At 36.3% G+C, this 72,089-nt stretch overlaps 4 protein-coding genes, 2 long non-coding RNA genes and 1 other non-coding gene across 17 annotated transcripts; 1 reads left to right on the forward strand and 6 right to left on the reverse strand.

Moving 5' to 3' along the window:
- Nucleotides 1–5,502: 5,502 nt before the first annotated feature.
- On the reverse strand, nt 5,503–9,821 carry LOC147505460 (uncharacterized). 6 transcript variants are annotated; one of them, XR_015220605.1, is made up of 5 exons: nt 9,561–9,821; nt 9,052–9,083; nt 8,707–8,759; nt 7,522–7,742; nt 5,503–6,255 (listed from the first exon to the last, which is right to left on the reverse strand). It is a non-coding gene; the product is annotated as an uncharacterized LOC147505460 (long non-coding RNA). The 6 variants fall into 6 exon arrangements; XR_015220607.1 differs by lacking the exon at nt 9,052–9,083; XR_015220603.1 differs by having other exon boundaries at nt 7,522–8,759.
- A 14,696-nt stretch (nt 9,822–24,517) lies between these two features.
- LOC147505461 (uncharacterized) lies at nt 24,518–25,795 on the reverse strand. Its single transcript, XM_086605551.1, has 5 exons — nt 25,665–25,795; nt 25,484–25,568; nt 25,267–25,402; nt 25,037–25,191; nt 24,518–24,635 (listed from the first exon to the last, which is right to left on the reverse strand). Exons 1-5 carry the CDS (start codon nt 25,705–25,707, stop codon nt 24,518–24,520), a joined length of 537 nt encoding a protein of 178 aa, XP_086461677.1. The 5' UTR covers nt 25,708–25,795.
- Nucleotides 25,796–32,112: 6,317 nt separating this feature from the next.
- On the reverse strand, nt 32,113–32,622 carry LOC147505462 (uncharacterized). Its single transcript, XM_086605552.1, has one exon. It carries the CDS (start codon nt 32,620–32,622, stop codon nt 32,113–32,115), a length of 510 nt encoding a protein of 169 aa, XP_086461678.1.
- Nucleotides 32,623–34,598: 1,976 nt separating this feature from the next.
- Nucleotides 34,599–37,139, reverse strand: LOC147505463 (uncharacterized). The gene is made up of 3 exons (XM_086605553.1): nt 37,010–37,139; nt 35,540–36,931; nt 34,599–35,446 (listed from the first exon to the last, which is right to left on the reverse strand). Exons 1-3 carry the CDS (start codon nt 37,137–37,139, stop codon nt 34,599–34,601), a joined length of 2,370 nt encoding a protein of 789 aa, XP_086461679.1.
- Nucleotides 37,140–45,250: 8,111 nt separating this feature from the next.
- TRNAK-UUU (transfer RNA lysine (anticodon UUU)) lies at nt 45,251–45,322 on the reverse strand. The gene has a single exon. It is a non-coding gene; the product is annotated as a tRNA-Lys (tRNA).
- A 1,694-nt stretch (nt 45,323–47,016) lies between these two features.
- Nucleotides 47,017–56,275, reverse strand: LOC147505465 (cysteine-rich receptor-like protein kinase 25). Of its 5 annotated transcripts, none has more exons than XM_086557997.1 (7): nt 55,337–56,275; nt 49,121–49,240; nt 48,759–48,889; nt 48,433–48,643; nt 48,021–48,258; nt 47,768–47,909; nt 47,017–47,687 (listed from the first exon to the last, which is right to left on the reverse strand). In XM_086557997.1, exons 1-7 carry the CDS (start codon nt 56,208–56,210, stop codon nt 47,346–47,348), a joined length of 2,058 nt encoding a protein of 685 aa, XP_086414123.1. In that variant the 5' UTR covers nt 56,211–56,275; the 3' UTR covers nt 47,017–47,345. The 5 variants fall into 5 exon arrangements, 4 of the variants coding, with proteins under 4 accessions (XP_086414123.1, XP_086414124.1, XP_086414122.1 ...); XM_086557998.1 differs by having other exon boundaries at nt 48,021–48,255; nt 55,337–56,243; XM_086557996.1 differs by having other exon boundaries at nt 48,021–48,309; nt 55,337–56,243.
- On the forward strand, nt 56,226–58,735 carry LOC147505466 (uncharacterized). 2 transcript variants are annotated; one of them, XR_015193331.1, is made up of 3 exons: nt 56,226–56,364; nt 57,571–57,969; nt 58,177–58,735. It is a non-coding gene; the product is annotated as an uncharacterized LOC147505466 (long non-coding RNA). The 2 variants fall into 2 exon arrangements; XR_015193330.1 differs by having other exon boundaries at nt 56,248–56,364; nt 56,982–57,969.
- Nucleotides 58,736–72,089: the final 13,354 nt, after the last annotated feature.

The raw sequence follows: 72,089 nt of genomic DNA on the forward strand, positions 1-72,089 counted from the left end.
ACGTTTAAAATGCATATTAATTAAACACCGCATAATTGTTGTATTGTGAATTTTTGACAGAATATTTGACCATACCGTTTTTATGAATCACCAAATAATTCTCGAATTATTTCCGTACCGAATTTTTGCCATATCCCGAATTGCTAACAAGGATGATCAGTCTAAGAAACAACACAGTCAAATTAGCCTTGAACAAAAAATCCAAAAACCAAACGTTAAGGTAGCAACGGTGAGCAAGGGATATTGAACCAGAGAGACTTGCAAATTAAATACCAAAGAATAAAAATAACAATTAAATAAACTAGTAAACGGGCACGTGCGTTGCACATGTTACAAAGATGGTGAATTTTTATTTGAGAAGGACCAGAGAATGGGATGGAAGGTTAGCCATTGTCAAAACACTAGCACCAAACTATTGTGAAATAACATTGGAAGATGTTCTTTCCTAACTCATCTGGCCATTTACATTAAATTAAATAATGCTTATAAAAGTTTTGAGCGTAATCAATTAGCTTAAAAAAAAGTACTAACAAAGACTCGCAATTACATTGAAATCAAATATGCCCAAGCAATTTCTGACTCGAGTCCTTACAAAGAAACTTAATGATTTTCTTGATTAGCCTTAAAATGAAGAAGCCAATCAGACTTGCTAGCAAAGTTGCTTTATGAACACAAAATGAAATTTTTTGGCTACGAGCATATAGTAAAAGAAATCTATAAAACGAAGAATCAGCATATTCAGTATCCACTAATATGCTATAAAGATGATAGAACCATGTTGTGGGATCAAAGATAAGAAATTTCAAAGATGACAATTTTCTTTTCATGTGGCCCTAAAATATGTGCAGGTTTGGTGCATGTATCGATAGGGTACATGAAGCTATCAATTTTTCTGTGTTAGTTTACCACCTTTAAGGTTAACCATTGCCTTCTTCGTACGATCATGTTAATCCATTTAGGTAGACCTGCAAGAAAGCAGAAAAGTTTGAACAAAACAAAATAACCAAATTGTAGTTATTCAAAAGCAAAAGCATATGACAAATAGCATCACCACACTTCTTATAGACAATCGATCTGTGTTGATATTTTTCATCAAAGAAACGTAATAGGCTGCCACTCATTTGTAGATGTATACAGTAAATGTATGCAGTACTAACAGATGCTACATGATTCATTCTACAACATTTCATATATCTAAAAGATGGGTATTCATTGAAATTAGAGGAAAAGAAATACCAAAATATATATTCACTTGTATAATTTATTAATTATGTTAGTATAGGTAATCTAAACTATGTGCCTGGTTTGAGTAATTAAGTTTAAATTTCTAGCAGACCAATAAGTTACTCTGGTCCTCTCTATTTGGGCCTCTAGTGGCTGTCAAAATGATGTTATACTTCTAATTGTGGTTGAATATTACATGATATCAGTGGTTGATAATCTTAAACCATGGGTCAGAGAAATAGTGAAGGTTATTCTAAACCATTGGCATAATGAAACATAAAATCGTAGTGTGTAATCTTTTATGTGGAAATCATTGCCACTAACTTTCCTGTGCCCAGCAATTCTACTAATAAACTAATATGTGAATTGCATACAAAAGGTCACCTACTAATGACAGACTTTATCCAATCCAAATTTCAAGTATATTCTTGGGTCCTCAAAGAAACCCAAGTGGAGATTCTACTAAAGTGGTGCGTGTGAAACTCAAAAAGGTATTTACTTAGCATTCTCTTGTGTCAAATAGGTGGTAGTGCCAGATAGACATAGTTGTTAAAAATTAAAAAGTTCATGTCACAGTCAACCCGATAAGTACAATCAGTTGGCAAACAAACCATATGATAGGGAGAGAATAGAATACGTGATGAGAATGAATATTCAATAACCTTAATAGTTTGCTTGTTGGTTTTGAAATGGGTATAAAACCGTGGAAGTAGCAATCAATTCACTTCTTCTTATTGTAGGTTTAGAAGCATCTTCTCTTCAACTTAATTCTTCCCGTAATTAATTGAGTACTAAGGATTTGTTCAACCCATCTCAACCCATGAATCAGTTACTAGCAGAGGATGTCTTCAACAAAAGAAAACGGGTGAAGGTTCATTCACAAATAAGCTCATTAGCAATTAATAACACATTACATTCAAGATCTACTCAATTTCCATCACAACAAAGGAAATATAATGAAACCAAGATTAATGACAACGTTATTTACACTTTCCACAGTTCATGAAAATAGATCGGAAGAGATATGAATAAAAAATATATCTAAGACAATCCTCAAAATTCATAGTACCATCCTCAAAATGTATACCTAAGACAATGATTATAGCAGGAAAGACTAAAAATGAAAAAAATAATAAGTAAAACGAATATAACCTGTTATTCAATCAGTTAGTGGAAATGTTTTTTTATTGCTTTAGCATCTAAGCAAATGGAGAAATGGCGCATCGGCGAGACCCTTCGGGGTTGATGACCCTTCGAGCAATGTAAGCCTTCGGGCTAAGGTCTTTTAATGTAACCGGTGTGGGTCTGCCTTAACCCTCAAAGAGTTACTGATCTCATTTAAAACAGGCTTGACAATCAAAAAAAAAATGGAGAAAAAAATCCATATCAATGGCAAATTAAGTAGTAATGACTTTAAGCGACAAATAAAATAGGCACTTCGTAGTAATATTATAAACTCCATATTTAATTACACATTGTTAAGTTTGTTGAATACTCATGGAAAAATATATGTTTACGGAAGGCACGAAAGCAGAGTACAAAAAGATCACTCTCTTTTGGTGCCTAGGAGAAACTGGTTCACACACAATCAATTAGAAATCCAGAGACAAATATAAGTAAAAATACATAAACAATTTTTTTTTAGGATACGCAAAGCCAATAGTAGAATAAAACAATATATAATTGGAAGTCAGAAAATTCATATGAACATACCAAGTGAAGTCAAGTCAAAGGCAACAACCTAAACAGTGCACTTCCTTACTAAGTAATAGATCAAAGTTGTATATTTGGACAAAACTGTGGTGTTTCCCATGTATGATATTTGAATACCTAAGCGTACCTTAAATTGGTCCACGGTCCATAATCCCCTTTCGAGTGAAACTGTAATGAATCATTCCTTCAACCAACCTGTGTTTGAAATTAACTCTAACAATACTAAAAGGAATTAATAAAATGTTTAGAAAGAAATCCAAGAGTAATATGAAGTAAGAAATACTAATGAAAAGAGGTTTTAAATTTTTTTTATCTGTCAGTCAACTTCTTTCTAGTCGACCTTATTAAACCCCCAAACTCTACTTGATAACAAACTAGACAGTGGAAAACAATAAAAGTGCAGTACACGCTTAATTCCACGCAACGGAAAATTAGGAACGTACAGAGTGCGTGCTATTATTATTATACCATCAAAATGCAGTGGAAAGAATCAAGTGAGAATCTCATGACAGTATATAGTGAAACATGTAATGGAAACAACAGAGCAACATGCAACAAAATTAATGATACCAACTATAAAATGAAGAACATAAGCAACAATAGTATGGCAATTAATCCATTAGTATGCAAAAACAAAGAATGCACACCCAATCTGGTTCACACAAATAATGCATTAAACTCTAGGGATAATCACCAAGGACGGAAATTGGAAGCTAGGAACACACCTGAAAAAAAGGAGTCGCAAAACACACACCCTTGGATTAACTATTGATACTGAAAGTACAATAAAATCACTCTAAATACAAATTTGATCTACACAAAAGACAAATGAAATCTGGAAAAAAAAATGTTGGTAAACATATAACTCAAAAGCGACTGAAAAAAATGGAATTGGGAAATAAACTATGGGCTAAAGAAGAAGAATATATGGGTGAGAGAAAACAAACCTTTTTAGCGGTTGTTCCATTTTGTTTTAGAAAATGAAAGACACGAAATGAAAGAACCTTGATTGTTTGATATTTGTGAATTGTAAATACTGAAGAGATGAACCTTTGCGAACATTCGGGGTAAGGTGGAAATAATTTATTTGGGAAAATAGAGAAACCGCGAAACGGTGCGTCTGTTTAGATGGTAAGTTGGTAACCGATTTAATCTTCCGTTTTAGATGAATATGCCCTTTCATTTTAACCTTCCAAAAATTTAGGTGGTGAAACTTTTGGGTACCCTGAGATCAAAAAGTTTGGTCTAAAACCGGTAATAGGGGGCATAATTGAGGAAATCAGGTTTTCCCATTATATATAAAACTAGCTTTCGAACCCGTCATACGAACAGGTGCCGTTATAAAAGTATTAACAACTATACATAACTATGAGATATGAATATTATATATATTGATCACTCATCCAAATTTCTTGCAATGTGAAAATCTCACTTTCAATAAAAAGAAAGAACCACTCTTGATAAAACTCTTCGACTTTTTTGTTGTTGTTTAATTAGTAATATAAGTTTGATTGAAGTTTTGGGAGAATGCCCAAGGAGGCGAAGATCACATTGACGCTAATTGAATAGCAAAACATTACGATAAACACCATTTTAAATGCAAAACTATATTTGTCAAGACATTCCCATTATATATGATACAACTATGTTTTGAGGTTAGTTCGATGCATTTGGATCTAGTTTCTGAATTCCCGTTAATTATTCCTTGAGGTAAGTTCGATGCATTTATATCCTGTTGCCAATTTCCGGTTAATTATTCTTTGGGGATAGTTCGATCAATTTGCATTTAGTTTATAATTTTCTCCTAAATATTTTTTAAAGTTAGTTCGTTGCATTTGCATCAAGTTTCCGATTCCCCGTTAATTATATTCTTTGAGGTTAGAATAAATCTTCAATCATGAAGAACAATTTCTATAGAATAAATATTTAATAACAACCTTCTAACAATGAAGGCCTAGCTGCCTTTATATAATAACCAATGTTTCTATTTCTATTTAGAAACCAAAATAGAAACCTTACTAATTAACATAGATCTAGAACAAATAAGAAACTCTACAAATTCAATATATAAGACTACTAATAATATAATTAGAAGTTTCTATGCCCATGCATCATACTCCCCGGCTTGAAAGAAACTCATCCTCGAGTTTGGTTGCATGTAGACTTGCAAATATTCCACAAAACTCTTGTACTTTATCATCATAGTTCCATGCAGTTGTGTTTAGTTTCCAATTTTTCATTAATTATGTTTTGAGGTTAGTTCGATGCACTTGCATCAAGTTTCCAATTTTCTGTTAATTATTCTTTGAGGTTAGTCTGATGCATTTGCATCCAGTTTCCGATTTCTTGTTAATTATTTTTTTAGGTTAATATGACGCATTTACACCCAGTTTATGATTTCTTGTTAATTATTCTTTGAGGTTAGGTCTATGCAGTTGAGCCCAATTTTCGATTTCTCGTTAATTATGCTTTGAGGTTAGTTTGATGCATTTACTACAACAAATGGAACCTTTTGCGACGTTTATAAACGTAGCAATAGAGTCCAAAAGTGTTGCAAATGATTATCAACAACGGTTTTAAAAGCGTCGTTGCTGTTGATGCCGACGCAGAAGATAACTAACGACCCTACAAAGCGTAGCAAAAGGTATTCACATCAACTACGGACTCAAGCGTTGTTAATGCTATAAAAGCGTTGCTGCTTATTTTATTTTCTTATTTTGATCATTTCCATTAAAAATGTTTACCTCGAACGCTTATAAGGGTTGCAAAAGCTTAACTAATTGCAACGTTTTTGTATCTGTTGTTGATTGTCTAGTTTTGCTACGGTTTGGAAGCATTGCTGATGTTATACTACTTGCTATGGTGGAGTACTATTATTTGCCACGCTTGCAACTGTTGTAAAAGTGCCATTTGCATGTACAAATGGTATTCTTCAGAACGCTTTCAAAAGCGTAGCAATCACTCTTTTATATTTGCAACCATTTTAATGTGTTGCAGAAGATCTTTTCTTCTTCCCTGTATAATTTCCTAATTGCAGTTTTCATACATTCATTTAACAGTGGCCTAAATAAAACTTTATACACTCAAAAACATTTTACTAACAAAAGATTTAATTTCATAAGTTCCAAATGTAGAAAAATCACAATATCCAAAATAATTTTCATATAGCCTTGCTATGCTAGGGATAAAAGTTTACAATAATCGCATCCTTTCTAAGCTTACAAAATTTAGGGGCTAAGTATTGCATTTATGATCGTCTTCCTAACTTTTCAACCCCAACAGTCCATTTTTGCAAAGTACTCGTGAAGTTGAACCATTCTGCAATTCCAAAAAAGAAAAATGGTGATATATGAGGACCCCAAGAAACGACAAACAGAGTTTAAGTGACTATTAATTCAACATGTCTAAGTTAATACATGTGCACCCGCAAAATATACACTCAAAAATGATTTTCAATTCCACGTAACTTGTGTTATTGTTGAGAAACTTCAATTCTATTAGTTTTCTTAGCATTGCATGCACTTAAGAGTAAAACAAAATAGGTGAATAGTTCAATGCTAGAAGTGCTAATAACTATGACATATATATTACACATTCACATGTACAATACAGGTCAAGACAATGACACTGTTGCCTAATCCATTCAACCATTACTTTGCACTAAAGACTAATGTACAACGATATCTAACTAACTCAAGAGATTCCAAAATTCAAACCTCCTGTAAGATGCAAAAGAAAAGGTGCAGTGGTGACACCTAGGATTTAATTTGCACCTTTAGGGCTCATAGACATGTATAAGTCAGGTGGAGCAATCCAACGGTTAAGGTATGCAGTTAAATGTGGCACTTCACTCTCAAATTGGGAAATGGTTGTATTAGTGAAACAGATGGTAATTCTTAGTTTAGAATAGACTGAATTCATATATATGATCTGCTTTGGTTTGTACTTCTTAGTAATATACTTTGTTCCCAATAATGTATGAACTCTCTGAATCAGTCTCGAGACCTTCCAATAGCATGCATTTTTCAGCTTCGAGAACTTCGGGGTCTCGTTAGCCCGATACCATGTCCCATACTCCCACAATTAACCATCTATACTTTTCAAACATTACCTAGTACCTACGTACAAGTCACAAGCAACCCACTCAGGCGGAGTTTATAATCTCTTATAAAAGTTTGCAAGTGCATCGGACTGTATAAAGCAAACATTCAAACCAATCCTAGCGGGGAGTACAATAATCTATCAATCTACCACATCCTACACATTTTTTTTTTGCCGAAGTGCAAACATTCAAAGCTCCCATTCATGTACCAGATCCTACACAATTATTTTTACCCGTAAAACAATTAAAACTATTATAAAATCAATTTGACAGAGGGTAACCCCCAACCCATCCTCCAAGTAGATTCCATCATAATACATCCATCACTTTATATTAGATTATACTCCAACATTAATCCAAGGGAAGTGCAAAAGAAAATATCAAAAAAATTCAAAACAAAAACCAACATATATAAAACTTTAGATATTTTCATACCATAGATAAAGATAGATATGAACACATTATAATATGTAAATACATACCACAGTAAAGTTGGCCCCAATGTGCGCCATGATAAAGTTCAATTTAGCTTCAGATGTTGCTTTCCAGTTTTATAAATCCTCAACCTTGTCCTCGTAAAGCATTTAGATATTAGTGTGCACGTCTTATACTATGCATGTCTTATGAGTATGCATATGATCAATGCATCTTCATCAGACTTTCTATTTTCTTTCTCAAGCTTCACTTAGCAATCTATATATAACTGGAAAAGACCAACTCAGAGGTGTTGGTAAAAAGCTAAATCCTGTAATACAAAAATGTCCTAGTAATCTAAAACCCACATCAATGAAATAGTAATAGATTTCCAGGAGATGTGCCAAGTACTAGTAGTCACAAATCTGAGCTACACGGAGGTTTCTATTGGTTATAGGTTTGACAATTCTCCGTGGGGCATTGTAAGTTAAGTTCTTTTCTAAGTTTTTTCTAAGGTGTCTACATGTCAGTGTCATGTCTAAAAAAAAGATCATCATCACGTAGATAAGAAGACACGACATGAAGAGGTCAGAAACAAGGCAAAGACCATCTGAGCCAAAACAGGTACCATACCCAGACACAAAGCATTTACATAACCTGGACTAATACCTTGGACTCCTCGAGATGTCGAGGGGTGAACCATAGATCTAGGATATAATTTTGTGGGCTAAGCTATAAAAAGGTTAAAATAGGGCTTAGGCTGATCACTTAGGAATATAAATTAACATGGATTAAAAATGAAAAAAAATTGTGAATATATACAGGATTCCAACCCACAGCCTATAAGGAGTATTAATTACGACTCATTGTTTTCAAACAGAATAGATTGAGTTGTATCAGTTAAGATTATTTTTCCAAAAAGACTAAACTGGCTCGATTTATGATTTAGCATTCATCTTCTCCTACTTACCTATCTGATGGATAACAAAGTGCTCATCCTAAATTGTTTTACACCCAGCAACTATAAAGTGGAACAAATATACATTATGGAAGTGTCGTGCACCCTACCTTCGGTAAACTACACAATAGCTATGAGAGTGTTTTCATATGTGTCTAACATATGGGTGAAAAATGTTGTCCATTAAAAATTTCCTTGAAAATAAAGATTTGTTATTGCTAAAGTGTAAGATCAGTTTGGGAATACAAAACATACAATAGAGTGGAAATTGATTGTGCAGCAAGGTATTGCTTACCTTGATTGATAACTGCGAAAAGCGTCCACAATCAGCAAACATAGCTTCTGAACCTACAAGAATGGAAAGAGAACTGAGAAAAGAAATGGATAATGAGAAGGTGCAAGTAAAGATTCTGCTCGTATATACAATTAGTACCTGCTATGACATCCACCCTCTACTTTGTGTCTTCTTCAAAAATTTATACATATAATAGGGAGATAGTGCTTGATATACTTGAGGATTTCAATGAAAAATATTATATACACCAATCGAGCTAATCCATAAAAGCCATGTTATGACAATTGGAGCAAACAGGAAGCCCATCCGGTGAGTTCCGTAATGTTGGAGGGAAAACAAACATACCAGTATGACACAGGCAACATGAAGCTCTACATCTGCAAAATTGATGAACTTTAGCTAGGAAATAGAGTATTGAGCTAGACAAATGCAATACCATCAAACATCAGCTGATTAGTAGACACACTAGAGTCAAATTTTTTGACAAGGATATTTAAGAAAGGGGAAATGATCATTTTCTGTGAAAGTTGTCTAAGTTGTTACATTTGATAGCTTAATTAGCCTGACAGAGAGCATACTATTTAGAAACAATGAGTCACTAAGGTAGTGACAATACTTTTGAGGGTTAGCAGTTCTGGTTAATTTACCATGCTTCAACAATCTTCATAGTTTCATCCCTATTTCGCAGAATACCACCAAATTAAATAAATTAATATACATGCATGAGCTGTAAATCGATCTAACCTAATTTCTAGAACTTGGGGAAAATGTCCCACTGTTAGTAGTTCTGGTTATTTTAAGATTCATTTTTGAAAAAATGATGCTTATCATTTCTACTAAGAGTTAAAAAGAACCTGCAGTTTTGGCTTTTAAGTTTCTCAGCGAATGCAAACCTCAAGCTCCAAGGTTCATATTGAACGTGGAATTCGATAATTCTTCTGAGACAAATACTTTAGGCTAGACTATACCAAAATAAAGAAAAAAACTTATCAAAACCTCAAAACAATCACAACTTTAAGAAACATAAAAAACTTAATTGAAAGTTCTGAATTAAAAAACAACTTAGAGATAATTGTTTCAAAGTTCACAACCTCAGAAGGTCTTCTATCCCTTTCTCTTCTATAATTTCTAGTCTGACTCTATTTTGATAATTATTGCAAGTGTGGCAAACCATCAATTACTCTAATTAACAGAACACCAGAAACTTAAACTTACGACTTTAATCACAAGAACTAAATGATTCAAAGAATATCGCCATTTTGAAATATTAAGAATACTTAAACATTCAAAGAATATTTTTCTAAGCTTCTGATTTGAAAGCATGTGGAAAGGAATTGGTGATAACTTGCTAACCTTGGTTGCTGGTTCGATGGGGGTTCGTGTTTGATGCTTGGGTTCGTGTTAGTTGTTGTTCCTTCCAGTTCCCTAGTGCGGTGGTGGTTCAGTGGAGCGGAGACAGAGAGGTTGTTGTGGTGGTGGCGTGGTGCGATGGTGGTCAAGATGGAGAGAGAGAGAGAGAGAGAGAGGGAGATTGGTGTGGGAGGAGAGAGAGAGAGTGCTAGGGTTATGTTTTGTTTCCGATTTTTATTTTTCAACTTTTGATGAAAATAAAAGCGCAAAAATGGCCGCGGTCCAGTGAAATATTAGCGCCAGAGCATCTACAATGGAATACATGTAATATATTTAAGATGTCTTCAAGTAACACCAACGACGGATTACAAAGCGTAGCTAATATTGGGAGTAATAAAACAAAAATCAAAGTTTCCCCAACACTTTGAAAGCGTTGCTGAATAAGGTCACCACTTGCAACGCTAAAAGCGTAGCTACTACACTTCAAATAACTTTAAAAGTATTTAAAAAAAATATTAAGTACAGAAAAATTATCAACGATGCTTACAAGTGTCGCAGATATTGTCTTGATTACACCCTACCCAAATAGAGTTGCTACGCTTTCAAGTTGCCAATGATGTGTATTAGCAACCCTTTGAAAGCGTCGGAAATAAAAACATTGCAAAAAAACCCATTTGTTGTATTTGCTATCACTTTCTAATTTTCCGTTAATCATTTTTTGAGGTTAGATCAATACATTCACATCTAGTTTCTGATTTCCTATTAGTTTTTTTTAATGCATTTGCATCCAATTTTCCGATTTCCTGCTATAGTTTTTTAATATTTTTTTAGATTGATGCATTCACATCTTGTTTACGATTTCTCGTTAGTTATTCTTTGATTAGATGTTAGTTCAATGCATTTACATCCAATTTATGATTTCCCGTTAATTATCTTTTAAAGTTAGATAAATACAATTTCATCAAGTTTTTAATTTGTCATTAATCATATTTTTAGGTTAGTTCCATGCATTTGCATTCAGTTTTTGATTTTCCGTTAATTATATATTCTTTGAGGTTAGTTCAATGCAATTGCATCTATTTTCTGATTTCCCGTTAATTACTTTTAGAGGTTAGTTGGATGCATTAGCAAGATAGTGAAACTGGGATGGAAGCATATATGGGTGGAGTCGGATTCCACTGCTTCAATGAAGTCATTTAATAACAACCAAATGCATTAGTGAGTGCGAGCCGCATGAAAAAAAGTCAAGCATCTAGCCGATTAGATTCTAATCACCAGCACATGTCGAGAGGTAAACTTTGGAGCAGACATTTGCTGTAAAATTGTTGTCACCTTGGCAAAGGGGGAAACAAATGGTGGGTCAGTACTCCTAATTTTCTATATAGGATAGAAGACATTAATATGACCTACATACTATAGATTTGTAAATTAGCTATCTGTAGAAATGAAGACATGATACCTATATTAACTTTAACTCTTTTTTGAAACTTGTAACCTTTTCTTAATCAATACAATTCTCTTTAACAAAAAAAAAAAAAGATTTCCCGTTAATTACTCTTTGAGGTTTGTTAAATGCATTTGCATCTAGTTGCCAATTTTCCGTTAATTACTTTTAAAGGTTAGTTGGATGCAATTGCATCCAGTTTTCGATTTTCCAATTAGTAATATAATTCCATTAGTAATCCATTAGTTTTTTATTTTCCATTAGTAATACCAAATTCTATTAATCCTTATGTTGTTTCCTTGCAAACATGACTTTAAAAAAATATCATATAAGTACATGATTCACAATGTTGGATCATAAAAAAATTTCCAGTTAATTATTCTTTAAGGTTAGTTCATTATATTTCCATCATGTTTCGAATTTTCCGTTAATTATTCTTTGAGGTTAGTTCAATGCATTTGCATCATGTTGCCAATTCCCCGTTAGTTATTCTTTAGGATAGTTCGATTCATTTGCATCTAGTTTCTAATTCTCCGTTAAATATTCTTTGAGATTAGTTTGATGCATCTAGTTTCCGATTTCTTATTAATTATTCATTAAGGTTAGTTCTATGCAATTGCGTATAGTTTGTGATTTTCTGTTAATTATATTTTGAAGTTAGTTTGATGCATTTGCATACAATTTTTTATTTTTCTTTAATAATTCTTTGAGGTTAAATTGATGCATTCACATCAAGTTTCTAATTTACCGTTAATTATTCTTTGAAGTTAGTTCAATGCAGTTACACCTAGTTTTTTTATTTCTTGTTAATCATTATTTTAGATTTGTTAAATACATTTGTATCCATTTAATTTTTTGATTTCCGATTAATTATTTTTTGAGGTTAGATTGATGCATTTGCATACAGTTTGTGATTTCCCATTAGTTATTTTTTGAAGTTAGTTCAATGCAGTTGCATCACCTACTTAGCTTGCTTTTGTCACTAATAGAGTGATCTTCCAAGAAACCCTTCCCTTTCTCACTGATCCAAAATTAAACCCCACCTTACACACAAATCTAAACATTCTTGGAGCATTATGTGATTTTTCTCTTTTTAGTCTAATATTTTAATAGGTTATGGACTATCACTACATAGTAACATATGATTAGTTCGATAATCTATACAGTACAAAGAGATTTGGGCTTTCTATAGATTTGAGAATAATGATGTTTCGTATTTTACCTAATATATGTTTTGCAAGGTCTACATGTCTTAGAAGTTATAATTTTCTCATAACAATCATTAGTTATTTTCATTATTATCGTGTCTAGTTGTCATCATATAAAAACACGTGATTGACATTTTCCCTTGACATTGAGATAATAAAACATGATATTGTTGCTGAAAATATAAGTATCAGGACAGTGAAATCACCATGTCACAAACATGATCATCTACCTTATTGAACTTGGCCTTAATATTTAAATAGTGATTACTGTTCGGGTTGAATGTCTCTCCAGCATACTGCTTGACTTCTGTAACCGTATTACCTATTACTGTTAGAACTTAAAAGTTGGGTACTCAAAACTCGTTTATAATTGATCCAACTTTGTTAACAATTTTTAGTGCAAAAAAAATGAAATCTTGTAACTCTCTGATATAGGGGTTTTGTTTCTTTGGAGTTATTTTCTACGTGGGTTTAATTTAAAAGAAAAATGGAGAAAGATTGTTTTTGTGGGACTCCTTGTTGAACCCCATTACATGAATAATGGAAACTCCTAATTTGGAATTCATTTTTTTTTTCATAATTAGAATTAGAGTTTATAAAAAATTGGAGACTATGTGAAGTCTTGAAAAATAGAGCCAAAAGGGTATAGCTATAATATATATACTAGTTTTCGAACCCGTCCTACGAACGGGTGCCGTTATATTAAATTATTTTAAAAAATATTAGCAACTATGCATAGCTATGAGATATGAAAATTATATTAATTACTCATTTCAATGTCTACAATGTAGCACCTGATTTTTTCACATAATAATTATGTGTTTTGTTGCCCTTGGTATATTTTTAAACAATAATTATTTTTCAAAATAGATGTGTAAATAATTTGCAAGCAGTGACATACTGGTTGAACTTAGCTTGATTCTTCCTTATTGTCAAAATTTTAAAAAATTTAAGACTACATAGTACACATATATAATTAATGGCTCTGAATCCCAAACTTTGGCATAGACTTTTCAAGACTTGAGCATTTCTATGTCTTGAATCCGAACCTACCTATGCAATGCATAAAAAGTTGCTAGTACAATTATCATGTCATATTTGCTATCGAAGCAAAAGTAATCTAAAAGTAATTTCGTGAACTATCAAGTTATACCTTTTTTTTATACACACACACACTCAAGAAGGATTTTAAACTCGAAACATATAATTTTGATTTAGTACCCTGTGTTTTCCTCCTCCATCTACATCCAAAAAATTTAATATGGATATGTTATCTTTCCTTGGCATTGTTATCAGGCACATTGCAGCTGAGTGTTCTACCAAGTCATTGTGCTGGAATTGTTGTGAGCGACCACATGGGGCAAATGACTTCCAAAATGAGGTGATATGCCATACTTTCGGTAAGGCTGGTGACATTGCGAGAGATTCCGCTAGTGACCTCAGGGTTTGCAACAACTGCTATAAGCCTGGTCATATAGGTGTTTACTGCACAAATGATAATGCATACAACAATTGCAGGAATATTGGCCACCTGGGTCTTGACTATCCGAATGAGTCATGTTGCTAGGCAGTGCCCAAAATCTGAATATGCCCAAAATCTAGATATTAATTTTATTGTTGTTTTTTTGACGTAGTAATGGTAGATCTTCTTGGTTGTGCTGGACACTTGGAAGAAGCCTTAAACCTTGTAGCGATGATCCCTATTGAGGCGTGTGTGGAGCACTCTTTGGTGCTAATCGGATCCATTGAAATCTTGATTAGAGAAAAAGGAGTCATAAAGAACCCTGGCTGCAGCTTGATTGAAGCAGAGGATGGGATTATATATGAGTAATTTGCTGGTGACATTACGCATTGGATGATCTTTTACAGACATCATTTGGACTATTTACTACGACTGCTGGAATCCCCATTAGGATTGTAAAGAACCTCAGATTGTGTGAGGATTTCCACACTGTGATGTGTGGTGCGTTTCTGATTATGAGGAGAGAGATTGTTGAGGGATAACATTAGGTTTCACCATTTTCATAATCGATTGTGCCACTATCTCATTAATATTTGGAAGACACTTTCCAGTATTTATATTGTTGAATGTTCAAGGCATCCACTTATTTACAATTACTCACTTATTTTAGAAGGTCAGCAAACGAAACAATGCTATGATACAAATCCCTACTCCAAAGGTGACAAATTACTTATATTTTTTTCGATATCGAACACAATATAACTTGAAGTAGTAGAATTGTAAAAGTGAGCGTGCTTATATTATAAATTTAAACTAAAAATTAATGGACTCTATAGTGACAAACTTTCATAAATAAGAAGCGTTAAACCTCGGCCATTAAAAAAATACTATTTGACCAACATAATAAAGTTTTGGTATTAAAGTACTAATCCTCATGGTTTTCTTTTCTTTATTATGGAACTCTCCATGCCCTTCATTTCTTTAATTTTTTTTCTTGAGATAATATATTTTATCTTTGTTGTGTTTATCATCAACCAAACAATCTAGCATAATATTTTCGAGGATGTCGAGTTGATTCTCGTTTCTCTTCAACTTCTATTCTTTTTTCTTCATAAGTTCTTTGAAATTGAAGTCTTCAATTTCCATATCACGTTCATCCTTTATAAAGCGTATTGCGTGAAAAGCTACTTTTGAATCCTCTGCTTTTTACAATGAGAATATGTTGGGCTTCCATCAATTTCTTTAACTATGACGTCTTCACTGTTAAAGAATAAATGTTTTGGTAACTTTAATGTCACAGTGCTTTTGAATTGTCCGCTCTCTAATTCTGTGTTGTAGACTGGATCTTGTTGAATGTTAAGTCCTGCTTCTAGAATTTCCTTTAGCATTTTTTTTTTACATAAGCTGTAATTTTCACACGTGATTATCTGCAATATACATAATAAAATGAAGTCAATAAATAATTATAAATAATAGAGAAGAGGAAGAAAATAGGCTACCTGGTTTTTCGATATGTGTAGTTAAATTGTTTTTTTAAGGTTAATAGATTATGTTTTACTAAGTGATTGGAAGTTCAGTTTTCGTAGGTTTTTAGTTTTGTATATCTCTTAAATTTTGATATTTTGGAACAGTGGGCTTCTCCTTTTTTGCAACCTCCACTTTATCAAGAGCATGGATTATGACACGTGTCGGGTATTTTGAAATTTGGATTTTGAGTTTTATAGTGTGGGCATGTGCAAAACGTGTGAGGGGTCGTTGTTTCATTTTGAAAGGGCATAACACCATACACACTACAATAGACGGTCAAACTTGGTAAATGAATCGTTAACTAACGATAAGGTTACCTAAAGCTAAGAAACGTAAAACTTTGGGTCCAATGCATATACCCATATTATTGGGACGACCTAAAACTAAATCACCTTATTTTAAATTAGTTTTTTTTTTTTTAATTAGGTAGAATCTATCGGGTTTAGAAACCTATAAGTATACTATTACTGTTGGGCCTGGGCCCAACAAATTATAACATATCTTTTAATCGGATACTGTATCAATTCAAATTTGAATTGGTACCTCTTTTTCCCACGCAGTTTCTAACTCTTGAAACTTATGACACAGGTATGAAATCTTGTGTGGTCCAAGAATGTCAATGAGCTTGTCAGCACCCATGGCTACTCCCAAAATCAAATAATAGTTTGGAGATATCCAACTATGTCAAAGGTACTCGATTTTTTGTCCCTTGAGCTTTTGAAACAACTAAAAGTTTATGTTGTCTGTACTACTGCACTAATATATCCTCCATTTCAGTTGGCGACACTTACTGGCCATACGTACAGAGTTCTTTATCTTGCCATATCACCTGATGGTCAGGTAATTTAGTAACTCTTTCCCCCCTTCTCTTATCCTTCTTTTACATTATCTTTATATTTTTTTTTCTTGGATGAGGTTTAGTCAAGCTTCACCTCATTTTTTGTATTTTTTTTCGGGGCTTTAAGATTTTTATGTTCAACTATCTTCCTCTTTCAGACCATTGTCACCAGGAGATGAAACACTTAGGTTTTGGAATGTGTTCCCTTCTCCAAAGTTTCAGGTAAATTCAGTGAACTGTATATGTATATTGCATACACATACCATAGAGAGCCTAATCATTAATACCTGATCCCAATTTTCCAATATCTCACAATGTTATAATCTTACTTTGTTGATTTTGGTCCATAACGCACTAAGTTTTATTGAGATATATGAACTAATATGGTGATGGTATTCTTGGTGATAGAGGAGCAAAACAATAGTGATCTATTTTCAAGGGTTTATGATATTGACAAAGATTTAACCAAGAATATTTCCACGCCAGCAGTTTTTAATCAAGAACCAGATTTGAAACTTTATGAGAAGAATATTAGTAGTTAAGACGACGATGATGATGATGATGCAGCTTCAATGGATTCAGTGTTATGTGTTTCCGGATGTAGTTTACTTAAGAAAGGTTTCACACAGAATGATTGCACAGGTTAGTATCTTTTTTCGCATTATTAATTTGCTTTCTTGATTATAATTTCTTAATTAGTGTTTAATTTGCATTGTATGTTCTAGAAAAGTATATAATTGAGTAATGTTGAGCATTCTTTTTTTGGCCTCAGTTATTTGACTGGTACACTTGTTAGAATATTTTTGTTGAATTGTCGCAGTTGTGTAATATACTTGTATATTATGTTATGGCAACAAAATGCAAATGATTGGAAAAGAGAGTGGCATTATTGAGGTTAGAAACACTAAATTTGAGGGATCATAATTTTGCTTCTGGATACACATCGCCTTAACAATAGGTTTCCTTTCAATTTGGTCTTACTCTCGATCTATACTTGAGAGAGTGATTGTGTTCCTTTACAAATTTACCTAGCAGTGTTTGAAGAGAGTGCTTGCTTTCTGTTGAGAAAGGGTTGCCGTTAGGTAGTGATTTGGGTTCGAGTGTGGTGAATGCTGCCGTTGCAGCTGTAGCAGTCAATTAGATTTTTGGTGGGAGAGTTTTTGGAAGGAGAGTGGTTTGGGGTCGAGTGTGGCGAGTGCTGCTGCTGCAGCTTTAGCCGTTAATGAGATTTTTGGTGGAAGAGTGGTTTGGGGTCTAGTGGGGTGAGTGCTGCTGTGAATGAGATTTTTGGTTGGAGAGAGTTTTGGGGTCGAGTGCTGCGAGAGCTGTAAAACTGTCATGCTGCCAATACATACATAAAATTGGCAATTATGTATCTATGATTGCAAAGACCGACTTAGGGGGTCATACATATGGGGGTAGGCTAACACGGGATGAGCAAAAGGTTTTGCTTCAGAACACCTTAGGTGGATTCAAGCCAAAACAGGTTCTTACATTAAGTTATGATGAACTATAGATAATTTAAATTGAAAAAACAAAAACATAAATTTGATGGATCTAACACTGTGCTAATCTTCATCCAATATAGAATTCAGCTTGAAAAACACTACGTTAATCCTCATCCAAATCTGATGAATTATTTGGGATGCTTAGGTAGTTCATATCCCAATTTAGTCCTCCTATAAGCAATGCTTCATTTATTGACTTCAAATAGGCATTTTCTTTTCGCAAGTTTTCAATATGTTGATGAAGTTGTTTTTCTCTAGTATTTGCTTCATGCAGCTCTTCACGTTTAGTAATGACTTCTTTGTGGTTGACGTCTAAAACCTCAACTTTGTATATTTGCTGTAGAAAGCGGATAGCGTTTCCTGCAGCCGCATTTTCTGAGTCTACTTTCTTAGTTTGATACGTCCCCGGAAATGATTGGCTTATAGGATAATTCGGATTTTTGAAGATTTCTCTCATTATCGGCAAATCTATTATGACATCTGTAGCATATCGGTTGTTTTCAAGCTTTGATATGTAAATTGGTTCTCCCTGAATTTTTTCCTTGATTAGAATTTCTCTCAACGCTGTCTTGAGTGAAATTTTGTGTTTGGTTTCATACTCCATGAGCTGCATTTTAAAAATTACATTAGTTTATATTATCCAGAAATATACAGTCTCACCATTGTCAGGGCATATACGACTAAACTTGGTTCCAGCATTATTTCATATAATTATCGATGAAATTATATTTCATATAATTATTGATGAAATTATTTTAAAAATTACATTAGTTTATATTATCCAGAAATATACAGTCTCACCATTGTCAGGGCATATACGACTAAACTTGGTTCCAGCATTATTTCATATAATTATTGATGAAATTATATTTCATATAATTATTTCATATAATATTGTCGTGTGGGGTAAGAGGGGTTCCAGGAATAGTTAATAGTGAGTGGTTGTTACACTAATACAGGTCTTAAGTTCAATATAGTTCAATATAATTTTGAATTAAAAGACGCTAATATCTCATGTGTTTAAACTTTAATATTATCATCACTTGAATCATAAAAGAGAAATCAACAAAATTATTAAATAAGATACTGGAAAAGAAATTGTTTACCTTATCCATTTTTGTTAACTCTTTCTGAAGCCTTGATTGAATATGTTCTATTGCATGCAATAAAAAAAAGGAAAAAAAAACTCAGTTATATATGTAAAACTAATGTAAATCAAACTAAAAGAAAAAACTGAAAGTTTACCTTTGTTTTTTGTTTTGTGTTAGGAAGATCGTGGGTTTTTTTTAATATATATGTTTGTTTAGGTTTTATTATGTGATTAGAAGTTTAGTATTAATAGGATTCTTATTAGATATGTTTGTTTAGGAAGTTAAGTATAAATAGGATTCTTTTGGTAGAAGAAGTCGTTATGTAGGCCTGGGAATTAGACCGTATGCTTCCTTACTAGTCCAGGAGATCTTCCTCAGGTAGTGAATTTCGGATACAATAATGAATCCAAACCCAAGATGCTTCTTGATCGAACTAATCAGACTTTGTTGTACACTGTCCAACCAGTAATATTAATCAAGTGCCTTCAGTAAATAAGATGTCATTGCAGTTCCAACCTCAGTAGTTGTTCTACGACATTGCCCTTTATGACCCAACTCAATCCCTACACGCTTTGGTCCCACAGTTAAGCGGTCAACAACATCATCTATGTCTGACTGAAGGATAGAACCACACCCTCTCCGAACTGCCACCAATGCTGCCTCTTGGAGTAGCTGCGCCAGTTTTGGTCTTGGAGTAACTATCAAACTTAAATTTAACAATGCACCAAATTGAAGGACATAAATACTGTATGCTGTCACGCTCCATACCCGAACTTTATGATCCTTGTGTGTTGTGAAGAGCATGTTACCGTAAGCTAATATGGCACGAACATTGCCAGAATTCGTTTTAAGGTATCCCCTCTCTGCAAAATCCATCTGCTATTCGTGACTACTCTCTGAACCCGTAAACACACTGCCATGCAATACTGCAATGGAGAAAATATTTCCTTCATGACGGTGTAGTGATTCAATACATTGTTAGAGAAGAGTTGAAGAAGGTGAAGGATTAATAGGGGTGCATGCCCATGGCAACTCTGGACTCGGAGGGAAATATGGGTCCGTCAGTGAAGCCGTATAATATTTTGCAGGACATCGACTATTTTGAGGGTCAGGTTCATATATTTCATGCTGAGGTGATTTTTGGGAGCTCTTTTCGTCATTATTAATGAAACTTAGTAGTGTTCAATTGCCAGAGATTTCCATGAATATAGAGAGGAAACTAAGGTTGGCCTGGTGATCACTTGGTTGAATAGTTGAGGTATATGTTGGCCATACAGAATTGAAATGGTGGGTTGAATATAAAGATGTTAATTCCCATATAAGTAGAATTCGTACGTGTTAGATTGGGAATATTGAAGGCATTGAAGGCTCTGAATAAATTCTGATGGTGATGATATGGGCCATTAATTAGGCAATGGAGGAATTAGAATTAAGATGGAGGTCCAAGAGCAAGAATAATATTTGACATCTTCTGCCATAATTCTGAGTCCTTGTTCTTCCCCGACATACGGTGGGAGCGGAGGCATTTGAGGCGGCTGCCAAGTTTTGTTATGGGATAAACTTGAAATAAGTACGGATAACATTGCCATCTTTAGCAAGGCGTGGCGAGAATATCTCGAGATGATGAAGACTATGCAGTCGGTGAATGAAGTAGCGATGAATAGCCTTTCAGGGGCAGTCTCCGTGTTGCATCTATCAGAAAGTCTCCTTCCCATGGCGGGGTAGGTGAAACTGATGTGGTCGTTAAATAGACGCCATAACGTACATACACTAAATACAGTTTCATTCTGGATTTCAGATAACATAATCTTTTGAAAGCACTTCAATTATGGGTTATGAAATGTGATTTTACTTGGATCATTAATTTTTTTTATATTTTTCTTATATTTGATAACTGATTCAAATCTTAATTTTAGGCTTTCTTTCAAGGATTTTTTGCTATGTTCTACTTAACTGTATGATTTTGGTTGATATACTAAGGCTCTATGACCTATGTTTTAGATTTGTATCACTATCTTGACAATATACACTAAAAGTCGCCTAAATACCAAATCTTCACATGGAAGATAGTCTCATGTTTTCTTTTGTAATGTTTTTCTGCTGTTTGTAAGTGTATATAGTATTAATTTTAGGCTTTCTTCCAAGTTCTAGGATTTCTTCCAAGTTTTGATGAAAACCTTAATTTTAGGCTTTCTTCCTAGTTTTATTTTGCTATATTTTGCAAGTGTATGATTTTGGTCAATATGCTAAGACCCTATGATCTATGTTTTAGATTTGTATCAGTATCAAACACTGATGTCTAGATACCAAATCTTAACATGGAAGATAGTCTCAAGTTTTTTTTTTGTAATGTTTTTTGTGCTATTTGTAAGAGTATATGCGCTTGTTGCTAGTTCTTCTATGGGGGCCTGATACCTATAAACAATTTCTGTACTTAAGATAAAACCCCCTGCTTCTCCCCTACGGCGTTTACTTTGTGGGGCATATTCTGCGCTATAGTTTCCAAGCTCAACCATGGACCGCCTCTGCTTCTAAGCTTGTCACTGCTCGACAGCTCTCTCATCGTCTTAGTCTTCCTATAATTTTCTTGCAGACCAGAACTACTTTCTTCTTGAACCTGGTCCACACTAATGTTCCCCTTTGGCTGCTTAATTATGAGTTTCTTGTGAGGCTGGTCTCTATCTACCTCTGTAGGTGGCTTTATAACTAACTTTGGTTGTTCAACCTGAGTATCTTCAGGTTTTAACTTGTTTGAGAAGACGATTCTACTAATCCTATTAACAGATCTAGTCCCAGTTTCAGAATCAACAGCAACTTGTTTATCGGAATTCTGGGATTCCTCTGGTGCAATTTTCTCACTGAATCTATTATTCCATTCATTGAAGCCACGCTTAAGACCATACCCCTATATCCTCGTATGTTACGTTAGGCACTTCAACAACCGTCTCGTGCAGAGCAGAGGGATTGATGTTTCCAAGGGCAGTTGTAAAGTGCTAATTAAGTATCTATTTTTTCCTCATTAAATATTTGCTAACTAATGACCTTATTAAATATTCTTTGCCGGCGACAAAGATTCCACAAAACATAAATTTATGTAAATTTCAAATTTTATTTGTTATTGTATATATTACCACAAATTTACAACAAAATATAATTGGTTTTTTGTTGTTGTTGTTGATGAAATGTATAATTGCCGAATGTAGAGTCTTCTGAATTATGATACTCTAAACTTTCAAGAACGTGAATGCAAGGTCCAAGAAATAGGGAAATATTCATGCCTCCAACGCTTTTGATAGTTGATACTTGATAGTGTGTAATCGACGACTAATAGCGCATCGATTGTATTCACTATTTCAATACAAAGCTAGAGGTTGATTCTTCAGTATTCCTCTGCTCTGCTAATACTCTGCAGCCTTGTTTGGCTTCCTGCTTAGCTCTATTCGATTTAGCATTTCAATTGCAGTAAGATCATGTCAGATCAGAATAAAAAAATATCTGTTTGTCATTTTTCTCTCGTACTTAAAGTTAACATGATAGAGAAGGTCAGAAGGAGCAACTCTCCATCAATCCATCCTAAAGTAATTGACCAATGAAAGATCTAAGTCATTGGTATTATTTATTTAATTTTCGTTTTAAAGAATTGAGTTTTACCAATCTACATAATTTTAGACCATATGTTAAGTCAAGGAATTTATCTTTAATTCTAGTCAGTCAATCTGGTGACTAAATCCATATTCCATTTTCCTTGCTTCATTCCTTCATTCCCTCTGACTTTTAATTTCTTCTACTTCTCCCAAAGTAGCCTCCTTCACACACTCTAAGGGAGACATTTCCATGTTTTGGGGTCCAAGATATTTTTAAGAACTTAGTCTCTCACAGTACTCAAGTCGGATTCTAAGCCGTGCATCATGCTATTTATCAGATTTCTGAATTCAACTATCTGGATGAGTGCATAAGCGCAAGCTCATGGAACTTGAACTTGAGAAGTCTGAAGAGGAGCTTTTAAAGTATAAAAAACAAGCAGAGGCAACCCTTGATGCCAATCCCAAGGCACTGGATGAGTTAGACAGCATAAGGAGAGTCAAAGAAGAGCTGAAGCTGAACCTCGAGAGAGCACAAAGGGAAGAATAGCAAGCAAAACAGGACTCAGAACTTGCTAATCTAAGGGTAAAGGAAGTGCTGCCACCAAATCACAGTTCGAAGTGGCCCAAGAAAGACATGCTGCTGCAGTGGCAGAACTGAAATCTGTGAAAGATGAGTTGGAAAATTTGCAGGTCGAGTATTCTTCTTTGGATTTGGAGAAAGAGATGGCTTCAAGAGAAGCGATGTTAAAGGCAAAGGAAGACGGAGAGCTATTGAAGGTAGGTGCATTTACCATGAATAAAAGATTACATGCAACTCAGAAGAAGATAGAAGCTTCCCTAGCATCAGAAAGGTTAGCTTTAGCAGCAGTCATGACCTTACAAAAAAGTGAACTGGCTGGAAGTGGGAGTAATGAAAATGCACCAAACGGGGTGACACTCTAGAGGAGTACTACACACTGAGCAAAAAGGCTCACAATGTGGAGGAGCAAACAAACCTAAAAGTGGCAGCTGCCATCTCTCAGATAGAAGATGCCAAGGAATCTGAGTTAAGAACTCTACAGAGATTAAAAGAAGTGGAACTGGAGAAGGCTACAAAGTTGGAAGAGAGGAGAATTGCAATGGAGAAGGATGAGATGACCAAGGAAGGCAAGCTAGCAATTGAGCAGGAGTTGAGGAAGTGGAGGACTGACAACAAACAACGATAGAGAGCAAGTGATGTTGGTCATGAGGCCAAAGCTGAGCCAAATTCACATTCTCTGGGAATTGAAAGTTTCTGTTAGAATTATTTATTGGCAATGTACTTAAGTGTAACATAGCTGTGTAAATTGGACTCGAGAGATATCTTGACTGCGGAGGATCTGTCTTGTTCCTTCGCTCAGAATTGATTGACTGATGAGAGACGATAGTTTTATCATTGTATTCAAACTTTGTATTTTCAAGCTGGAACTGGTATTACGAAGTCATATTTTGCCATGACACAACTTTCATGACATAACTTCCAGAAAATCATGTTAAGAATTTCCCATGGCACAACTTCATGGCATGCAGCAATTGCAAGATGTAGGACTTGCGTACACAAACTTGGACAAATAAATTATCCTAAAGATTTCAAATTAAACTCACAAATTTCAGATTGAATTAATGAATTAAAGTAAATTAATCCAAAGACACTACTAAATAGCTCGAATAGTTTAAAACCTAAACATCATTAATGTATCCCAAAGTACAGATGTTGTTGATGAAATATGAATAAATCCTAATAGAATTCCTATTAATCTTCCATCCTAAGGCGATATTCTTCATCCTTTGATCTCTTTGTTTTCCTCATTTTCCTCTGTTTCTAAATCTTTACGGGGTTTTTTTGATGGACGATTTTCTTCAACAAAGTCTTCATCGTCTTCTAATATATCCGTAACACTGAATGAAGGGAACTTTTCTTTTATACTATACTCATTTAGCTTAACTTTGAAAATATACTCCTTCCCCGCATTCTTTTCAAGCTTTTCCTTAATTTCTTCAGTACTTTTTCCCTGCTTTTTGACAAAATAAATGTAGGTACGGTTCAATTACGAACTTTGTATCATTCTATAAAATAATTTTTAAGTATTTAGTCATGTACTTGCCTCAAGTCAGCTCCATTATTTTTGGATAGGAAACTCGACTATTTTCTGCCTTTTACCAAAGGCGACAAAAGTCGTTTGATCTCCCCTCTCATCTTGTAATGCATAGTTTAAGTAGGTACCTGTTGATGTTTTAAAGTTTGAATTAGTAATGAATTATAAAACCGAAGATGTAGTATTTATTAGTGATTTCTTTACCTGTCTTGTGGAGTCTTGTATGTTGTTTCACAATTACTGCAAAAAGGTTCCGATCCTTTGTTAACATGCTTATAAGTGCAGTTCTCGCATGATTTGTAGCTCCACTGGTTTCCAAATATCTTCACAAACTTTGCCCTGCAAGTGAATTGCTTTCCCTGCAAAAAATATGTTTATTACTTCAGTTTTTATTAATTTCATCACGGTATTATTTAGGCATTTACTTGGTATACCTGATTGTGTGTTTCTTTTCCTAGTGAAATTAGCTCCGAAATTGAGACTCTGTCTTGATTCATTAGTTCCTTCATTGATGTAGGCTCGTCTGTCACTGCTTGTTCAATTTGAACTCTTGTATTTCTAATTTGATATCTACGAAAAACAAATTAGGGATAAGTCATATTTGTTAATGCTTTTGTGAGGAATAGTAATGCTTTTGTTAACGAATATCACCTGTTTCTCATCTGGTCGACGTGGCCAAAATGTTCCAAATTCAAGTACAACTTTGTCGCAGATGTTAAACAAAGTTTGTATTCCTCTGTAAAATATGAAAATTCAAAACATTAGATTTGTACTTACTTCCATTATATATGTTTAAAAGTCTATATAATTGATGATTAATAATTATACTTACTTCCAATCATTTTCAGGTATAATGATGTGATGATGAGCATCATATCTTCTTCTTGATTGCTGATATTTGCCAGTCTATCGGAGTTGTCACCCCATAAAGCTATAGTAAGCTCACTTCCCCTGATTACGTATTTACATATTTAGCTGTGTAAGAAATTAAGTTAAAAAATAATTTATGTAGATTTTGTTTACCTTTTGTTTTGTATTGTGATTTCCCTAAATCCTTGAGGTTTCTTTGGCCCGACTCTGATAAGTTTTCCTATGAAATCTAATTTGTAGACATTGTTAGAAATTAGTTATAATAAACAATATGGTATGTATAAATAACTCACCTTTGGTATGAAAAACTGAGATATCCTTTGTTTTCATAAGATCTTCAAATTCTACGAACGAAAAATTATATCTGTTGAATGTCGTCCCAATTTCTTTCGATGGAGATACTATAGTATCTTTTGTGAAAGAAATAGTGTACTTAGATCTTACTGGACGATATCTTCCGGTTGTTTCTTTGACTTCAAATTTATCAATTACAAATATGTCTCCTTCTATCAGTTTCTTTTCAAACATGTGTTGGATTCTGGTGAAATCTTTGCATGAATTTGATTCGATTTGCACAATGTAATATAAGTGGATTAAAATTCAAAAATTATTTTGATATAAAAGAAGTAATTTTTGAGTCCGTTTCTACCTTTTCGTCAAGTAGCAGCATGTGTAGACCATATGATTGTGTCTTGTCTGTAGATTAACAAAGCTTCCCACATTTCGCTTATCGTGCTCGAACCTTCCAACCGCCGATTTGTCGTTTATCTCATCGAAAAAATTGAATTTTCGGTCATAATGTTAATGTTCACACAAAGATATCCAAATTTATTAGAATTACAATTGTTATCACAATTATGATGAATATACAACCGTTTTGCTATGTATGCATGGACAGATGTATTATTTATGCCGAAGTTCATGGATTAAAATAACAACAGTTTACTAATACTATTAAAAATCTAATAAGATTGAAAAAGAAATTATTGTCATGTGTACCTTTTCTCCAGCAAAGCTCTATAGTTTTCTGTAAATTATATTAATCGGTTGTGTTGTATTTATAAGTTCCGAAGGTGTTGTTCTAGTTTTAGAAGTATACCTGCTTTGAACTTGTACCGTATGTATAAGTTTAATTAAGCAATACTTATCTAAATTTGAAACTGAACGTAGGTAGAAGTTGAATTAAGGAATACTTCTCTGAATTAGAAACGGATAAGTATATAAAATAGAATTAATTTTAGTATGGTAAAGGCCGGACCAATCCAAGTTTGTATCTAAGACGACACAAAGAGAACCGAATGGGAGGCGCGGTTCGATCAATTTATGCTAATGCGTCTGTGGTGAAACTCAGATTCTTCCCTCCTCGCTCATACTCTTGAGTTGAGCTAGAAGCAGAGGTCCTATTGCCCAAACACGTTTCCCAGTTGACTTCCCCAATCATCCAAGCTTGATTTCTCAAGCACTTCAACCGTGTGTTCCAAAGACTTCCATCCGCTCTCATTGCAGTATTCTTGTCTTTTGGCAAAAGAGAGACGATGGGTTAGTTGGATCAGCAACTTTCATGTTGTTGGAAAGCTGGTTTCGTGGATTGTGATATGTGGGAGATCGGGAGTGCGATGACGTTGTCTTCATTGGCCAAATGAGGAAAATGAGTCCGGATGGAGTTGTAAATGGACATTGCGTAAGGACCAGAGGTATAGAAAGGAACATGTTGAGAACCAAAGGTATGTGCAACCTCAACACTAAAACCCTAGAACATATCAGAGATGACACATACAGGAGGTATTCCATCATTGGATTCTTTCATTTGAGACATCAGACGTCGAAAAGAAGGCTCAAGAAGTGATTCAGCAGCGTGATAGAATTGACCAATTGCCAATAGGTTGGAGAGAGCATCAGTGTTTTGAGCATTTTGAGGAAGTGAAGAGTGATGAGATGAGAGTTGGAAGGACAACTCTTGGAAACGAATGGTTGGGTAAGAGCTAAAGTGGGCTTAAACCGAGGGCGTTTTTCGGAGTCTTCGACTATAGTGATGGTGAGTGAAGGAATTCGAGAGGCTAGAAGTCGTGCTAGATCAAGGAATGGATTCAGATGGCCTTGTGCCATGAATGGGAAGACTGGAAGAGCACTACATTTCTGGCACAACCACTCTCACTCATCTTCCTTTCTCTCTTTTTTTTTGCTAAGTGATGATACTAAACTTACACACTTGTACTCTCACTCATCTTCCTACCTTTCTCCATTACACACTTGTATTCTATAATCGATGTGTCCAATACGTTTTTTTATGAGTATTCTCCAGCTGTGGTAGTCAATCTATTTTGGCATTGTGTACTTTAACATTGTCTGTCTTCATTAAGTAAACCCAGTCAGCCTCTTATCTTCTTTTTAATTAATTTAGTGGAATACCAGCAGCTTCATAGTTACATTGCACATTTACACACCACTTACTAAAGGACACATATATTGGTAATTTGTATATTAAAGCTTTTTCAATCTCATATCTCTTTATACCCCCATGCAAGTTTTCACTGTGTGTTTGTCTAAGTTTGTAATAACAATGGTATAGTTTCTGCTGTTCGTGTGTTAAATTTCGACAGACGGCATAAACTGTACCGTCCGTCTAAAAAAATTTCAACTTAAATTACAAAATAATGGACGGACGGCAGAACTATATCGTATCATTTAGCACTTCAAAACAGAAAACACAATTGGATTGGTTTTTTGATTTTGGGGTGCTAAATTTGACTGGGAAAGCTAAAAGGCCTATGTAGCTAATTTAATAGACAAATAGCTGGAGCAAAGTTGGAACTGCTAGAAGTTTAAGATTGTTATATGGATGTTGGCGAGCGAGCTTCCAAAGAGTAGAACCTTGGTTTAAAGTCCCTTTAAACAATCGTAATTAAAGTCAAAACAGAAAATATCGCTGACTGTAATTGCTCGAGTTCATGAGCATGAATACAGAAAATATCCACAACCACGTATCTGAGAATGGGGTTTTTCTCGATGCTCGAATCTAATATGTTTACTCCTCCTACCATTAATGAAGCTTGTACATCAGAAAAAAAAAAAAACTCAGCTAGAGATAGGAGCCTATGCCTTCCAAATTCTTTTTTATCTGTCTCTGACGCAACTGTAGTACGTTAAGGCAGTGAGTCTGATTAGGAATCTTCTCCGCCTATTTGTGAGTGCTCATACTGGTTGCCTGGAGCTCCAAATGAGTGCGAGTTAGATCGTTTTCAAGCTTACTTAGGGAAGAGTGTAGTTTTTCCATCTCGAAGCATGCAGGGGACGGACCTTACAACACGGTTTTAAAGCTTTTTAGTTGCTCCAATAACCCGCGATGAGAAACGAAATAAAATCGGAAGGACAAAGAAAGATAGAACTAAATACATGCATAACAATAGTAAATAGGAAAAGCGAAAAGCCTCACCCCTGATAAGCATCTGGCTATGTGGGTGTAAAGCTGTGATGCATCCCTGTATTGGGTGAAGTACGCAATGTCAGCTGGGAGCTGAGCTCCATGAACTAACCCAAGAGTAGCGTCATCCATGAAAGTAGATTGGTCAGCTTGAAACCTCTCCAACTGCTGCTCCGGTTGCCTCTCCAACTGCTGCTGTGGCTGGAAAGGCATTGGAACAGAATCCTTCTTTTGTGGCCACCTTTGCTCCCTCGATAAGCTTTGCAACCAATGTTATTTCTTCTCTTGTTTGTCGGATATGCTCATAGGATCGGTTTTCAACACTTTAACTTTCCAGAAGTCGATAATACCTCAGTTCTGGTCAGTTGCAGGTGATCCAAAGACTGGTGCGCGACTTGGTAAGGGTGAGGTAATTAAACCTATAATCCATTCTTTACACTCTGTTCTGTACTAAATAGAAGATTGTGTTGAGTGTAGACTGCAGTCGCTCCAATAACCTGCTATGAGAAACGGAAAAAAAATCAGAAGGACAAAGAAAGATAGAACTAAATACATGCATAACAATAGTAAATAGGAAAACAGAAAGCCTCACCCCTGATAAGCATCTGGCTATGTGGGTGTAAAGATGTGATGCATCCCTGTATTGGGTGAAGTACGCAATGTCGCATCCCCCTTTCACTTGGATCCAGAAGTCGGTAATACCTCAGTTCTGGTCAGTTGCAGGTGATCCAAAGACTGGTGCGCGACTTGGTAAGGGTGAGGTAATTAAACCTATAATCCATTCTTTACACTCTGTTCTGCACTAAATAGAAGATTGTGTTTAGTGTAGACTGCAGTCGCTCCAATAACCTGCGATGAGAAACGAAAAAAAATCAGAAGGACAAAGAAAGATAGAACTAAATACATGCATAACAATAACCGAGCTCGATGAACTAACCCAAGAGCAGCGTCATCCATGAAAGTAGATTGGTCAGCTTGTAACCTCTCCAACTGCTGCTCCGGTTCACTCTCCAACTGCTGCTGTGGCTGGAAAGGCATTGGAACAGAATCCTTCTTTTGTGGCCACCCTTGCTGCCTCGATACCCTTTGCAACCAATGTTCTTTCTTCTCTTGTTTGTCGGATATGCTCGTAGCATCGGTTTCCAACACTTTAACTTTCTTGAATGTATCAGTCCTAGCATCCCCCTTTCGCTTGGATCCAGAAGTCGATAATACCTCAGTTCCGGTCTGTTGCAGGTGATCCAAAGACTGGTGAGCGACTTGGTAAGGGTGAGGTAATTAAACCTATAATCCATTCTTTACACTCTGTTCTGTACTAAATAGAAGATATTACCTGAGGAAGGAAGAAAGGAAACTCGGTCCTTAAGTATTAGGGTCGGTCTGATAGGATTGACTTGCTGAACTGAATGGAAGTCGCGATTATGGCGCTTTACCGGCTCAAGTAATCATTCCAAGCCACGGAAGTCACTCCACATCTCCAAGGTCGGGTTATGACTTTCTTCCCGGTTCAAACCTTCCCATATAGCGGGGATGGCAATAAAGCCCTGTTTCGGTAAGAACCTGTACCTACTTCTTTGGCACACATAGGTGATGAACTTATACAGAGATCAGCAAAGAGAGAGTGACCTTCCGGAATAGCAATAAGGGCCCCATCGCCATCACTATCACCATCAACAGCTCAAACTCCCGAGTCATAAATCATTATCTATAGACTGGATAATGGGTCTATAGATCACGTGACAATACATTGAAATCAGTCTACGCGTTCATATGACTATGTTTAACTTAGGGTACACTGTGACACAAACCAACATAATTAGAGCTGTGTCAGGTCCATTTTAATATAAAAAATATAATAGTCATTAGTTTTAGAAAATACCTTTAGTGTTAAAACCTTCAGATGGAATTGAACACTTCTTTATAGACAATGTTTTGTGTGTGTCCTTCAGGCTCGTTCCCATTCCTTTTGATCAAAAACTTCAGTCCCTCTCGTGATGTTATTCTTGAAACTACAACATATAACTGTCCATGCGTGAAAACTGGTGTTGGCAAATATATTCCAACTTTTTCGAAAGTTTGTCCTTGGCTTTTGTTTATGGTCATAGCAAAACAAACTTTTACAGGGAATTGCTTCCTTCTGAATACAAATGGCCATTTTGTATCGCTTGGTGACAATACTGTTCTTGGAATGAAAACTGGATCTCCTACTTTGTTCCCTGTAATAATATTTGCATATATCACTTTCGAAGCCAATTTTGTGACGATCATCCTAGTACCATTGCATAGTCCTTGACTCGATTAATGTTTCTCATTAACATAATAGGAACACCAACTTTTAAATCCGGTTTGTGGTTTGGTATGCGGAAAATTCAAGAGTGTTTAAAATTCGCCGGGTATAGAACATCTTGTTCAAAGATGTTTACCTTCAATTGGACTTAGTGAGTCTGCACTTAAGTATGTCTTCGATTGTTTCGGGAGTTTGAAATTATTGTAGAATTAATTTCATCAACCGCTTTTGTTCCTCGGGGCTAGAATGCTTCTTTCTTTGAGATCTTGAACATCTCAGATATTTGTTGACCAAACCGGATATATGCATGACACAATATCTTCTCTTTGGGTCATCACTCTCAGGAATAAGCAAGTCTTCAGGAATTTTGATCCAAGTTGATTCCACTTCATCACTCAATCTAGAAGCAGGCATATTTCCATCTCCAAGGTCTAAAACCCATTTGCTAAACTCTTCAATAGAGTTTGTTGTAGCTGAGTCTATATTTCCAATCTTCAGTCGCATGTTCTCAGTTAAGTGAAAAACTTTGCAGTTTTTCCATAATTTTGACTTGTTGATAGAAGCATCAACAACATTAGTTCTTGTGCCTCTTGGAATGACTGGTAATATTTGTCTGAAATCTCCTCCCATTAGGAATGTTTTACCACCAAATTCTTTGCCTTGTGATTTAAAAAGGTCCTCCGATTAATACGGTTTACACCCTCAAATCCATGTCTCAGGAGTCATTGGTGCTTCGTCCCACACTATTAGATCAGCTCGCCTGATAAGGTTGTGTAATAATGTCCCTTGAGAGATGTCACAATTGGTGTTTTCATCAGTCGGAATAACAATTTTAAACCTAGAGTGAGATGTCCTTCCACCTGGAAGTAGGAGTGCAGCTATCCCAGACGACGCAACTGCAAGAACAATTTTTCCTTCAAACCGAAGTTTAGAAATTATTGTTTTGTAAAGATATGTTTTGCCAGTTCCTCCGCATCCATACACGAAAAAAACACCTCCTGATTGAGACTGAACTACATCATTAACAGAGTTGAATACCTCACGCTGCTTAACATTCATTCCGTTGTTAAGAATCTCACATTCTTTTCGCAACTCATTGCAGTCGTAGTCTAATTCTTCAGCAATCAATCTGTTTTCTGTGGAGATCCTTGAAGACATATCAAATTTCGGGAAATCAGGAATGTTTGTGACAGATAATCCTTTTTCAGCCATAATTTGTTCAATTTCACAGAGAGTCTCATTTCTAATCTGTTCTTTAGTGAGTTGGAGATTCTCATTATTGTTTTTCTTTCTGTATCGAAACAAAATATCATCTCCGAGGTGCTTTTGATGTTTCTCAAAAAAGTTTATCGGGATAAGTCACCCCCCACAAAGCGATTATCAAAGTGACGAACAATTGTCTTAAAGATTTTGGAAGTTGCCAATGGCTTGCTTCTTCCATAGCATCATCCCATTCGCTGTCATCCTCTAGTAGTCCATGCTCCTTGATAGAAGAATTTAACAAAATGATACATTAGAATTTGAATATACAAAATATAAATTAGTCGGTAATTTCAATTTTTGATTTTGATACAGTAAATATCTTTGATAGTAATTTTTTTTGTCTTGAGTCTTTTTCTTATTAGAGGTGATTTACTCCAATTCTTTTATATTTTATTCTCAATGTAATACTGATATTCTGCCTTCCTCTTTTGTAGTTCCAGAATCTTGGAACTGGGAATGTAGATGATGACGTACCATTGGAGGGGGTGCTTGAGGATCATAATAACCCAATATCAGAAGATCTGGAAAATCACATGCTGGGTGATAATAACGATTGTATTGAAAATTTAAACTGGTAAGTGAATGCCTCTTTATCTTTCCTAGGGCAATCCTATAAAAACTATATATTTGATACTTGATGGTTACTTTTTCCAGTTTTTGAACCTTAAATGTCTCAAACGGCAGGATGTCGTCATCAAGTTAGAAATTGTCATGTTTGTATCTATCCTATAAAGTGAACTTTAGCTATCATAAAAGCATCTATTTCTGGACTCGATAATAGAAATGAAAGCTTATCTTAGTGTGATATGAACGTAGGCTCTATGCATTACTTTCCTTTAAGTGATGCTAATAAGGGGTGTCGCAGTTCTTGGATGCCTATGCTCCAGAGCATCCCTGAGGAGCTATAAGCTGTTGAACTAACTTTTCATATCCATTATTTCGTAGGAATTAACAATCCCATTCTTTTGTATATATGCCCTAGTGCCTATAAAGATAACTATTTATCATTGATCGCATCCCTGAGGAGCTATAAGCTGTTGAACTAACTTTTCATATCCATTATTTCGTAGAAATTAACAATCCCATTCTTTTGTATCTATGCCCTAGTGCCTCGACATCCCAAGAACTGTTCTATATTATTTTCTTCTAGATTACAGTGAACAGTTTGCTTCTCTGAAATGCCAAACATATCATAGCTTTGGAGCTCCAGCTACATGAGCTTCAATGAGCAACCAAGCCTCAGACCAATCATTGTTGGATATGTATGATTCACCGGAGTTGTTTTTCTACTCTTATCATAGATAGTTACACCTAACAACTCATGTCTCTAATAAAGTGAAAAATCCCTATGGAGGAAGGGACTAAATGGATTTTCTCTCAACATCCAAGCTAAGTCCGAAAAATCAGGTATTGACCTTTGCTACTTGATTAAATATTGGCATATAGCTCGATTGGGGTTGTGTTGAGGATCTGAAATTGTGGATTGCTAGTTTGAAATTTTTATTTTTCATTCAAAATATTAAGCTTCCTAAGCTGCAGTGAAAGCATGTGGATGAACATTGCTAAAAGACTAAAATTACTACTGTCAGTCCAGTGTAGGAGTAGAAGTCAATATTAGGTCTATTTTAATGCATTTACAACATATTTATCTAGTCCTTATTGTTTTTAATTTATAGATTATGTACAACAGATTTATGTTAGAAACCAATATAAACTAAAGATAAAATGTCATTAAAAACATACCTGACATGCAGCTTTGAAAGTTAGATAAACTTTTCCATGCTTGATTCGAATATCTTCATAATTCAAAGGGCCTTTGACAATATTCAAAGCAATAGCCTCAAATATAATCTTTCTCCTGATGTGGGATGTGCGTAGTACACACGTCCAACTTTCTTCCCTTTTTTCCTTGGCTTCCACTTCTTTTATTTTTTATTCCATACAAATTTAGTAGGAAAATCAACATACGTAAGATTCCTGGCTAATTCTGGATACTCAACATTTGCCGTAAACCACTCCGTGAACTTTGTTTTTGAAGCATTTTTCCGATTTATTACATCTTTTGGATAATCTCTTTCACTATAATAAACCAAATGCTGACCTTCAAGATGGAATGGTAACCTTTCAACGCCTGGACTTCTGTATTGAATATCAAATTTCAATAGTCTCCAAACCGCTTCCGAAGCAGATAAGAAACGACAGTCTAAGAAATTTGCAACTTCATCAACATCATTTACTATTTGATGATTACTGTCGTTGTCTGTAACCAAGTTTTCAACAATAATTGCAGTAGCTCTGTCCCTTCCCTTGTTAATGTATTTGAAAAGGTACTTGATTGATCTGGCCTTGTTGCAATGTTCGACATTAATATGAGCTTGGTACTTTACTATCAAATCTACATTGTATGGAACAACCCATCTGTTATCAACTTCTATTTTCTTTTTCATTGCCTTCCGATTGTTATTTCGCCTCCTATAAATTGTGAATTCATTGTCATCAATAGTTGTCTCTTCACTAAAAGGTTTTTGATAGAACTTAGTACACTTCTTCTCTTCCATGCAAGGGGAAGCTGAGTTTTCATCACCACACGGTCCATGAATCATGAATTCTACAACTGATTCATATGCAATTTTGTCCTTAATTGGGTCGGGTAACTCAGCAGATATGAGATTATTGATTTGAGAAGGAGTAGTAGGCTTCGAAGCGTTGTCCAAAAAGAGTAAAATGTGAGCATGTGGTAAACCTCTCTTCTGGAATTCAATAGTGTATAATGCTGCAAAACATTAAAAAAATTATATCAAAGTAAAATGAGTATTATTTTGTTAAGTATAAATTACTTATTAAAAAAACAATAAATCTAGGATACCTGCCCAAGCTTTTCCAAATCGTTTGCGCTTTTGTAAGTCTGTCATCAGTTCATGCAATTTAATCTCAAAAACTCTTGCAACAATATCGGGAAAATCATCGGGTTTATAACCAGGAGCAACCATGTCTATACATCTTTGAATTTCTGGCCATTTGGGGTTGCAAGTAAAAGTAATGAAAAGATCTGGTGCACCAGTGTGTCTGCATATTGCAATGGCATCTTGATAGTTTTGTATCATATAACGGGGTCCTCCTGTGAAAGATGAAGGAAGAACTAATCGTTTCCCTACACAACCAGGCTTTGCGTCACCAGCAATAGCAGCATCTACTAATCCTTGATACAATTCTGCACGAATTGTTTCTTGATTATTTCGAACCCATTCCATTCTACTTTGTTCAGTAGCTGTATAAGAATCTACACAAAACTGTTGTCTCAACTTCTTTCCACAAACCACAGTTTGGCCTTCATTGTGTCTCAGTTGCAATCTAAAAGCATAAAATTCTCTCATGCTAATATTTTTTCTTTTTCCAACTACTTTATTGTTTCTATATGGAATGTCAATTCTATATCCATCTTCAGCATGGGGGAACAAAAGTGGATATTGCATTGCCATGAAACTTGGAAGTAATTCATTGATTCTCTTCAATCCAAATCCTTTCTTGTCGACAATAACATCTCTGTGCTCATTAAATTCATCACCATTACCAACAATTAAACTAGCAACCTCTGTTGATGATGGTAAATTATAAAGTCTTCCATCTTTTTGTCTTCTATTAATCAGTTTTATACTAATGTCTGCTATATGACATTCTTTAAATCTATCCCTTGCCATTCTATAAGTCTCAGTGAGTTTGTTGGTAACATTCAACATATCTATCAGTCCTTGAACAATGCTAGGATCTAACTCGTCTCTTGCCCTCTTCTTTACAATTTTCTTACTGAGTGAGTTCAACCTGTGTGAGACTTCATTTTCTGTATCATGTATGTACAACTGTGCAAACCTTGGACGGACTCCTTCTGGTGGAAGCAAAGTTCCTATTTTATGGTGATTTTGTCCTTTTATTTTATAAACAAAGGGCCCCCTTCCATCGTTAATTGAACTCTGTACTGCACCACCAGTGGATGTGAACGCAAACATGGAGTTGTAGATGCTGATGTTTTCCATGTAATTTGAAGATTTTTGTCCACCTTTGCAATCCAATAGATTTCTCAAAAATTCAGGAGTTTCTTTTAGAAGAGGCAATTGAACCTTGCCGTTCTGACAACATATTGAGAATTTAGGATTCGTAGGTTTTTTGATCAAATCATTCCTTTCTTCATACCAGACAATAGCTCCACAATGAGAACATATTGAAGTTGGACAACCAATATCTAAAGGCTCAAAACAACTTCCTGCAAAACAATTATTAGATTATTTTATTGCATAGACTAAAATAGCAATACGGTATAATTTAGTGTCAGAACACTTACTTGTATGTGAAACTTCCAAATCACAAATACGTGGTACTTCTGGATTCAAATCATTGACATCGTCATCTTCAGAATCAGTCCCACTAATCTGTGAGAGGTAATCGTCGTCATTTATATCAACATCATCCATTTGATATGAATGGAACTGATTTGGAGAAATACCAAGTCTCTTATTTCTTAATATTTGACTTCGTTTAAACCGTCGTTCTCTAGCTCTTTCTTTAGTAATAACTGTTTAAAAATTTAATCATCCACAAATAATAAACTAAAAGGTAAATTATGTGATATTTTGATCATACCTCTTTTTTTTGGATTAATCTTGCGGATGGATTTATTTTCGTCTTCTTTCCAGCCTTTTCCTTCGTTGCTGTACACAAAAAAAAAATACTTGATCAAAACAGGAGTCTGCAGCCCAATAAATGCGAAACAATTTGTTTAATCTTCAAAATAGCAGGGCAACTAATTTCAAATTACATAGACAACAAAAGGTAGAGTTTACTTCCAAGCTTTAGAATTCGGTCTATAAAAGCATACATACTTCGCTTGTTTGGTTCTTCTGGGCATGTGACCATATCTTTTTGTTTTCTTTTCAAATTAGTTCTCTTGTTCTTGAACCAATTATTTATTTGTTTTTCAGAAATAGGACCATGTTGTATGAGATAATTGGTAATATTTTGTATTCTATCTTTACATGGATTACAGGTCTCTCCATCAAAGATTTCATTCAAAAATCTTTTTTGAATTGGTTTTGGTGTCCAACGCTTCATGATAGACATGGAGGAAGAGAGGGATAAAGATGAATGTGATGAAGATTTATTGTAAACTGCGTGAATTGGAGATGAAGAATATAGAATAAGTATTAATTTCTAAGTTTTTAAACTTCTATCGGTGGAAGAGTTTAGGAAAAAGTGGACACTATATAAGTGCAAATTGGGTGTGTTTAGGAAATTGACGTAGTACTCTAGGAAATATTTTTTCTCGTTTTTTTTATCGCAGTTTGGTTTGGTTTGGTTAGGACCAAGTCAGTTTTTATCGCATCAATCATCCTTTCTTATTTTATCGCTTTCTCTTCCGGGCAATCATCCTTTCTTATTTTATCGCTTTCTTATTGGAACAAACATCAAAAACCACACCTGAAAGCATGACATGTTGCTTGATCACAGATGAGCAGTGCAATTCAAGACCAGTTAAGGTATAAAGTTTTGCTTACACTTTTTCTTTTTTGTGAAAGCTCCTACCATATGCTTGCTTTTCATTTTAGCAACCACCTGCATATGATTCTAGGTTCAGGAATAAAAGAAAGATGATTGATAAGTAATGACTTGAGAATGAAATAGAGGCGAAAAAATAGTTTCTCCATTCTCTCCATATATCTCTCACTCTTCTTTACCTCCCAATTTGAATTGATATCGAACGAAACTCGCTTCCAGTGAAGAGCACCTGGTACCACGTAGCATTCATGAATACATGTTAGTTGGTCAACATCGTAATGGAATTTAGAAATTCTAGGCTGTGAGCTACTTCAAAAATATCTTCGTGGAATCTTAAAGTCAATGATGTAGAATTGTGGGGTGTGAATTGGCAAGGGGCCGTGTAGTCATTAACATTGAAATACCTAAATAAGTTTTAAGATTGTTGTCGGAGAGCCATATCTTTTTCCTTGTACGTTTGAGTAGTTCTCCCCCTTTAAGAACAAAATTTAGTTCTGATGACATGTCCAGTTATTTGCCTTCCTCTGATTGTTCCTCAGTTGAAGCAAGGACTGAAGTCTTGCATCCTTTTTGCAATCTTGCCTTGAGATTTGCGACTCCTCTTAGGCTGCATTAGTAACTTTTTAAAAGTCAGGTACTGGTGGATTTCACATCTTGTTTATAATTTCAAACTTTATTGCTCTGTGTGGACATTTTTATGTGCTCGTTTCATTTTCATTAAGTATATTATGTTTTACATGTTGTGGGGTTAGGCTACATTATAAACATATCACCTTGTCTTCGACTCTTCGCTCCCACAAAATCTCTATAACATTTAAGCTTATAGACCTATTATACATTATACACTCGATAGTAACACAGAGACATTGTTTGCCGGAGCTGCCATCAGGTTGGGCACATGAGCAGGGATTGCACGGGGGGCTTGATGATATGCCACAACTGTGGTGGATGTGGACACATGGCATATGACTGCCTATCGGGCAGATTTATGGAGTGTGCAAGCCGAAGGTACTGACACTTTCCAAATACAATTTGTAATTCCATCAATTACTTGTCTATCAAATAAATGAGTTAGTTCTAATAATCCTCTTATATCCCTAGTTAAGGTTTTTGTATAAAAATGGTCTATGTAACCTCGATTATATAACCAATTATATATTACATTTAGTATTTTGTCCCAAAAAATTCTCCTAGGACCTATTTTAACAAAAAAATGGATTAAGTTAAAATTCTTCAAATATGAATAAGCGGGACCATATAAAAGAAACGCTACAAATATTCCGAAATAAGCTATACTGACGGAAAAAATGGAATTTCTAACAAATTCATACCAATCAAAATAATTGTTAGAATTTGAATGTAAAAAGTTTCATTCTAGCCCGAATGATTCCCTCGTCTGAGAACCGCCATTCACGCACGAAACGGAAAAGTAAGCGGCTGAGTTAGCCTACCCTACTATACAATTGAGTAGGGGTTATAGTAGGCGAGCGAGTTAGCGAAGACGCTTAGGCTAATAGAATCGATAAGAGAGTCGGTGCGTAGCAAAGGTTAAGGGAATTTTGTTTCGATAATCAAATTACCCCAGTGAAGAGTTCTTTACTTGAAGACTTCAATATGATAAATATTTGCAGGAGCAAGTCTCTACTAAAGTGAAATCCGCCCCTTTTAATTCATAAGAATAAGGATGAGCAGAGCGAAGTCGTGTTGTCAATGGATTTCCTTTCGCTAGAAAAGCAGGATGGGGGCTGTAGAATGCCTTTCCCTGTCTGAGGAAAACGTGAAGAATTGCCATTTTATGACCTTGTAAGGCCCGTTGAAGTCCCCGAGGATAACCGTTTGCTATTGCTATAAGGGTTGCTCGCCTTTAGGTATGCAATCTTGTGTGGTCCAAGAATGTCAATGAACTTGTCAGCACCCATGGCTACTCCCAAAATCAAATAATAGTTTGGAGATATCCAACTATGTCAAAGGTACTTTCGATTTTTTAGTCCTTGAGCTTTTGAAACAACTAAAAGTTTATGTTTATGCACTCTTGTACTAATATATCCTCCATTTCAGTTGGCGACACTTACATCGGCCATACGTCTGAGAGTTCTCTATCTTGCCATATCACCTGATGGTCAGGTAATTTAGTAACTCTTTCCCCCTTCTCTTATCCTTCTTTTACATTATCTTTATATTTTTTTTTCTTGGATGAGGTTTAGTCAAGCTTCACCTCATTTTTTGTATTTTTTTTTCGGGGCTTTAAGATTTTTATGTTCAACTATCTTCCTCTTTCAGACCATTGTCACTGGAGCAGGAGATGAAACACTTAGGTTTTGGAATGTGTTCCCTTCTCCAAAGTTTCAGGTAAATTCAGTGAACTGTATATGTATATTGCATACACATACCATAGAGAGCCTATGGTTATGGTACGCAGCAAAGATGAATACGAATTCGGGGACTCTGCCTATTGGTAGTGGAATGAGTAAGGTTGCAGCTACCCCGTCCTTTAGAAAAATAATTGTTAGAATTTGAATGTAAAAAGTTTCATTCTAGTCGGAACGATTCCCTCGTCTGAGAACCGCCATTCACGCACGAAACGGAGAAGTAAGCGGCTGAGTTAGCCTACCCTACTATACAATTGAGTAGGGGTTATAGTAGGCGAGCGAGTTAGCGAAGACGCTTAGGCTAATAGAATCAATAAGAGAGTCGGTGCGTAGCAAAGGTTAAGGGAATTTTGTTTCGATAATCAAATTACCCCAGCGAAGAGTTCTTTACTTGAAGACTTCAAGATGATAAATATTTGCAGGAGCTATGAACTAATGGAACAGATGCTTAAAGTATACACCTACAGGGAAGGTGCAAGACCCGTCTTCAACCAGTCAGAAACCAAGGTAAGCAATTTGGTGCTTAAGGATAGACATTGAAAAAGTTTTTGATAAGATGCTCAGCATTATTGTATAGAATGAATGCATATTAGAGTCCCTTGAAGCTTCAATGCTAGAGTTGGAATCTGATTTTACGCACACTATTTCTGTTTTGTTAACATTCCAGTTGAACTTGAACCATGACAGACTTGCAGTTATAAGCAGAGTCACATTTTGCATTCAAATATTTCACTGTAAAGCTGACTACCCTCTGAGTCACAGCATGTAGTTTAACTGCAGACTCTGGATTTTCATGTACCTTCTTTCAGTTCTTTGGAACAGAACTGGTGGAGTTGATCATTTTCTGGTTGCTTGTCATGATTGGGTACACTTCTCGTGCCTCCTTCAGATTTAAATTTCACCATTTTTAAGTTGAGACTCCAATTTCTTGTGTAGTCTAATAAATTGTGTATTTCCCAGGCCCTGCATGAAATTAATGGTGCGACATATGAGTAGGTGCATTAGAGCACTCTGCAATGCTGATGTTAATGAAGGCTTTGTAATTGGCAATGCTGATGTAGTTGGACAAATGAAGGTGCTATGTGTCATTGTGTTGTGAGAAATTTAAATGGCTATTTATAGAAGCAGAGATGAGAGCTGGAGAAATTTAATCAGAACACCTTCTCTATTATATTGGCAAATTCGAATTTCTTGATTTAATAAAGGTCTCTTTACTACGAAATCTTGTGTCTTAACTACCACTTATTTTGTCTCTATTACACATCAGCTCACCATTAACCGTTTTTCAAGACCAACTTTGAAATGGGTAAAACAAAAGCAAGGCAAATAAAGTACAATCACACTTAAGTTACATTACATGCTCAAGGTCAGTTATGACTTTCTTCCCGGTTCAAACCTTCCCATGTAAGCAGGGATGGCAATAAAGCCCTGTTTCGGTAAGAACCTGTACCTACTTCTTTGGCACACATAGGTGATGAACTTATACAGAGATCAGCAAAGAGAGAGTCACATTCCGGAATAGCAATAAGGGCCCCATCTCCATCACCATCACCATCAACAGCTCAAACTCCTGAGTCATAAATACCCCATTATCTATAGACTGGATAATGGGTCTCAACCATTTTGACGCGATTGGGAACAAAACTTAAGAATTATAAGAAAAAGTTTTGGTGTTTCGACGAACGGTTTTCTATCAGCAGTCTCACATAATAACCCCTGCAGGAAGCCAAAACAAAGATTGGTATGAGTTACTATTCTTTAAATTTTTTATATCTACTACTAAAGTAGCTAAAAGCGAAGTAAAACTTAAGTGGAATATTTACGCCATGGCTTTAATCTTCAGGGCAATATCATTACTGAGAAGAACAAACTATCCATCGTCTTTCTTTTTTCGCTTCAAGAGGAGAGCACAGTCCAAGATATGGTCTTCAGCTGTTGGAGAAAAAATCTGGTCTAAACTTCCCCAAGGGGAAAATGGGACTGATTTACCACAAAGGTTGCTGCCAACTTCACTTAACCATGATGACGACCGTGGAGAAGCAGGAGGTGTTGGGGCTATTGGCGTACTCCCTTCCATTGAGTTCTGAACATGAATCCACCACTTGTCTTCCACCATGCACTTCTCTATCCCGGCTTAACACCAAAGAAACCTCTGTCGTCCTTCTAAATAAGCTATCATGCCTTTTGAGACAATCCAACTCCCTTATTCGCCAACAATATTATAGAGCGACAACACGTGTTACGGTTTGTCAACAATATTATAGAGCGACAACCGTGTTCTGACTACTCAATAGGCCAATGCATTAAATGCATCATATAACAGATAATAAATAACTCATTCACTTACCCATCCTAGGAACAATAAAAGCCGGGCCCTTTAGGCCTTGTAGTAGCCTTGAAACCTTACGGACTCTTTGTTCAAAAAGACAATTTGTGTCCACCACCATGTACCACATCCTATTTCTCTCTAAATGACCCGGTTTGCATAACGTAAGCAAACAATTCAAGCTGTATATAGCATAATAAACATAAAGACATACCAACTCATGTATGGAAATTGACTTACAGTATTATATGGGCGATGATCTCAATTTGTTTGGTCATTCGACCGAGATCTTTGCTTCTAGTAGCCTTAAGACTGAAGCTTCCGATATGCTACTCGCTCATGGTGTTGACAAGCGAGAGGTTGAAATGGTACCCTTCCTGCTCTTCTTTTGCTCAAAATTACATCCGCTTCTGTCGTGTCGACTTCCGGATAGAGGTTTCTTCAATCTAGAATCACTTTCGGGACTATCGATTGTCGATTCTCCTTTGTCGAAAATGCCGACATGCCGTTCTCTTCTTGATTTCCATTTGAAGATAATGATCCACATGATTTCTGAAGCTCAATGCCTACTCTCCTCCCCTTCTTCACTAATTTCGATCCAAGTCCTGATTTAGGTGTGAAATTCATATAGACTGGATCAACACCGGTCAGATGGGTATTCCCCAAATACCTTCTTGCATACAAAGCTGGCAGTATGCAAAGCACAACTTTCTCTGGTTCCATGCCCTCTGCCGTAGTTAGTTGCTCCTTGGCTTATCCATCCCCGACCACCCCCACCACGAGGGCATCGGGATAGAGCAGTTCACGTTAGATTCCCCTCACCGTCGCACCGTTGAATACCTGAATCAAACATAAAAATGTCAAAAATGAGGATGACCATAACTTTCGGGCGACATGTGTAATGCGATAGGATGACCGGGTAAGACATTAACACTTACATTCGAGTGCCTTGGCGACTTGGCTTCTAAAAAGCGGTCAAAAGTGAAAGTATGCCTTCTCGAGTTGCTATCAAACCTCCCCCTGGGGTGAACGGATGGATCTTGGTTGTCGTCCTCACAAACTGAAATCTTTGTAGTAACTCCAACATCACTTTCACTACTCACACTTGACATTCTTCCATTCGCCACATGCCCGCCTTCAAGTTGCTGAGACTTTCCATCCATAACAATTTGTGAAAAACCTTCAAGTAGCAACCCATTACATCTAGAGCAATACAAATTCTTTCGCTTTGCTCCAATAACGTCTCGCTTATCAATCTTCAAAGCTCTCGCGGCAAGATGAGGCGGCAACTAGTTCCAGAACTACATCACAATATCAGAAAATTATAAAAGACTCAACCATTGTAAAAAAAACCACTTTGTATTATCTCTATCAAATTCACATTCTCAATTTCTTATATCCAACAAATTAAAAATTCCAATATCCAATCCAATTAATTCAATCTAAAAAACACACAACAATTAAATATAGTATACCTTCTGAAGCTGATCAAAACCAATATCATCCGGATGCTTAGACCAGATTCCGTTACTCGAAATCGATCCAGTAGAGCATGTTGTCGAATAAGCATTATTATTATTACTATTAAATTGAACATTTCTTTGTGGTAAACCTGGCATCTTCTTTCGAACCCTTTGTTTGAACTTTCATCTATTAGTAGTCGCATTCCTTGACTCGTAAGTTAAGAACTCACATAGAAAGTTTATCTAACATAGAAGTCGAGTAAAATATACAAACGATAGTCCAAAAATTTCATCGGAAGAAAACTACAATTGATGCAACTACATAAAATTCTAAATTTCTTACTACGTAAGTCTCCATATAAACTTTGTATACTACATAAGCCCATACTATTAAGCTAAATTTTAAAACAATTTCAACTACAAATCAAGAGTACTCGACATTGTTATGAGTAGTAGTGTTGGCTCCTTGTGGTTCAGTTTAACTTGAACCTATGCCCATATCATGTAGTAAATCAATGGTGGAGGCCGCAGGAAGAGGGTGATGGGAGCCTTAGACCCCCTTTCGACCAAAAGAGAACCTGCCAGTAAGGTTGTCTCAATGGTGTCAAATTCCTAGGAGGCCTTATAGGTCATCGGCCCAGGCGATGACACAGCTGGCTACCAAGTAGCAGGAGGAAGACTTTGTTGGGAAACCACGGGGGCATATAAGGTGGGTTTAGTGAAAGAAAAGGTCGGGACAGTGGCTGCTACCGCATTGACTTCGGAAGATTTGGATGTGTTAAGGCAAACCTTAACTTATATCATACTCAAATCCATTTTAAAGAACTGTAAGGCCATTGGTTTTTTTTTGGGGTATAAACTCATGAAAGTAGCGCCTTCTGTGGGGATTGAACCCACGACCACATGGTTAAAAGCCACGTGCTCTACCACTGAGATAAGAAGGCTTGGTGTTAAAAATGACACGATTTCGAGGTCGCAGAAAGCATTAATCATCCCCAAAAACTTCAAAAATTTCTCCCTTTAACAAATTAGTCACATTAGCTAACATTTCCATCAACAAATTTCAAAAAAAAAAAAAAAACATAAAAACAATCCATAAAATAAGCCAATTACCTGTGTAAATTTTAGTGACAACACAAAATTCTTGAGGAGTTTCAAATGAATCATGCATTTCCATTATGTTCTAGTGTTTCTGCTTCACTGAAATCTCATGCTGTAACCTCCAAATTCTCTGGGCACATTTCCATTTCCATCAGGATCAATGTGCCGTGATCCATAATGCAACACTGTAGCTAAGTCGCCAGTACTGTCATCAACTAACTGTTTCCCATTGTGGTCTACTACATAAGACGTAGTCATCATTGCTGATTTGATTCTCGCTGGTGACCAATCTCGGTGTGTGGCTTTTAGCAATGCCGCTACACCTGAGATATGGGGAGGCAATGACACCAAAGCATTTATTGACAATTACCATTTACCAATAATACTTACAGCTACTGTTACACCCTCAATTCTATGGGGAACAATTGAAAGCTACCAAAGGCTTCTTGGCGGTGTTTATGCACAAACCAAATCCTCAAATTGGCGAACTCGCCAAGCATATATAGTATTCCAACTTTTAACTGAGAGAATAACCTCTTAACTCAGCAATGAAGTAAGTTTAGCCCTTACTGTCCAATATCCTTCTGGCTTGCAACAAATCTCCAGATGACTCCACCAAATATATCCTCATCGAATGGAATCTAGCCTTAGGGGAAGCTGCTACAAACATACTGTTAGTTTGTGAGGAATTTGAAATTGATGCGAAGCTGGATTCATGACCAATAAGTTACGAAACAGAGATCGCTTTTTTATCTTTTGCTCTCCTATTTTTTCGTCAAAAGTTAAGCACCGATCACTGATCTTGCGCTTTTTTATCTTTTGCTCTCCTATTTTTTCATCAAAAGTTTTCGAAACTTCCAGTTTTTCACTCTAAATTTTAGTAATTAGTTGTATGACGTGGACACTCTCTAAAGGCTCTAAAAATAGAGCCAAGAGGGTTCAGCTATATATATATATATCCTACCTATATTAATATCCGTTTCTCCCAAGATGCTCATAGTGAGCCACATCAGCAAAGTTTTTAAAATAGTCCCTATTTGAAAAATAATTACTTGCCTTCTTACCAAACTAACCCTGAATTTGGCCTGCTCTCTAATTTAATATAAATTAAAATTGTCCTTTCATGTGTTATGCTAAAACAAAAAACAAAGCTACGCATTATTTCATTATTTCAAATGTACGCATGGGATAAAAAAAAACAAATTCTAAAAAACAATAGATTAGTTAATTGATATGTATTAGTTATTGGATATGGATATGGATATGTATTAGTTAATAGATATGGATATGTTAAACTTCCAAGTGCTTCCCTCAAATATAGGCCCAGACACGGGTTGAGAATCCACCTCCACTGGTCCATCCTTCTCCAACTTATTGACGAACCTTCTATGTCTGGATAAGCTAGATATATCCTCAGCAGTATCTTGGATATCATAGATATATTATAGATATATTCTCAGTAGTTATCTTGTTCAGAGCTTCCTAAGTTATAGGATCTCATACACATGTAAACAACTCTATATAAGTGATGAATGAATAGAAGAAAGTAAGCCAATTGTTTAACGTAACTATACTATACAAATATAAACACCAACACATCGAGTGGCGAATTCAGTCGATAAGCAACAATTTATTGCCAAAAGAAACAAGCTGCAACGAGGCTCCATTAAATCTACAGAGGCCCTTCATCTACAAGTTTGAATGCAACAATTTCAACCATTATTCTTTTCTCTTCTCATGTAAAGTATGTAAGCTTTAATTTTTTGATGTTTTACATTTATTCAACAGGAAGTCTTACTTTATATTTTCCAAATCTAAATGCATTATGTCAAGTTGATAGTTAACTGAATTGTATATCCCTGGCGTCTAGCGAGGTTCTAATTCACTTATGGTCACCTCATTCACAGATTGTTGTGATACTTTCGTGCTAGATTGATCTCTTTCAGTGTCAATTGTACTTCCACTAGCAACATTGAAGTTTGTACTTCTCCTAACGAAGAATGCTGGTTGAGAAGGAATACAACGAGTACAACTATCACTATTGAGCATGAGAATGACTTCAGACATTGTTGGTCTATTAGATTCCTCCTGTTGAACACAGAGCAAACCAATGTGTATGCATTTTAGAGCTTCACTTGTTAGCCATTTATCTCCTAAGGTTTTGTCCATCATTTCTACGGTTGTTCCATCAGTCCAATGTTGCCATGCCTGTCACACCAACTAGATATTAAGTTTTGTGATGTATATATACTGTAAAAATTATCCAATATCGTGGTATGAAAACTTACATAGCTTAGAAGGTTCAATGCATTGTGAAAGCTAGAGTTCTTCCGACCTGTTACAATCTCTAGAACTAGAACTCCGAAGCTAAAAACATCTGACTTGGTGGAAAATTTTCCTAGCGTAGCATACTCTGGGGCCATATATCCACTGGATACGCCAAATTTAAAAAGAAAATATCAGCAAATATAGATTGTATCCATTTTACTAGAAACCACAACCAAAATAGTTAAGAGTTTAAAAAGAACTTATCCGACTTACTAAGTACCCGCAATATGAATTGTATATGCTTGAATTTTGCTTCCACATAAAAGTCTTGCCAAGCCGAAGTCTGAGATTTTGGGGTTCATGTCTTCATCTAACAAAATGTTGCTAGCTTTCAGATCTCGATGTATAATCCTGATTTGAGAATCTTGGTGAAGATAAAGTAATCCTTTAGCGATTCCGACGATGATTCTATACCGCATTTCCCAATCCAGGAAAAGACGTTTACTCTCTTCTACATGTTCAACAATATGTATTACAATAATATCGATCAGTGTAAAACACACTGCACACACACAAGAAAAAAAAAATGACCATACATGCAATTGTTATATATTTATCTTATGATATCAATGCTCATAACATTTTCGTGTAAGATTAACAAATAAGCATTTTAGAGGGATCATACCAAACAGAACTTGGTCAAGGCTCCCATTTGGCAAGTACTCATAAACAAGTAGTTTCTCTTCGTTTTCTAAGCAAAAGCCCAACAACCTTACTAGATTCCTGTGTAGAAGTTTAGCAACCAACACTACTTCATTTTTTAGCTCTTCAAGTCCTTGCCCTGAAATCTTAGAAAGTTTTTTCACTGCAACTTGTTTCCCATCAAATAGCTTAGCCTACAAAAAAGTTGAAATTGTAGATAAATACTTGTGTGCTTCATATACTAGTAGGTGTTTTCCCTCAATTATATTTTCTTTATTGTTTCAAAGAGCCAGAAGTTTGTCAATATACCTTGTAAACCGATCCAAAACCCCCTTCGCCAAGTTTAAGTGATTCAGAGAAATTATTCGTGGCAGCTCTAAGTGTGCTTAGATCAAATACAAGTGATTCGACGCTTTCGGCTCCCTCTTCTTCAGTGTCGCCTATAATGATCAAGCATATGTATATAAGCGAGTTTGTTTATAATAAGATTGAAACTGGTCCATTTGAAAGCACCAACTACTTTGAAGCATTTAGCTAGGTTGGAATATTATTTCAAGTTAGTTTTTCTAATTAGAATATACATGTAGAGTTAGATGAAGTTAATCATGAGAATGAGATTGAAGTCTACATATAGAGTTAGATGAAGTCAATCACGAGAAAGAAATTCTTACCAACACTTCTTTTCTGGGCGTTTTTACTCCATAAACAAACGCATGCAGTGGAGGTTATGACTATTGCAACAACTCCTGCTATAACCATTAGAATAATGTTTTTCACATTTTTTCGCCCTCCTGCCACATGCAAATACGCAATACAATTTATTCATTAGTATCATCTTACCTCTTACTGATATACATATAGTGCAATAAGATGTAATTTGACTTTTGTAATGTTAGTGACCTAGTGTTACGAGCGAGGATGTAGTTGTGCTAGAAGGCCAATGAAAATTAGGCAATGAGGCAAAACTAATATGTCCTTGGCATATGGGGCAATGTGGGTTGGGATGTTTTGTTAACACTTAACAGTGACTTTCGGATAGTTAGTGTTGGTGTATTTTAATATGTGAGTTGATCATATGGGCTGGGTTCCTTATTGTACGGCTTTTATTTCCTGTTGGTTATTTCTTGACTTGGTCTTTCTTATCAAGTAACGTTGAGTCCAATATCCACGGGTTATTAGCCTATAATGCACCCACTATTGTAGGATCAACTGTTACAAAAGAAAAACGAATTTCTCTCTTCTCAAAAACTGGAAAAAAACCGGCAGTGCATTTTTCACTACTGCAATTCATTGTTTTCATATTTTTTCACTTGGGCAATCAGTTCAGTTTATTGTGAGTGTGTAGTGCTCCTCCTCTATTGTTATCTAGTGCAGGGGTTCAATGGAGATTAGTTGATTGGTTGTTGTATCCTGGAGGTTGCGCACTCTCTGCTGCAGTTTGTTTGAGAGAAGATTCGGAGACGCGAAACAACCTTAAAGAAAGTGACATTGTCCGCGCCTCAGCCTATTGTATTGTGTGTTGGTTTTGTGATTTGGAATTTAGCTATATTTTCTAACAATTTTAAGGTTGCTATCGTGTCTTGCTGAAACCATGGATGCGATGATTCAAATTCCAAATGACAATAATCACAATAGGCCGTTTAAGTTTGAAGGACAAAACTTCAAGCGATGGAAGGCAAAGATGCACTTTTATCTCAAACTTATGAAAGTTGCAGATGTTCTGGATAACCCAAAGCCTACTGATACTGAGTTACATGAACCTGCAAGGTCTCATGCTATTGGGAAATGGGAGCAAGCTGATGATTTGTGCAAGAATTATATTTTGAATGGCTTAACCGACGATCTCTACGACTTCTATTTTGAGTTACCTACTGCTTTGGAGGTCTGGAACGCACTGCAAAAGAAATATGATACGGAAGAGGCTGGATCGAAAAAATACACTGTAAGTAGGTATCTTAAATTTCACATGGAAGATATTAAGCCCATTATTGCACAGTGCCATGAACTACAAAAGATAGTTCATGAAGTTCTTTCAGAAGGGATGAAAATCGACGAGCAATTTCAAGTTGCTGTCATGATTGATAAATTGCCTCCCTCCTGGAAGGATTTCAGGAATACTCTAAGGCATAAGTGCAAGGAATTCTCTATGGAGAATTTAATTACGAGACTTTGTATTGAAGAGGAGTCTCGTATTGAAGACCAAAAAGATGAGGTTGCTGGACCTTCTGCCAAGGTTGCAGTAGTAGCAACTAAGAGTAACCCCTCCCTCAAACCGGCTAAGAAAACCATGAAGGTACCTTATAACCATTATAAGGGCCAAAATATGAATAGGAGTAACTCACATAACCAGAACCATGCTCATAGATACCAGAAACCTTATGTGAAGACAGACCTCTCTGAAGTGCAGTGTTATACCTGCAAGGACTATGGGCATTATGCAAGAAACTGCCGGAAAAATCGTCCTGAAAACCAGGTGAATGTAACCGAAGAGCCATATGTGGCTATGATTACAGAGGTTAATTCCATTAAGGTTTCTGATGGGTGGTGGATAGATACGGGTGCTTCTAGGCACGTTTGTAATGAGAAGAACTTTTTTACAAGTTATATTCCAACTAGTAATCAGAAAGTTCTTCTTGGGGATTCTCACACCACAGGGGTTTTGGGTACTGGTAATGTAGAGTTGGAGTTCACTTCTGGGAAGAAACTGGTTTTGAAAGATGTTTTACATACTCCTAGTATAAGAAAGAATTTAATTTCTGGGTTTTTGCTTAATAAGGCTGGTTTTCAACAAACTATAGGTGGTGATCAATATGTGATTACCAAGTCTGGAGTGTTTGTAGGGAAGGGGTATGCATGTGATGGAATGTTTAAACTCAATATTTCTGATTTTAATAAAGCTTCTAGTTCCGTTTACATGCTTTCTACTTCTATTAATATTTGGCATGCTAGACTTTGTCATGTTAATCGCAAGTATGTTAACAATATGAGTAGCTTAGGTCTTTTGCCTAGTCTTAGCAATGAGGAGTTTAGACAGTGCATCTCTTGTAGCCAAGCCAAGACTACAAAGACTCCTCATAAAAGTGTTGAAAGAAACACAAAACTTTTAGACCTTATTCATACCGACTTATGTGAATATGGAGGCATTTTGACTAGAGGTGGTAAAAGATATTTTATCACCTTCATAGATGATTGTTCTAAGTATACATATGTTTACTTGTTAAAGAATAAGAATGATGCTTTCGATGCTTTTAAAGTTTACATGAATGAGGTTCAAAATCAGCATAGCAGAAATATTAAGAGACTAAGGAGTGATAGGGGGACTGAATATGGTAATTCTGAATTTCGGAATTATCTAGAGTCCATTGGTATTATACATGAAAGAACAGCTCCTTACTCCCCTGAAATGAATGGAGTCAAGGAGGAGCGTAAAAAAATAGGACTTACACCGAGCTTATTAATGCAATATTGATAAGTTCTGGAGCTCCAAACAATTTATGGGGAGAAGCTCTTTTTACTGTTTGCTATGTTCTTAATCGAGTTCCATCTGTTAAAACCAAAGTTACACCGTTTGAACTTTGGAAAAATCGGAAACCTAACCTTAATTATTTTCGAGTTTGGGGTTGTTTGGCATTTGTTAAACTGCCTGACCCAAAGAGACATAAGCTTGGTCCTAGGACACTAAAATGTGCCTTTTTGGGTTATGCAATTAATAGTAAGGCATATAGGTTCCTTGACATAAAAAATAATGTTATCATTGAATCTATGGATGTTGATTTTTATGAGCATGTTTTTCCTTTTGTTATTACAAAATAGTGGGGTTTATTATCTACCGGTGAAACCTTGAAGACCGAAAATGGAATGACACGTTTACACTCTAGAGATAATGAAACCGACTTGGAACCTAGAAGAAGTAAAAAAGAGCAAGGGTTGCTAAAGATTTAGGACCCGATTTTTATACCTTCACTTTAGAAGGAGATCCTTCATCTTTAGAGGAAGCTCTTAACTCCTCGAGAATCTGATTTTTGGAGAGAGGCCATTCGGGATGAAATGGACTCACTTATAAGTAATAGAACTTGGGAGTTAGTTGACCTACCTCCGTGGTTTAAAACCATACACAATAAGTGGGTTTTAAAAAGGAAACCAAAACCCAACGGATCTGTGGAAAAGTATAAAGCCGGACTTGTAGCTAAGGGCTTTGGACAAAAAAAAGAGAACATACTTTTTTACACATATTCTCCTCGTTACTCGCATTACTTCTATTAGATTGCTCTTTCTTTGTATTTGTTGTCCATAATTTAGTTGTGCATCAAATGGACGTAAAAAACGACCTTCTTAAATGGTACCTTAGAAGAAGAAATCTATATGGACAAGCCCGCTGGTTTTGTAGAACCAAGAAATTCTAACAAAGTGTGCAAACTTGTCAAGTCACTGTATGGCTTAAAACAAGCTCCAAAACAGTGGCATGAAAAGTTTGACCAAGTTGTTATTTCTAATGGGTTTAGAATTAACGAGAGTGACAAATGTATTTATTTTAAATACCTTGATGGAGTTTGTGTCATGATATGCTTATATGTAGATGATTTGCTGATTTTTTGTTCTAACTTAGAAGTAGTTAATGAGACCAAAACCTTTTTGTCACAAAATTTTGATATGAAAGATCTAGGTGAAGCTAATGTTATATTAGGCATCAAAGTCACTAGATCTTCTTCTGGCATATATTTGGATCAATCACATTATATTGAAAAAGTTTTGAAAAGGTATGGTTATTTTGATTGTAAGCCTGTACGTACACCTTTTGATCCAAGTATTAAATTACTTGTTAACACGGGTGACCCAGTTAATCAAAAAGGATATGCTAGTATTATTGGTAGCCTTAGATATGCCACGGACTGCACTAGACCGGACATAGCCTATGCAGTAGGGGTTTTGTGTAGATACACTAGCTACCCTAGCAATGAACATTGGTATGCAGTTGGTAGACTTATGAGATATCTTAAAAGGACTATCAACTTAGGTATACATTATCAGAAGTTTCCCGCTGTACTTGAAGGATATAGTGATGCTGATTGGAATACCTTATCGGAAGACTCTAAAGCTACTAGTGGATATGTATTTAGTATTGGTGGCAGTGATGTTTCATGGAAGTCCAAAAAACAGACCATCATAGCACAATCCACTATGGAGTCTGAACTCATTGCATTAGCAGCTGCTAGTGAGGAAGCTAGTTGGTTAAGAAACCTTCTAAGTGATGTTCCTGTTTGGCATAGACCTGTTCCGGCTACTTTGATTCATTGTGATAGTACTGCTGCCATCGGTAGAGTACGTAGTAAATACTACAACGGGAAATCATGACAAATACGTCGTAACCACAATACTGTGAGAGATTATATTTCTAATGGTTCAGTAACCATAGATTTTGTAAGGTCTGGAGATAATCTCGCAGATCCTTTAACCAAAGCTTTGGCTAGAGAAAAGGTATGGGATACCACGAAAGGTATGGGACTTAAGCTTTGTTTAGTGATAAGTCATATGTGATGGAAACCAAACCTAGGGACTGGAGATCCCAAGAACTAGGTTTAAAGGGAAGAACAAGTCACATGATGATTGTTGGTCATGCATACTGTTTATTATAGTCTCATATGAGTATATGTTGCATGACATCCTATAGTGATATTGAAGGTTGAGTTTTCTGGGAAAACTCTTAATGAGATCTATGGTCCTTGTTGGGTGGAGTGTAGAGCTACAGGAGCACTCTTGATAGACTCACCTAGTGAGCGTGGAAGTGTGTCCACTTCTTATGAGAATGTGGGCTAATTCTCTAGAGCACTCATGAAACAGGATAAAGCACATGGCGGTAATGTGCTGGTTTGCGAGACTACACCTATATGGTATCATGTGTGTATTGTGTTTGTTGTATATGCAAGAATCTAAGTTCAAGCTTAATCACTTAGTATTCTTATACCTTGATTACTTTACACTACGCAAAGGTTTAAGTCGAAAGACACCTTTATTTATGCATGATGCTTATAAACTGAGCTGTTTTGCCCAATTTGATTTTATGTATTTATTAAAATAAGTGGGGGATTGTTGGTGTATTTTAATATGTGAGTTGATCATATGGGCTGGGTTCCTTATGGTACGGCTTTTATTTCCTATTGGTTATTTCTTGACTTGGTCTTTTTTATTAAGTAACGTTGAGTCCAATATCCACGGGTTATTAGCCTATAATGCACCCACTATTGTAGGATCAACTGTTACAAAAGAAAAACGAATTTCTCTCTTCTCAAAAACTGGAAAAAAACCGGCAGTGCATTTTTCACTGCTGCAATTCATTGTTTTCATATTTTTTCACTTGGGCAATCAGTTCAGTTTATTGTGAGTGTGTAGTGCTCCTCCTCTATTGTTATCTAGTGCAGGGGTTCAATGGAGATTAGTTGATTGGCTGTTGTATCCTGGAGGTTGCGCACTCTCTGCTGCAGTTTGTTTGAGAGAAGATTCGGAGACGCGAAACAACCTTAAAGAAAGCGACATTGTCCGGGCCTCAGCCTATTGTATTGTGTGTTGGTTTTGTGATTTGGAATTTAGCTATATTTTCTAACAGTTAGTGTTAGACTGTTTTCTCTCCTACCACCAGAAAATAATTCTCATTTTCCTTTTCCTTCTAGAAAATTTTCATAGAAGGACGGACAGGGGAAGAAAAATGTTTCTAAAAATTTCCAGCATTCCTTTAATTAATCAAACGTGAGAAAATGATATTCTCACAGGAAAATCTAACTAGAATGAGAAATAGTTATTAGTAGGCTAGTATTGAGATTATAGTCCCCATCATGTATGTTTAATGCCATAGATAATAGTTTCAAAGTTAGAGAGAGAATAGGTCGGTTTACCTTCTCGGTTAGTTCTTCCCTCGGTTGGTGCACCAATCGTGGAATTTGTAGGTGGTGGCGGAGATGCCAGCGGTGGAGGAGATGCTATAACAATTGGTGGCGGCGAATTCTGAAAGAAAGGTCTCACTTCAAACCGCATATTACAACTCGTGGACAAAACGCGACAACCTTGCTTTCCTTCACACTGTCTTGGATTGAAATTAATCATCCTTTGCAAGCAACTGCCGCAGCTAGTCCCAGATAAATCTCTAGTACACTGAACCAATCCATAAATACTAACAGCACTCATGAAATCCGTCACCCCAGTCGAAAATCTCAAAGAATTTGTTGCAGCAGTGGATGAGATGTTGTTCATTAAAAGATCTACCTTTTGTTTGAAAAGACTTGGATTCAACACGGCGTTTGTATTCCACATAATAAACAGTGATTGATCAGTACTAGCAATCGAGAAAAACATATAGTGAGCATATCTTAACCAACAATTATCATAGTAAATCACTGCTTCCTTCTGAAATTGGCAACTTCTTAGTATCGCTGAAGTCGACGCGTTTCCACATATTTGACAATCTTGGGGTGAAATATCGCCTCGACATTGAAGTAGGCCATAGACTCGATCAGCAGTTGTGCCCTCAGTTGTGTAGTAGAACCCATTCAGCGAAACGTTTGCGGCAAGGGAACCAAGAGTTAAGTTGAGATTGGTTGCAAATGGGGTATTTGGAGTATAATTGAAAGCTGTGTTACATCTTTCAAATAAAGGAGAACCGAGAGGAGTTTGTGCTATGGTTGGAGTTGCAAGATCAGATAACAAGAAACAAGCAAATAATAGGAAATGGAGTGCATTCAATGCTAAAGATGCTATGGAATGCACCATCATATCATGTACTGCAGTGGTCAAGATGTACCTCTTGCAAAAGAATGAAGAACACAAACGCTGTTCTTATAGAACTGGATCCTTTTGCACAAGACTTGGGACAATTTGATTTTCCAAAGTTTTGGGCGCGTTTACCACGGCATTCCCCAGACTCTCAGTACGTTTTTCTCACCTCCCGTTTTTAACACGTCTATTTCTATTGCTATCTCACTTATTTCCATTTTGAAAAGTCCCTCGCAATACCAAACCGTAAAACCTTTCGATTTTTCGATAAATTTAAGATGAAAAATTAAGAAATCTTGGAATTTCTAAATGTTTTGAGTATTTTTTGAGTATTTTTCAAGTGACTGAGCCATATAGTAGGGATGATTCTTGATTGAAGATAGGGTTTTTTCGAATGGTACATTTTATCTTTTTTTTTTCTTTCTTTGTTAATCGTAATGGTTTACCCTTGATATGATAAATGTTCATATTGTTGTTTTCTGAAATATTAACATGTTCGTGGATAGTTAATGGGATTTTGTTTAGATGTATCAAAGTCCTTTTCTTTGTTGAGTATTTTCTGGAGTTGTTGAGATTTTCATGAATCAAATGGATTTCTTTATTTTAGGTGATGAAGAAAGAAATTAAAAGTGAATGTGTTGGTTTAATAAGGATTTGAGCTTAACTGCAATGTTTGTCAAATATTATTAGTGAACTTCTTGTAGGTTTGCTTGGGGTTCTAGCATGCCATCGTATGTAGTCATGAACTTGTTTCATTTGTTTCCACTATAGGCACCTCTTAAAGTCTTATCAATGGTCAAAGGCATTGCTCTGCGGAGGTATCCAACCCCAACATGTTCAGCAGTTCAGGCTCTAGCTCATCAATCCACTGTTCAATCAGAATGGTTTTTCTTTATGATAGGTCCAAGAAAGACCTGGACTGCTGTGGTCGAGATGTACCTCTTGCATGAGAAAAATGTAGAAGACAAACGCGTTCTATATAGCGGGACCCTTTGACCAAGAATTGGAACAATTTTCAAAAGTCCATTTACTTGTCAATATTCATAGCTAATCATAATATAATTCTTTTGAACCACCTGTTTTATTTTGACATGTGGCATTCATTCAGTTGATTGACTTCAAATCCATAATTATTGGGAACCTTCAGTTAATTGACTTTCAGTATGATATCCTGATTCATATATTATTCTTCAAAAAATTGTTCAACTCTTTTGGTTCCCAAATTCAGTTGAATCACTAGATGAATTTCGAATGTAGGACTATGAGGAAAGTGTCTTAAGCTAGACATTCAATATTATGGTAACAAATATGATTATTTCATTCCCAAATGTGGTCTTTGTGATATTGTTTTTACTTGTAGGAGAACCTCTCCAGAGCAATCTTTCTTGTCTCGTTGTTGCAATGTGGTTATGTGTGGTCTTAACTGCGGTGCCGAGCAATACAGCTATTTTAACTTCAATGTTTACAGTCTCACAGCTGAAACCGTCTGTGGTAGACCTTGAGCTGCTTATCAGGACAAATGCAGCTGTTGGGTGTAATGCTAATTCCTTTATAGTGAGGTATCTGGTGGATGTGTTGGGTTTTAAGAAAGAGAATGTAAAGAGAATTTGATTTCGTTGATGACTATCCAAATGCTTTTGAAACAAGAGAGATAGTTGCTGCTTTCTTTGTGACGCTGCCCGCCAAAGTCTTCCTTGCCAGATGTTGTGATGGCTACTCTACAGCAGGACGTACTTACAAGATCGGCGGATTTGGCTTTGTAAGTAGTGTTTCTTCAATTAATGTATGATACTTTGAATGGATCCAAGTGTCTGTGAAGCTATTCCTTGTATGGAGTTTTCGGGTTCTTTTTGTAGCAGGATGCATCTTATAACTATATAGAAAATAAGTTCTAGCCATGCCTAGTGTCGTTCTGTTGAAACGTTAATTCATGGATTTCATTAAATGGAACCAATCTGTGTTTCAGGTGTTTCCCAAGGGTTCTCCATTAATTGGCTTTTGATATTTCAGAAGCAATTCTTAAAGCAAATGAGGGTGGAGAAATTCAGAGACTAGCTAGAGGACATTATGCTCTCCATGAATAACCGCTCAACTCCATCAAATGAGATCAAGGGAACACCTCCTTTAGGCCCTCGGAGTCTTTTAGGCCTATTCGTTATTTCATCTGTTGTTTCAGCAACTTCTCTGTTAATTGGTCTCTATCGTCTATTCAGAAGACACAGGGAACTTCTACTGTCAAAACTTACGGACATAAAAGTATGGGGATGGGCTAAAATCATCATTGCCGGAAACTATGTAATGTCTGCACTTCAGTTCTTCTGGAGTTATTATGCTGACCATGTGCCTAGGGTTGTAGAGCAGTGTAGTCGCGTAGAACTAGCAAATCAGAAAAATATTCTCAGCTCTACCATAAAACCTTTCTTCTTCCGTGGACGTAGGTTGCCGCATTGGCACCGAACTACTATAAATCATTGTGTTTTGTCTTTTTAATTAGGTGTTAAATTCTACAACTGTGATTCTGTCGTTATTATGATTTCATAAGTTTTACAAAAGGTATAATGGCATGAGTACACCATTTACAGATTCTGAGGGAGCTGTGCTTTCTCATGTATATAAGAGGGAAAGTCTTCTCCGTCTTCATGTCGATCAAGTGAGTTCACTGAATCATAGGTAAATTGCTAGACCAACACAAAAAGCTCAGGGACATGTTAATCGATGAGAAATGAGCCCAAACCAAACTCGATCCCGTTTTACAACCCAGGAAACTATGTTTTCGCTGAAGTGATGAAAACTCTCTAGGGTACAGTAGTGAGTTCAAATAACCTACAAGACCTTCCCACATGTGGGACACGTGCACAATAGTTGAAGAAATCAAGACCCACAACGAAATACAGGCTTTCTAGTTATATATGTATGTAAGAATTAGTGTTTGCTGTGGTACTGGACGAATAGGCGGCTTATTAAGTTCATGGAAGATCCATGATTAATGGCTTGCTTACTTACTTTATTTTTACCATTATGAATTTTATGAATGAGTCATATTTTTATATGGAAATGAAAGGGAATGAAGATTAAGATACTGAAATGATAACTCTCAATGCAGCTATTGATCTTATCAATGAGACACAGGTGGGTGCGATCTTGCGCTTCAGAAAGTGCAACAAAGTGGCTTTTGTTGCTGAGCTTGGTACTGAAGCTAGTATCCCAGTTCTCACATATTCAGATGCAATCCCACTTTGGGCCTCCAAGAGGTGGCCCTTCCTCATACAAGCCACGCACAATCAATATAATGTTGGAGTTATCCCTCACATGAGGAAGAAAGAGAGAATTTGGTGATATTAGCGTAAAGAAGTTTGAGCGAGCGAACGCTCGAAACTAGTCTTGCCCAAGGAGCCTTGGAGGAAAAAGAAAGTTTTTTTTCTTAGCTTTTTACGAAACAAGTCTACTGGACTTTTCCTGCAGAATTTGAAGAGGGCGCGCGCGCTATTTTTGGCCTGTCTGATCCCGCGCTCATGTCTATTTTCGCAAGTTTCCTTATACAGTAACTGCGAATCAGTTTTTTGGGATATAAACCAAAAACAAGGTTTTGGAAAACGTAGACAACACAAGACATGAATTGAAACCCGATTTTGAGAGCTATTAAAATTGAGAAAAAACCTTTACAGAGAGAAAAACCTGTAAAGAGAGAGTAGTGATCTAGTAAGGTGAGAGACTGAAATGAGTGATTGTAATCTTCCTTCCCACTTTATAAAAAGATTAGCTCTTGTGAAAGTAGGCACCATTAGCCGAACCACGGTACATCTTTGTGTTGTGGTATGCTTTAATTTTTCTTTACATTATTATTTGTTGTTGATAGTTGTTTAGAAAGTTGGGCATGCTAGGTTGGTTGTAGTGGATATTTAGAATTGTCTAGAGATTGTTGTTGGTTCAAGTACAAGTTATCTGCATAGTGGGGATTGATTGATATCGTTATTTCCCAACAAGTGGTATCAGAGTCTTAGTTAGATTAATCTAGATTGTTATCCAAACCTTGCCCGGAAGGTGTTTTACAAAATTCCTGAGAGAAGGTTTGAGTTGAAATAACTTGTAGAGATGGACCATTCTATGAACACTCACATGATTAGTCTGAATAGAGCAAACTATACCATTTGAAAATTCAAGATGGAAGACTTGCTATATTGCAAGGACTTGACACAGCCCAATGAGAATGGGGGCGTAAAACCAGACGCAATAGTGGCGGATGAGTGGACCAAACTTGATAGAAAAACAATAGGGTACATTTGACAGTGGATTGACGACAGTGTCTTCCACCATGTATCCCAAGAGACTACTGCTTTTGGCTTGTGGAAGAAACTCGAAGACCTCTATGAGAGGAAGTCGGCCGGAAACAAAGTGTTGCTCATTAAGAAGTTTGCTAACACGAAGTACAAATAAGGTTCTTCAATGTCTGAGCATCTTAATGAAGTACATAATACCATCAATCAGCTGAATTTGATGAAGATTAATATGGGAGATGAAATTGAGGCTTTGTTCCTATTAACCTCCCTACCTGACAATTGGGAGACGTTAGTAGTTTCTCTTAACGGAGCTGCAAAGGATGGAATCATTTCCATGGAGATGGCTACCGGGGCATTGTTGAATGAGGAGACAAGAAGGGGTTCACGAAGCAGCTCCTCTCACTCAGAGATCCTTGTCACAGAGAAGCGGGGGAGAGGTTAGAGCAGAAAACCATCTCATTCTATAAGTGATGACAGAAGTAAATCTAGGGGTGATACTAGAACTCCTAAGGCAGAGAGACAATGTTACTATTGTGCCACCAAGGGTCACTTCAAGTACGAGTGCAGAACACTGAAAAGGGATGAGAAGAATACCTGTGTACATGAAGACATGGTACAAAGGAACGAAAACACAGGCAGAGATACTACCGCACTAGTCAACGATGGTCTAGTGGGAATTGTGTCAAAATATAGTGTGTACTATCTTAGTACCTCATGCCAAGATACATAGTGGGTGATAGATACAAAAGCATCCTATCACGTCACACCGCACAGGAAATTTTTCACTACCTACAGCTGTGGTGAATTTGGTGAGGTAAAGATGGGTAATAGTGGCGTCTCGAAGATTGTAGGCATTGGGGATGTTCATATAGAAACCAAAGTCAGCTACACCTTGACACTCAAGGATGTAAGACATGTCCCTGACATTCGGCTAAGCCTAATTTCCACTAGAAAGTTAGATGATGATGGCTTTCTAAACTCATTTGGTAACGGGGTATGGAAACTGAGCAGAGGTTCCATTGTAGCAGCCAAAGGGAAGAAAACTGCTCTCTTTACAAGACACAGACTAGTTTGTGTAAAGCAAGAGCAAATGCGGCAGAAGAAGAAGCTTTCTCCGAGCTATGACATAAAAGACTGTGTCATATGGGAGAAAAAGATATGGAAGTTCTTGCCAAGCAAAAGGCCTTGCCAAACATTAAAGGTACGCATTTAAATAGATGCACTCACTTCGTGGTAGGAAAGCAACACAGGGTGTCTTTCCAAAGATTCCTGTCTTACAGAAAAGACAATGTCCTTGAGCTAGTTTACACTGACTTATGTTGTCCTATGAAAGTAAAGTCCTACGGGGGAGCTTTGTATTTCTTGACTTTCATTGATGATTAGTCAAAAAAGATATGGGCATATAGTCTGAAGACCAAGGATGAAGTACTTGGCATGTTCAAGATATTCCACAGCATGGTAGAAAAAGAGACAGGGAAGCTTTTGAAGTGTATTCGCTCAGATAATGGGGGTGAGTACATTGGGCCGTTTGAAGAGTATTGCCAGAGTCATGGGATTCGTCATAAGTAGACCGTTCCCAAGACTCTGCAACAAAATGGTATAGCCGAAAGGATGAACCGTACCATTGTAGAGAGGATGAGATGCATGTTGTCTTACTCGAAGTTACCTAGAAGTTACTGGGTAGAGCAATGTGCACAGCCGTGCATGTGATCAACCTATCGCCGTCAAAGCCTCTGAATAGTGATTATCCAGAGAGAGTATGGTCAGGCAGAGATGTTGATTATGGATACTTGGGGGTATTTGGGTGCAGGGCATTTGTTCATATTCCCAAGGATGAGATATCCAAGCTTGATGACAAAGCCAAGCAGTGTATTTTTCTAGGTTATGGGGATGAGAAGTTTGGCTACAAACTCTATGATCCGATTAACAAGAAGGTAATCCGAAGTCGAGATGTTGTGTTTTTGGAAGACCAAACCATAGCAGATTTCGAGGAGGGTGAGAAGGTACAAACTTTCACTAATGATCTTGTTGATTCAGAACCAGAAGTTCCTACTGTGGAACGTGTAGAAGGCATTGAGAATGCAGAGAACCATGAGTTTGAAGCTCATGATGATGATCTTATTGCTCATGATGGGATAGAACTTACTAGTATAGAAGATGTAGATGAAGTGCATGAACCACCACCTGAGCAAGCAGAAATTCATCCTCCTGAGCCACAAGAAAATGGCACGAGGAGGTCTGACAGAGAGAGACAAGCTTCAACCAAGTATCCACCACATACGTATGTTTTACTATCTGATGGTGGAGAACCTATATGCACTATTAAAAGGCTCTTGAAGGTACAGACAAAGAGAAGTGGTTGAAGGCCATGCATGATGAGATAGATTCTTTGCATAAGAATCACACTTATGAGTTAGTTGAGAAACCGAAAGGAAGAAAAATTCTCAAAAATAAGTGGATCTACAAAGTCAAGCATGAGGAGAATAATCCACACCCAAGGCACAAAGCTCGCCTTGTTGTGAAGGGATTCGGTCAAAGGAAAGAGATTTGACTTTGATGAAATTTTCTCTCCTGTAGTAAAGATGACTTCTATCAGGGTGGTGTTGGGTATGACCGCAAGTATGAACCTAGAGGTTGAACAACTAGATGTCAAGACAACTTTTCTTCATAGAGACCTTGAAGAAGATGTCTACATGGACCAGCCAGAGGGGTTTGAGGTCAAAGGCAAGGAGCACCTGGTATGCAAGCTGATAAAGAGTTTGAATGGATTGAATCAAGCACCAAGACAGTAGTACATAAAGTTTGATTCCTTTATGGTGAAGCAAGGATACAAGAAATCTACTTCCGATCATTGTGTGTTTGTTTAGAAATTTCCAGGTGGGGATTTCATAGTGCTCTTGTTGTATGTGGATGATATGTTGATAGTTGGCCCAAACATCAACAAGATATCCAAGCTGAAGAAAGACTTGAGTAAGTCCTTTGAGATGAAGGATTTGGGTCAAGCAAAGTAGATACTTGTGATGTGGATCACTCATGACAGAAAGAGTGGGAAGTTGTGGCTTTCTCATGAAAGCTACATTGAGAAGGTGTTGAAGAGATTCAACATGGATCAAGCGAAGCCAGTCAGTCCGCTTGGTGGCTAGTTCCACATGACCAAAGAGATGTGTCCAAAGGGTGAGCATGAGCAGAGTCAGATGGAAAAGATTTCTTATGCATCCGTAGTGGGTAGCTTGATGTATGCAATAGTGCGTACAAGACCGGATATTGCTTTCGCCATTGGTTTTGTAAGCCGATTTCTGTCAAATTCGAGTAAGGAGCATTGGGAAAGTGTTAAGTGGATATTGAGATATCTCAAGGGCACTTCCAAAGCGTGTTTGTGTTTTGGTGGGAATAAGCCCTTGCTTGAAGGCTACACTGATGCAGACATGGCAGGTGATGTTGACTCGATGAAGTTCACCTCTGGTTATATGGTTACTTTTGCAGGGGGAGCAGTTTCTTGGCAATCTAAGTTACAAAAGTGTGTTACCCTCTCCACTACAGAAGCCGAGTATATTGCAGCCACTGAGTGTTGCAAAGAGATGTTATGGATGAAGAGATTCTTCGATGAACTTGGGCTAAAGCAGAAACAGTTTGCAGTTCTATATGACAGTCAGAGCGCCATCCATTTGAGCAAAAATCCGAGTTTTTATTCTAGATCCAAGCATATACATGTGTGTTATCATTGGATTAGAGAAGTACTCGAAGACAAGCATTTGAGCATTGAGAAGATCCATACTGACAAGAACGGGTCGAATATGATGACAAAAAACATCAACAAATAGTTTACACTGACAATTCTTCTATAACCGTCATATTTTTTTTATTTTTTTTAAAATTATATTATTATTATATTTTTCCTGCCAAAAATATTACATCATAACAACACCCCTGTAGAACTGGCCAAAACAACACATTTAAAAAAACAAATTGCTCCATAAAATGCACATGTACACCATCACTCCTATTCAATAATATATCATTCATTCTTTCATTGTACTTACATTTTCCTCCAAAAGAAAAGTACAATACAAAAAGTACATTACATTGAACTTACAACTAGCTAGAAAGAAAATCTTATTTGAAAATTCCCAAGTTGTTGCAATATAGACCACCTCCATTCTTCAAGGCAACAAACAAATGCCACATACGTTGCCTGTTTCATTTAACAACAGAGTTTCAAAAGACTTCAATCTTAAATTGAAACTTAATATTTAAAACTTAGATGAAAACTGGTAGGCACTAGGCATGCATTCGACTAATAAAGACTACTCATCTCGACAAAACGAAAAATAAAATAACAATTAGGAAATCCTTAGGTCATGCATCCATATGCAAGTAAACAACTCAAAACATATCAATTTAAGATAATAGGTACCAAGAGTTCAATGGTGAAACAAATGTAGCAACAACTATAGTTACCCGAAAAACAAACTACTTACAATAAGCCTTGTAATGTAGAAAAGAACTGAAATTTCAGATGAACTTCATGGTGTCATGCAATCATTTCTAAAACTCAAAATGATATGAACATTGTGGTGCGAATGTGCCTTGCCCGGAAAATTAAATGGGGTAAAAGAAATCAATTGTGAATTCACTTCAAGACCGTTACAACACACTACTAATATAAAAATTGTTAGACAAGGCACTACTACTGACCTACTGTAAATATCTAGAATAGTCCAAGTAGATGATAGTGTAATATAATTTACTAGATAAACCAAGTTTCTATTAAAGACTTTAGGAACATATTAATATATTTGTACGAAAAATCAAACCTGAAAAAATAAGAAAACAAAGAAAACACCTGAAAAAATCAAATTAAAGATAGTTAGATAAATACCGTATTAAACATTTTTAAAAGGGCCTCAACAATGTTGGCTTATTTCCTTGGGCACGCTTCAAGATGTACTTGCTTTGGATGGAAAACAAAGGCTGCACATAGCAAGCTTATATTCAGTAAAAACTTCAAAAGTTTAAAACTAACTTGAGAAAATCTAGTTTGTATAGAAAATCTTGTATGGAAAAGCCAAGAGACCACTTGTCAATTTTAAGAAATTAAAAAATAATAAAAATAATAATAACTATTAGCTAGTTTAATTTGTCAAGGATATGCACCTACTTCATAAAAGTAAAACTAATTCCCCACTGTGGTGTCCTAACAAAACTTAGAGTAGGTAAAAAGCTTTAAATATAATGGGAAGTTCCAAAATAATCTTCATCAGGCAAAAAAAGATAAGTAACAACTTGTGAAGCTCCTTTCCAGATCGATTTCCTTGCACAAGCAATTACAACAACTGAATACCACCTTGTGAAATGTACATAGTGTATCACTAGAACAGAGGAGTAATGGATCCACATAGAGTCAACCTTGCATTTCTAATAGTGTATCACTATAGGGAATGAAGACAATAAGGCCAAGGTCTATTAAGTTCCAAATTCTACAATGCTATAAAGCAAATTTAAATTGAAGCTAATGCCCACTAACTATTAATCATGATTATAATAATACAACACTTAACATGTCAATTGTAAACATACAATCTATAATTTTTCCTATTGGTAGTTGAACAGCTAACATGCTTGCACATAACCAATACCAAGTGAAAGCTTTACTAAGCATCCTAACAAACAGTTAAAATTAGCATCTAGTACATCATACCTTCTAAAGCTATGATGCAAGTGGGGTAAAGAAGCCACAGTGGCTGAAATGCTATAATTTTACATCAACAATCATATAAAATTGATAACGACTAATAGCAACAAGACTAGCTAGGTGTTAAAGATTATATTTCTAATACCTTACTACATATCCCAAAGAAAAATGTGATATTTTAAGCAAAGACTTCCATGCATGATCACCAGATGAAGAGAGCTAGGTTCCTTTCACATGCAAGAAGGGTGCTACTTACAATAACTCCAACTTAAGTGTGCAAATCCACATGTACGCCTTTGCATGGAACACTTGAAGAAAAGAACATTTCTTTAATTCAGAAGCTATGAAGCGTGCACCATGCAAGGTAAACCAATTCCTAGTCCAGTGTAGCTAATCAAGGTGAACAATATTATGAATGACATTAATCGGAAACTTATTGTGATATAATAAAGACTAATATAACACCCAAACCATCCCTTTTTCTTCCTATACATATGTACCTGACATCTATCTCCAAACATTCTTAGTAATGAGAAAATTGACAAATGCAAGATAAGAAGCATACCAAAATAGACTTGCCATGTCTTGAGCTGGTCTCAGGCTAAACCATGGCTAAGGCTAACTAGCTACACAAGACAAAAATGAGGTACACATATCTGTACATCACATTCACTAGAGTCGGAGTAACTAAAACCACAAATGAATTACTACAAACACTCATTAACAGTGAACTATTTGAACAGTATACCTAACATATGCTAGGAGTCAATTCTTGAATGAAAATTTTAACAGAATACAAATTTTAAGCTAAATACATGTTTCTAAACTGAATATAACATTAAGTAGAATTGTAGAACATGAGTAAAAAAATGAAATGATACAACACAAGGTTGACTAACCATGTAAATGATCCAACATTAAGCAGCAACTTGAAGGTTTAGTTGTACCAAATCAACTCCAACAATGCCACCACGTTTGTGAGTTGGTGTGTCTCCTTCACTTTTTTGGAATCTCAATCAGATAAATAACACCTTATCGCCATGAAATATTTCATTCAGAGACAACAAAGCAAAGACTAAGTAAATAACTTCCAACAAAAGGGGTTGGTTTGTTCAAGTGGGATACACCTAGATAGGCCAAAGGAATATATTAAAATCAAATGCATACGAACCAAAAGAAGATAATACACATATTTTATCAATTGAATTGAACTAATCAGTATTAATTTTCCTTTCTTAGTAGTGTGGGCAATAGAATAATTAGCTAGCTAGATATTACACTACAACTGAATGACATAAAGCCCCCCCCCCCCCATCTGACTATTTTATCAAACATCTTGTGCCCAACAGAAGCTTGCGTAGAAATCCCAACACACACCCATCCGTATTGTAAAGCATCAAACATGATCGAGAAGACGAAATATGGAAAAGAATCTTACTTGTTTAGCAAAAGTCAGAATCCTTCTTAGCAAACATCTGACTCCTCAATAGCTAGGGTTTGAGAGTGGACGATGGAAGAGTTTAGCATTTCAAGAGTGGAATTGATACCGAGGGTTTTGTGCATAAGTTCAAGGCCAGGAACGAGAAGAGAGGAAGATGGAGTCAGGGGTTGGAGCTTTGGAGGGGGTAGGGTGTTGTTTGTAATTTTTCAGTGCGATGGAAGTTTAGTTTAGTACTAGAATTATTTGTTTTCGTGATTTATTTGCTAAAACTCTTTTGAGTCTTGATAGTTGAATCTAAACAAACCATTGAAGGGCCCAAAGTACAAAACCAGCGCCCTTTTATTATTGATGGTTTACTGATTTGTTTTTAGTTTTTTTTTAGTTCTTGACGGTTTAATTGATAACCCAAAAACATTGTGAAAGATTGAAAGGTGTTGATAGTTTATAAGATTGCTAACTTGACTATTTTTGAAAACCTGTCATTAAATCATAATATTATCTTGACGCCTATGTCATATACGACATAATATTGCAACAATCGTCATAAATTTATAATATCTTCTTGACACTTGTGTCATACACTACATGATGTTACAACAGGCGCCATAAAAATATCACTAAAACACCTATTTTGACGGTTTTCAATAAAGCCGTCAAGATAGATAAAAAAACAAGTGTCATAATATGTCATTTTTTTGGTAGTGGAAGTTTGAGCGAACGAACGCTCGAAACTAGTCTTGCCCAAGGAGCCTTGGAGGAAAAAGAAGATAATTTTTTCCTCTTAGCTTTTTTCGAAACAAGTCTACTAGACTTTTTCTGCAAAATTTTGAAGAGATGCCAAGACGCTATTTTTTATTTTTGTTGGCTTTCAGGCTCATGTCTATTTTCGCAAGTTTCCTTCTACAATAACCGCGAATCAGTTTTTTGGGATATAAACCAAAAACAAGGTTTTGGAAAACCTAGACAACACAAGACACGAATTGAAATCCGATTTTGAAAGCTATCAAAATTGAGAAAAAACCTTTACAGAGAGAAAAGCCTGTAAAGAGAGAAGAGTGATTTAGTAAGGTGAGACACTGAAATGAGTGATTGTAATTTTCCTTCCCACTTTATAAAATGATTAGCTCTTGTGGAAGTAGGCATCATTGGCCGAACCACAGTACATCTTTGTGTTGTGGTATGCTTTAATTTTTCTTTGCATTATTATTTATTGTTGATAGTTGTTTAGAAAGTTGGGCATGCTAGGTTGGTTGTAGTGGATATTTAAAATTGTCTGGAGATTATTGTTGGTTCAAGTACAAGTTATCTGTGTAGTGGGGATCGATTGATATCGTTATTTCCCAACATATAAACACAGATGAGAGCTATAGTTGGGACTTTGCAATGGCGAGCTGTTAACGTTATCTATGAGGATGTCAGTTGTGCTAGATTAAGTATTATCCCTCATCTGGTCGATGCACTTTACGAAGTGGGCAGCCATATTGATAATTTATTGGCTCTCTGTTGTGAATATAACACTATGGAAACAACGTTATCCACTACAATAGATCAATCCTACACAAAGATCAATCATTTTTACTAGACAAGACTTCAACACCCTCCAAAGTAATCCCAATACTTCTCAATATCAAATAACAAGTATCTAAAGTAAAACAATTAATATAAAAGAATAACAAACCACAAGACGAGATATATCGTGGTTCGGTAATTTGCCTACGTTCACACTGCGAGTTCCAAGCTTTACTAGATGTCCGGAGTAACAGATTACAAGTCTCTCAATTCACTCACAAAGAATGAACACTCAACTCACAAAGAATTGCTCACTTATAATCTCTCTCTTTCTTTGTTTTGGAAAAATTAGGTTTCTACAGAAAAAACTTATACTTATACTATTTCATAAAACTTCCAAAAAAGGGCAAATTCGTGCTGAAATAAGGTGGAGCGCAGGTCGCGCCCTTGACCAAGCAAAGTTGAGTGCGGGTCACGCTAAAGAGCCTGTAAGTCACCAAAGTCATGAGCGCGGGTCGCGCCTTGCCCAGGTGTAAATGGAACGCGGGTTGCGTCCTTCACACCAGAATGAGAAAACATCTTTTTTCTTTATAATTCTCTACCTCGGTGAGGTTTTAACACATAAAATCGAGCCGAACATATCCAGCAAGAACACATCCATCCAAAAACTCGCAGTCCATCTGCCCCTAAGGGCCATGCCCACAAAGGGCTCTATCAAGCATGTAGGATTTGGAGTAAGTCCAAACAGTGTTGAAACTTAACTCTGGTGACAACCTTAGTCAGCATATCAGCAGGATTGTCATGGGTGTCCACTTTCTCAAATGCTACATCACCATCCTCAATGACATCCCATATAAAGTGATAACGGACATCAATATGCTTGGTCCGAGCATGATGAACCTAGTTTTTGGCCAAATGAATAGCACTCTGACTATCACAATACAAAGCAACACTGTTCTGCTCAATACCTATATCATCCAGAAGACCTCGAAGCCATAATGCCTCTTTCACTGCCTCTGCCACTGCCATATACTCTGCCTCAGTAGTAAATAGAGCAACTGTAGCATGTAGCATAGACCTCCAACTAACCGGTGCACCATGCATCATAAACACATAACCAGTAGTCGATCGTCGTCTATCTAGATCACCTACATAATCTGAATTCACATATCCACTAACATAAAAAGTGCCTCCACCATAAACTAATCCCATATCCAAGGTACCCTTCAAGTACCTTAATACCCATTTCACTACCTCCCAATGCTGCTTCCCAAGATTAGCCATATACCTACTTACAACACTAACTGCCTGTGAAATGTCTGGGCATGTGCACACCATAGCATACATCAAACTGCCCACTGCATTAGCATAAGGAACATGTGCCATATGCTTTTGTTCCTCCACCGAACTAGGAGAGAACTTAGCTGAAAGCCTAAAATGCCCAGCCAAAGGTGTAGAAACCAACTTTGCACTCTCCATACCAAAACGCGAAAGTACTTTCTGAAGGAATTTCTTCTGAGATACAACTATCCGTCAATTCTGCCAATCTCTGTCAATCTCCATGCCCAGTATCTTCTTGGCTCCACCTAAGTCTTTCATCTCAAACTCAGAGCTAAGTTGAGATTTCAACTTGTCTATCTCCACCATGCTTTTGGAAGCAATAAGCATGTCATCCACATAAAGCAGGAGATAGATGAAGTCATTACCACGAAGCCTACGAAAGTAAACACAACAATCATACTTACTTCGGGTGTACTCATGTTGCATCATGAACGTGTCAAAGTGCTTGTACCATTGCCTAGGTGATTGCTTTAACCCGTACAGTGACCGATTCAATTTGTATATATGATCTTCTTTCTTAGCAACGACAAACCATTCATATTGTCTCATATAGATCTCTTCCTCCAAGTTCCCATGCAAGAAAATAGTTTTCACATCAAGTTGCTCTAACTCCAAGTCGAAGTGAGCAACTAAACTCAATAACACATGAATGGACGTATGTTTGACCACCGGGGAAAATACCTCATTGTAGTCGACTCCTTCCTTCTGTGAAAAACCCTTTGCTACCATTCTTGCCTTGTACCCAGTACTATTGGACTCAGGAAGGACCTCTTTCTTTCTGAACACCCATTTACTGCCGATAGTCATTTTGCCCTTTGGCAATAAAACTAGGTCCCATGAGTGATTTTTATCAAGAGATTCCATCTCTGCTTGCATAGTTGCCAACCAATCTCTATAATAAGCATCTCTAATAGCTTCCTTGAAGCTATTTAGCTCATCATCTTCGATATTCAGTGCATATGCCACTAAATCCACCTTACCATAGTGTTTCACCGGCTTCTCGTGCCCGTACTTGTGCACTTCTTTAACTTGTCTCTTTGACCTAGGATCAGCTACTACAAGTTGCGGATGCTCTTGCTCTCCTGTTGCTGTGTGGTTCCATGATTTGGTACCTTATCATGATCTAACCAGTCATCTGCTGTGTCAGACAACTCAAGCTCAGTAGCTTGAACTTCTATAGACTCACCATTCTGCCCAGGTACTTCCGGCTTACTGAAAGATAACACGGAAGTCTCGTCAAAGGTAACATCTCTGCTGACCAGGAACTTGTGGTATTCTAGACACCACAATCTGTATCCCTTTACCCCATTTGTGAAGCCTAAGAATATGGCCTTCTTAGCTCTAGGATCTAGCTTGCTTTCCCTCACATGGTAGTAAGCTGTCGATCCAAACACTCACAAAATACTATAATCAGCTGGGTTACCTGACCACACCTCATAAGGTGTCTTGCAATCTATAGCTGGTACTGGTGACCTATTATATAGGTAACACGCCATGGACACTGCATCTGCCCAATACTCTTTGCCTAGATTGGCATTAGACAACAAACATCTCGCTCTTTCAAGCAAGGTTCTATTCATCTTCTCTGCCATTCCATTCTGCTGTGGTGTGCCCCTAAC

This window comes from Coptis chinensis, chromosome 4, assembly GCF_015680905.1.
Source record: "Coptis chinensis isolate HL-2020 chromosome 4, ASM1568090v1, whole genome shotgun sequence".
NCBI lineage: Eukaryota > Viridiplantae > Streptophyta > Magnoliopsida > Ranunculales > Ranunculaceae > Coptis > Coptis chinensis.

Coding starts and splice junctions, on each gene's coding strand:
- LOC147505461 (XM_086605551.1), bottom strand. CDS start 25,707: ATGATGCTCATCATCACATCATTATACCTGAAAATGATTGGAA. Junction 25,403..25,483: donor GTCGACCAGATGAGAAACAG/GTGATATTCGTT, acceptor TGTTTTTCGTAG/ATATCAAATTAGAAATACAA. Junction 24,636..25,036: donor TACAAGACTCCACAAGACAG/GTAAAGAAATCA, acceptor CCCTTCATTCAG/TGTTACGGATATATTAGAAG.
- LOC147505462 (XM_086605552.1), bottom strand. CDS start 32,622: ATGGCTGAAAAAGGATTATCTGTCACAAACATTCCTGATTTCCCGAAA.
- LOC147505463 (XM_086605553.1), bottom strand. CDS start 37,139: ATGGATGATGTTGATATAAATGACGACGATTACCTCTCACAGATTAGT. Junction 36,932..37,009: donor TTTGGAAGTTTCACATACAA/GTAAGTGTTCTG, acceptor ATTGTTTTGCAG/GAAGTTGTTTTGAGCCTTTA. Junction 35,447..35,539: donor ATTTGGAAAAGCTTGGGCAG/GTATCCTAGATT, acceptor AATGTTTTGCAG/CATTATACACTATTGAATTC.
- LOC147505465 (XM_086557996.1), bottom strand. CDS start 56,210: ATGATGGTGCATTCCATAGCATCTTTAGCATTGAATGCACTCCATTTC. Junction 49,241..55,336: donor GGGAAGAACTAACCGAGAAG/GTAAACCGACCT, acceptor TGCATGTGGCAG/GAGGGCGAAAAAATGTGAAA. Junction 48,890..49,120: donor CGCCCAGAAAAGAAGTGTTG/GTAAGAATTTCT, acceptor TGATCATTATAG/GCGACACTGAAGAAGAGGGA.